At 38.4% G+C, this 72,089-nt stretch overlaps 2 protein-coding genes across 4 annotated transcripts; both read right to left on the reverse strand.

Annotated features, from left to right (window-relative positions):
• Nucleotides 1-26,504: 26,504 nt before the first annotated feature.
• On the reverse strand, nucleotides 26,505-31,413 carry LOC114315229 (uncharacterized). The gene is made up of 2 exons (XM_082922330.1): nucleotides 30,629-31,413; nucleotides 26,505-27,460 (listed from the first exon to the last, which is right to left on the reverse strand). The coding sequence occupies exons 1-2, from the start codon at nucleotides 31,133-31,135 to the stop codon at nucleotides 26,687-26,689; spliced, it is 1,281 nt and encodes a 426-aa protein (XP_082778456.1). The 5' UTR covers nucleotides 31,136-31,413; the 3' UTR covers nucleotides 26,505-26,686.
• A 7,260-nt stretch (nucleotides 31,414-38,673) lies between these two features.
• LOC114315197 (14-3-3-like protein GF14 iota) lies at nucleotides 38,674-46,925 on the reverse strand. Of its 3 annotated transcripts, none has more exons than XM_082917774.1 (8): nucleotides 46,334-46,924; nucleotides 42,339-42,426; nucleotides 42,096-42,205; nucleotides 41,907-41,990; nucleotides 41,658-41,739; nucleotides 41,220-41,306; nucleotides 39,394-39,445; nucleotides 38,674-38,908 (listed from the first exon to the last, which is right to left on the reverse strand). In XM_082917774.1, the coding sequence occupies exons 1-5, from the start codon at nucleotides 46,570-46,572 to the stop codon at nucleotides 41,697-41,699; spliced, it is 564 nt and encodes a 187-aa protein (XP_082773900.1). In that variant the 5' UTR covers nucleotides 46,573-46,924; the 3' UTR covers nucleotides 38,674-38,908; nucleotides 39,394-39,445; nucleotides 41,220-41,306; nucleotides 41,658-41,696. The 3 variants fall into 3 exon arrangements, with proteins under 3 accessions (XP_082773900.1, XP_082773902.1, XP_082773901.1); XM_082917776.1 differs by having other exon boundaries at nucleotides 39,394-39,469; nucleotides 42,369-42,426; nucleotides 46,334-46,392; XM_082917775.1 differs by lacking the exon at nucleotides 41,220-41,306 and having other exon boundaries at nucleotides 46,334-46,925.
• Nucleotides 46,926-72,089: the final 25,164 nt, after the last annotated feature.

Raw genomic sequence — 72,089 nt, forward strand, 5'->3', positions numbered from 1 at the left:
GTTGGGGAAGGACCTAGCAAGGGAGGAGCTAGAGGTGCAGAGGAAGGCAGAGGAGGAGGAGGAGAGGAGATTGTTCGACCGAGCGAACAAGTATAAGGAGACACAACTGGGGCCTGCTCCAGAGCCGATCGTGAGGGAGCGAATCCGACCGTGCCCGAAGCCACTAGGAAGAAAGATCTGGGCGGCTTTGAGCCACGACCGCCCCCAGTGGATTCTCTAAAGGAAAGAAATAAGAAGGAGATGGGGGCGTTGTTGAAGAAGAAGAAGAAGAGAGTGAGGGAGAGTGAGGAGGAGCCCGCCTTGAAGAGGAAGAAGAAGGTGACGGTGGAGAAGGCCCCAGAAGTTGGGTTGGAGGAGGCATCAAAAGAGATGATGAGTGGGGCGATTGGCCTTGAAAAACAAGTTGAAGATAGGGCGACTGGGTCTGAAGAGAGGGCAGAGCAACAGCCAGAGGGAGGGGCTGCCCCCCAAGAAGAGGAAGAGAGGGTCAAATTGAAAATTGCTATCTACCACGCTCCAGCAGTTTCTGGGCGACTGGAGAGAGAAGGAGACCCAGCCAGGACTGCTACCAACCGGCTCTTGGGCATGGTGGAGGAGGCGGCAGTGTGTTCGATGGCCAGTGTCACTGAGGCCAAACTGCTAAAGGGGTCGTGCTCTACTCAGATGGAGGCAACTACCCTAGCGGAAGCCCTACTGAGAAAGGCTGCGGCTGCCAAAGACGAAATGGGGCCACTGAAGGTAAATTTGGAAGAGCGAAGGCCCAACTGGAAAGTTTGAGGAGGGAAACTGCGGGGTGGAGGAGAACCGCACAGAGCGTGTGTGCTAGGGGGTTGGAAGAGGCCCAAAAAGCCAAAAAAATGGAAGTGTTGGCGATGGTGCATATAACGACTCGAATTTTTAAATTCACATTGGATTGATGTATAGTGGTGCCTGTACGGGGAGCAAATATTCCGGCGAGCCTGTACTCTTTTCTTCCAAGCTCCCTGTCTGTCTGATCGACTTGAGAACACAACGGCGATGAGCTACCCAGCGGTGTGTGGCCGGAAAACCCCTCCGACGGTCAAGTTAGCACACACTCAGGGATCAAGAGAGAGAGGAGAGAGTTGAGTGTTCAAGTGTTTCTTACCAAAAATGATCCATGCCCAGCATGGGGGGCACAGTCAAGCATATATACTCTCTGCACTCCAAATCTACTCCCATTAGTCTCTTGATACGTGGTGCTTTTTTTCCATCCGTCAGCACAAATTCAATAATCACCACCTAACCAAGTTGTCAGGCTATATTAGCGAAGCTCGGCAGACCGGCGGAACCACCTCGGCCTTTCACGACCACGCTGCTGTAGACACCCCATTTTTGACCGCCCTTAAGACTTGGGCGGCACTGATGTTTTACTTGGTGGAGAAAGGTGTGCAGGGCAAATGTTCAGTTTCTTCGGAAAGGAGAGTGGCAAATCCTTCAAAACACTTTGTTTAGGGGTTTGGAGTTGAAGAAGAGAGGAAATGAGAGGAGAAAATTAGTTTGGGAGAAGTTCAACATGAATCCGGGTAGAAGCGAGTCGAGCAACCCTCGCTAAATCGGGCTTATCTGTCTGTACACTTGGAGTTTAGCTATGGGGCCACCACCGTCGGAAAGCTTACTTCCGAGGCTTCATTTTTCACTCAAGAATCTTTTAAAGCCAAGTCCGGGTGGGGGAGATATGAGCAGCTGAAGTTGGGCATCATCCCGGTTGGATCGAATCTGCGCGGCTTCACCAAAATGGGTATAACTTTTTCCACAGGAGGAATTTTAATGCAAGGTTTGCGCCATTGGAAAGCTAACTTCCGAGGCTTCAATCTGGACACCCACCGGCCATTTTTTGACCTTGGCAACACCTATCGGCAATCTATTTATCCGGCCGGCAATTTATTGTGCCGACTGGCAATTTATTGTACTGACCGGCCATTTTTGCTGGCCGACGACCTTCCGGAGTATTCTACAGATTGAGTGGATGCTAGTTGTGCCAGCTGGAGGGCACAGACTGGATCCTCCATACACGTATATGGAGGATCTTTGCTCTTAGTTTGAAGCTTCTAAGAGAAGTCTTACTCCCTTGGCTCTATAAAGGAAGCTCTCCTCTTCCTTATACTAGGTTAGAAAAACCAGCTGGAGCATTACATACAATCCTCCATACATCTCCCTCTTCCAAGCTCTAAAGTCCATGATCCTTGGCCATTTGCACACCAACCCATAGCACAAGGCCTCCATCCTCCATTCCAACCATTTGAGGCTAATTTTCAGAGGTTAGGAACTCCTTTTCTTGGATCAAAGGCTACTGCATTGCTGCTCTTCAAGGGTAAGTCTTCATTCCCTCTTTTCTAGCCTTGCCTTGCTTCATATCTAAGCCCCTTTTTCTTGCTGTTTTGAGCTCCGACCAAAAACTGAAAGTACCCTTTATTTGAGCTCTATTTCATGTTTCATTAAGGGAATTTTATCATTTGAGGTCCCCATCTTGCACTTCCTTCTTTATCTCTCCTTTAGGCCCCAATCTTGCATGTTATTTTTGGCCTATGTGTAATCTGTTTTGGGGCATGTCATAAACTGTAAGTGAGCTTGTTTCGAGCCCTTCTTCAACATTGAAGAAGGGCTCATCACTGTTTAGACACATCATGTGCTACTTGCTTTGAAATCCATGTTTTTGCCTCATTTTCGCATGATTTATTAGCCTCGGATGCTTCTGTTTTTGGGCTCTTTTCAGAACTGAAAACAGTCATATTTTGACCCCTTGTCATGTTTCATTAAGGGTCTTTGGCTGTTTGATGAATGTTTTGTATACTTTGTGTTTTGACCTCTTTTGGGCCCTATCTTGCATGGCATTTTGAGCATACCTGTATATTGTTTTGGGGGTTTCCATAAACTGTAAGTAGTAATATTTTTGGTCCCTCTTCAGGGTTGTAGAAGAGTCTTTTTCTGTTTGGGCTTTGTATCTACCACTTGCTTCATTGCCTCCCTTGCGGAGCCATTTTTGTATGATAATTTAGCCCCACTTGTGCTTACTGTTTGGCTATGCTTTGAACTGTAAAAATGCTTATCTTGGGGCTGCCTAGAATCTGCCTTCACATGTCATAATCGAATAGTGCATGTTTTGTATAGCTGTAAGCCATTTCATGTACCTAGTTTTGCATTTCGGGAGAAATTCCAAGCATCGGGTGTCATTTCGCCTTGTTTCGGGGCTGTTTTGCCCCCCCTCATTTTGCTACTGATTTTTTCATGTTTGCATATCATATTCCATGTCTTTTCCATGTCTCATTAGAGTGGCATTTCGATGCCTGAGGGTCGGTCCTCGGTTTGCGTGCACGCGTGCACGTATTTCGAGTTGTCTTGTTTTCATCTGATGGCCACTGATGTGGGTGTGGCTGAGGTCCACTCACATTGGTGTAAGTCCATCTTGCACTGTGTATGCCATGTTTCAATGCGTTGTGCATGTTATGCTGTTAGCATTGTGTGTGCCATGTAGTTGTATTGCATGTTTATATGTCTGCTTGCATGCTTAGGTCGCATGTGCATTGTTGTGCATTGCCTTGCCTCTTGACCAACCATGATTGAGGTTGGGTCCCTTGTATGTTTTGTGTGCATTGCATTTGACATTGAAATGCACACTTGACTCTTTGGCCATCATGTATCGAAATGCGTGATTGGTGGCCCGAGGGTCGAGGGCCATGCTCCCTTGAGTCCATTACATGATAGGGAGTGTGTCCATGCATACATGTGCTTGAAATCCCATGCCATATGCTGTCTGTCCTCTGTTGCTGTCAAAACTGTCTCCTGCAAGAAATTTCTGCCGGCCGGCATAATACATTGCTGACCGGCCGTTGGTGAATGGCCGGTGACTAAATCAGCAGCCGATGGGAATTATACACTGCCGGTGGGAATTTCCCCCAGTCGGTGGTATTCTGCAGTGTGCAAGGAATCTGTCCCAGAATTTTGGCATTTTTCAGAAAAACAAGGCAGTAAAACAGAGGCAGCAATGGTATGGTGCGGGCTTTCCGGGCGAGACGGATTCGAGCATGCATCATTCGCGCATCCCAAGGCGACGGCTGCGGCCGCCTTCCCTTTGCCTTTAATTTGTTAATTAAATAGGAATTCTGTAATAATTAATTAAGTAGTTAGTTATTTATTCGGACTGTAATATTTATTCGGCCCCTCCGAGTGAAGGCGTATTTGTAATAAGTGTGGGTGCGTGTGTGCATGTCTTCCAATCCCCACTTCTTTCTCTGTTTTACTTACCTGCTTTGATGGTTAGTATTAGGACATGTTTAATTTAGCATACCTTACGCTATGCATGCGTGCATCCATACATTTGTCTTACATGCACCGGGCTCGGTACATCATTCTAACTGCATTTGTATTTCAATCCCAAATTGAATACATGCATTAATTGGTTGCATTTCACATGCCATGTTTAGGTTAGCCGAGCCTACTCTAATTGCATCTTGCATGTGCTGCATTAGTCAACTTGACATGAACTAGGATCACGCATGTTTGCTAACTAGTTTATTATTTTGGCACGGAGTACGATGTAAGTATTTATGCTTTAGCATCTCGCATGCGTGTGAATGTTAACCTGATAGCATGCTTACCATGTGGCTAGATGCTTATGTGTTATAAATTGTTTGAATGCCTGTGGGTGAAGGTTGGATTGTTTGAGTTGGAAAAACTCGTTGAAATCCGTATTTTAGCCTACTTGCGAGTAACAAATTCCAAAGTACTTTTTTTTAAGACAAACGGATATGCAATGCTTATTTCCAAATTAGGCAATCTAGTCTATACTTGTTTGCTGCGCGCATAACATAGTAACGCTAGGCTAATAACTGGTTTAAGAACACATAACGTTTTCAAAAACGGATATCATGGTTAGTAGAGGCCGATCTTCGGATCGGGCGAGAGGGGGTGCTCATAGCTGACCTTCCCCAATCGTACCCTAGCTCCCGAGCCGAGGCAACTCTGGTGATGACGGACATGTGGCCTTCGGCACCGAGTCAGGGTTTCCTAAATTCCCCATAAAAAATATTTAGGTGGCGACTCTGTATCTGGCAAAGCAGTCCATGTTTGGCATTTCTTTTCAAAAAAATCTGTTTTCTCACAAACGATTTGCCAGATTTGGACTCTTTGGTTCAGATTAAGAACCGTGACACAAATCGAGTCCGAACTGTAGCGGGGTCCCTCGCTGACGTGCTACAGCTGCGCAGCATACCCGAGTGCTCCACTCCCCGAGTGCTCCACTCACCGAGCTCCAGAACGACCGAGCTCGGCTGCATTCCAGCAAAGTCGAGTTCAAGATAGGTCGAGCCAACAAACCGAAGGCCTTCCTGCCGCGCTAAACACGTGAACCGTGGAATCCAGAATGGCAGGCAATCATCTCGGCCGAGCAACTCAAGTAGTTCGATTTTCTACATAGAAAGCCCAAGTAGCTCGGTCCCAACATGGTCCTGGGCCTCAACCGAGCAAAACCTTATCTGGACGAGCCCAAGCTATCACGGCCCAAACATGTTCGGACCCTCATTTTGCCCGGCCTTTACCATGGCCCATTTCTAGCTCATAAATCTCCCTCTCAATTGCCCCTTAATTTCATCCGCATTTGCGTGACCGGAATTACATTACAAGGCCAAGCTAGACTTTTTGCTCAGTCGGCGAGCAAGGTCAGCTCAGCAACTTTCTTCTTGGCGAGCTAGATCAGCTCGGCAAGGAACTCCAAGGTCGGCGAGCAAGGTCCACTTCGCGACTTGTTTCTTGGCGAGCAAGATTAGCTCGGTCAAGGAACTCAAAGGTCAGAGAGCAAGGTCAGCTCGGCGACTTACCTCTTGGCGAACAAGATCAGCTTGGCAAGGACCTCCAAGGTCGGCGAGCAAGGTCCGCTCGGTGACTTACCTCTTGGCGAGCAAGATCAGCTCGGCAAGGAACTCAAAGGTCGGCAAGCAAGGTCCGCTCGGCGACTTTCTTCTGGGCAAGCAAGATCAGCTCGGTAAGGAACTCCAAGGTCGGCGAGCAAGGTCCGCTCGGCGACTTACCTCTTAGCGAGCAAGATCAGCTGGGCAAGGAACTCCAAGGTCGGCGAGCAAGGTTTGCTCGGCGACTTACCTCTTGGCGAGCAAGATCAGCTCGGCGACTTTCTTCTTGGCGAGCAAGATCAGCTCGTGAAGGAACTCCAAGGTCGGTGAGCAAGGTCCGCTCGGCGACTTACCTCTTGGCGAGCAAGATCAGCTCGGCGAGGAACTCAAAGGTAGGCGAGCAAGATCAGCTTAGCGACTTTCTTCTTTGCGAGCAAGATCAGCTCGACAAGGAGCTCCATGGTCGGGGAGCAAGGTCCGCTCGGCACTGTGCTTCTTGGTGAGCAAGTTCAGCTCGGCAAGGAACTCCAAGGTTGGCGAGCAAGGTCCGCTCGGCGACTTACCTCTTGGCGACGAAGATCAGCTCGGCAAGGAACTCAAAGGTCGGCGAGCAAGGTCTGCTCGGCGACTTCCCTCTTGGCGAGGAAGATCAGCTCGGTAAGGAACTCAAAGGTCGGCGAGCAAGGTCCGCTCAGCGACTTACCTCTTGGCGAGCAAGATCAGCTCGGCAAGGAACTCAAAGGTTGGCGAACAAGGTCTGCTCGGCGACTTCCCTCTTGGCGAGGAAGATCAGCTCGGCAAGGAACTCAAAGGTCGGCGAGCAAGGTCCGCTCAGCGACTTACCTCTTGGCGAGCAAGATCAGCTCGGCAAGCAATTCAAAGGTCGGCGAGCAAGGTCCGCTCCGCGACTTGCTTCTTGGCGAGCAAGATCAGCTCAGCAAGGAACTCAAAGGTCGGCGAGCAAGGTCTGCTCGGCGACTTGCTTCTAGGCAAGTAAGATCAGCTCGGCAAGGAACTCCAAGGTCGGCAAGCAAGGTCCGCTCGATGAGTTACTTCTTGGCGAGCAAGATCAGCTCGGCAAGGAACTCCAAGGTCGACGAGCAAGGTCCGCTTGGCGACTTGCCTCTTGGCGAGCAAGATCAGCTCGACAAGGAACTCAAAGGTCGGCAAGGAAAGTCCGCACCGCGACTTGCTTCTTGGCGAGCAAGATCAGCTCGGCAAGGAACTCAAAGGTCGGTGAGCAAGGTCCGCTCCGCGACTTGCTTCTTGGCGAGCAAGATCAGCTCGGCAAGGAACTCAAAGGTCGGCGAGCAAGGTCCGCTCGGCGACTTACCTCTTGGCGAGCAAGATCAGCTCGGCAAGGAACTCAAAGGTTAGCAAGCAAGGTCCGCTCGGCGACTTGCTTCTTGGTGAGCAAGATCAGCTCGGCAAGGAACTTCAAGGTCGGCGAGCAAGGTCCGCTCAGCGACTTGCTTTTTGGCAAGCAAGATCAGCTCGGTAAGGAACTCAAAGGTTGGCGAGCAAGGTCCGCTTGGCGACTTACTTCTTGGCGAGCAGATCAGATCGGCAAGGAATTCTAAAGTTGACTAAAACCATCAACATACCTCTTGCCGAGTAAAATCCATCCAGCAAGGAATTCCAAAGTTGATAAAATCATCAACAGACCTCTTGCCGAGTAAAACTCGTCCGGCAAGGAATTCCAAAGCTGATAAAAACCATCAACAAACCTCTTGCTGAGCAAAATTTGCCCGGCAAGGAATTTAGATTTTTCTATCCAAATGATTGTTAGTTTCCCCTTGGATCGCACTAAATCCGCTTGGCGAGGCAAAAATACAACAACTTTCAAGAAAATGGTCTACTTGTTTCATTGTGCCATTGGCAAAAAGGGTTACAAAAACAGAACTAAGAACAAAACTTTAGATTGGCAGAGTTCGATGTTCTGAAAATGGATCGGCCATTCACATTCTGCTAGTTTTATGCTCCTTTTCCTCGGCCTTCTTATAGACGTCTTCCAAAAACTGAAATCCCTATATCTCTTTCATGGCGGTTTGCATGGCCATCATCTTGTCCGACTGCGTGAACCTGTCGCACTACTCTCTTATTCTCTACTACCGGACTTGTCATCACGGTAGCTGTGGCTGCATCGTTTTTGACTCGGATGTGCTCGTTGATGCGCTGCATTAGTCGGCCCGTGGATGTCGGCTGGTTCATGGTAAGCGATTCCCGCAGCCTATGTCTGACCGGGAGACCGCGCTTATTGGGTGATTGCCAGGTTGATCGAGCAATCTAAAGTCTCATTGAAGGTTTCCCAGTATCTGGAGTTGTATACCTTGAATGTGTCGCTCGGCTCTATTTTGACACTGAGAATGTGGTCTAACTCCCTTGGCGTTTTTGTGTTGGTCTTGAAACGAGTCACAAAGGCTTCCACCAACTGCTGCTACTTTTCGATGCTTCTCTCTGGCAGTCTCTCAAACCATTTCAAGCCCAGCTCGCCCAAACTCGATGGGAAGATTAGGCACATAAGAGCGTCATTCCGCCTATATCCGACCATGACCTGTCGGAAGTGGCTTACATGCATGCATGGATCGATTTTCCCGTCGTAGAGCGTAAACTTGGGCTGGTGAAAGCCCGCGGGGAGCAGTATTGTTTCTATCTTCGGGGAGAAGGGAGTGGCGCTCAGCCTCACCAAATCTGTGTCTAGAAGGAGGGGCACAGCTGGGCGGGGTGGTGGCATTATGACCTCTTCACTGGCATGACCCCCGTAAGATAGCCGTTGAAGCGTTGGCACCCTCTGAGTCTCTCGCCGGCGAGCCCGCTCCTTCAAGACAGCCCGCAAGTCCTCAGAGCGCGCGGAGTAGGAATACCCCGACGTTGTCGCCGGACGCGAGGGTTGATAGGTACTGTCTTGCGCGCTCGACTTCTCTACAGGCACGTCAGACTCTCCAATCCTAAAACTTCTGGTAATAGAAAGGGAGGGAGTGTGCCGCTGGCTCTGACTTTTTGAACGCGTGGTTGGGTGCGCTCGTTGTGGTCTCCTACTCCAGCAACACCCTTCCCTTTGACATGCCGCTTGAGATCTTCCATCTCTGCCGCCATTCTTCGAATGACGACATCTTGGTCCCTCAACTTGTGCTCCAGACGTCTGGCATGTGATTCTCTTCGCCGCAGGTGCCCGTCTGGGCTTCGAGAGTGACCAAAACTCCTTCCGCGCTTATCTCGCGTGTCTCTTGAATGTCCTCCTGGGGAAGTCTCCTGGTCCGCCATGGGTGGAATGGCGGGGAGTCCGTCTCTCCGTCTGGCTAACTCCGGGGTAACTCCGTCGATGGCGGACAATGGTATCTCGTCGTTGTTCGCCATGGAAGGCAATCAGATGAGCTTGGAAGACAAGGTTTTGTCTATCAAGTTCCCACAGATGGCGCCAATTGTACGGGGAGCAAATATTCCGGCGAGCCCGTACTCCTTTCTTCCAAGCTTCCTGTCTATCCGATCGACCTGTGAACACAGCGGCGGTGAGCTACCCGGCGGTGTGTGGCCGGAAAACCCCTCCGACGGTCAAGTTAGCACACACTCAGGGATCAAGAGAGAGAGTTGAGTGTTCAAGTGTTTCTTACCAAAAATGATCCATGCCCAGCATGGGGGGCGCAGTCAAGCTTATATACTCTCTGCACTCCAAATCTGCTCCCATTAGTCTATTGACACGTGGTGCTGCTTTCCCATCCGTCAGCACAAATTCAACAATCACCACCTAACCAAGTTGTCAGGCTATATTAGCGGAGCTTGGCAGACCGACGGAACCACCTCGGCCTTTCACGATCGCACTGCGCAGCGTACTCGAGTGCTCCACTCACCGAGCTCCAGAACGACTGAGCTCGGCTGCATTCCGGCAAAGCCGAGTTCAAGATAGGTCGAGCCAGCAAACCAAAGGCCTTCCTGCCGCGGTAAACGCGTGAACTGTGGAATCCAGAATGGCAGGCAATCATCTCGGCTGAGCAGCCCAAGTAGCTCGGTTTTCTACATAGAAAGCTCAAGTAGCTCGGTCCCAACATGGTCCTCGGCCTCAATCGAGCAAAACCTTATCTGGACGAGCCCAAGCTATCACGGCCCAAACATGTTCGGTCCCTCATTTTGCCCAGCCTTTACCACGGCCCATTCCAGCTCATAAATCTCCCTCTCAGTGCCTGTCACCTTAAAACTTGTACAGTTGTCGGACTCTTGATATTGATGGGTTGGCAAGTGAACTTTAAATATTATAATTGAAGACCCTTGGGTGATGTTTGGAACCTTGATTGAAGTCTTAACAAGGTATTTAGATAAGATTGGATAATAAAAAAAAACCCCAAATTTGAGTTTGAGTTTTTCACCAACCGTCACTCTTTTGCCGTTTTCTCCTTCCATATTTTGAATCTGAATGTGAGGCTGGAACCATCGGAAAGCTTGTTTCCGGGGCTTCAATTTGGACATAAGAACGACTTAAAACAGAATCCCGATGAGAGAGTTATACCCGTTTGAAGTTTTCATATCTGTGTTGGGAGCAGGTCCGCACGTGCGGGAAAAGCGCCGTACGTGTGGGACTGTGCGGGCAGCAGCTCAAAAACGTGATTTTGAGATCATTTCTTACATTTTCTTTTCCTCTCTTCTTCTCCCCTTCTCCATGTCCGAAACCCTAGCCCCCAAAACCTTGATTTCCTCCACTTTTATCAACAAATCCACCATGGATCTTGCATCAAGGATGGAGAACAAGAGAAGATCAACATTTTTTTCAACCGATTGAAGCTCGAAATTGTGGAGGAATCTCATCAAAGCTTGCTCCTTTGTTTGATTCTTGAGGTAGGGGTCCTAGTTCTCCTTTAATGCTTACATTGATAGATAGATTTGTGGTATTTTGGAGTATATAAATGCAAAATCTACATTTTGAGCATATAGTGTAAATTATGAAATTTTGGGGTTAGGGTTTGAAATGTTGGGATTCTATTATTGGGTTTAGATTATGGTTTATGGATTATGGACCTAGGGTGTATGATAAATGGGAAGATTGGAACAAAAAGTAATGGGTTAAGAAATTTAGATTTTTCTTGAAATTTCTAGATTTTTCTTGAAACCCTAGGTTGATTTATGATGATAATCAATGATTTGGTCCAAATTGGAAGTAGAATCATGAAATTGGTAGGTTGAATTATATATGTACAAGTTTAATTAAAATTTGGTTATGTTTGAAAATTATGTTTAAAATTTGCGAATGAACTTTGTTATGAGCGTTGTAAATCATGTTATAATGAGAAAGGAAATTGGGGGAAATGATTTATTAATCATATAGATGACATAAACTCGATTATGGAATGTTGAAATGGGATTTAAGAATTTCTCTTGAATTATGTTGAATTATATTTAATGATGTTGAGTTGAATCATGTTGCTTATGTTGAATTGTGACGATTATGTGGAATTGTATTGATTATGTTGATTTTGGTTTTTGTGATCTAAGATGTAGAGTGTCCAAAAATGGGTTTAATATCAAATCATTTTATTAAATTCCTAGTGGGCTTGTTTAGTCATTCAACTCAAGAGGATGATTCAATGGGGTTTCTTTATGGGGATGGGAAATGTTTGGTTTTTTGTGAAAACACTAGAAATTTAGAGATTTTGGGGAACATGGGAATGTTCATAAACCTCTTTCTTTCTTTGAATAGAAGATGAATGGGTGTAAATTTCATAATGTGTTTTGCAAAGAATGGTGATCTTTTAAATATATTGAGTTAGAGAAATGGTTTTGAAAACTTCATGTGTAGTCCTGGATGAGACTATGTTGCTATGACTTGTGAAATGAGGAAGTTGTTGGTATATGGTTGACTTGAGAAGGAATGTTATGAACCATGGAAATTTTTGCAATTGCATATCATTTCATTTATTATTGTGCATGGTGGTTCTAAATCAAAGAGATTTGCATTCATGACAAAAAATGATTTGTATGAGATATATGGAAATGTGTATGGGGTAAATACGTTGGCAAGTCCAGATAAGGGGTGTAGATGAATTTGATAAATTGGCCTGAGTGTCCAGGGTGAAAGACCCGAAAGCCGCGCAGATAGGTGTCGAGCCTTCCGGTTAGCACCGGTAAAAATGACAGTTTGGTAGTGCTTGTAAAGCCTACTTGCAGACACCAGCTTAGAGATTACCAGTGTCGTATTTACCGCTCCTATTGAATTAATATTGGAAGTTTGAAATTGATGAAATCATATGATAATATTGAGAACATGGCGACTTGAAACAATGTATTGAGCTGAATATTTTTCCTCATTGATTTCCCTTGGCATGGCATTGCATTTACATTTACTTTTGTGTTGAGGAAAAAGCATAACTATATATATACCTTGTGAGAATTCTTTACAGAACATGGAAATTAATTACAAAAATGGTTGGTTTTCGAAATGAATTGGGTGCCCGCTATTCCGCCGTTGTAAGTTGACAAAAGGTGGATTGTGTTGAACTATGTATTGAGAAGTGTGTTGAGTTGATGATGTTATTGTTGCTTGTGATGAATTTGCGAAATAACGGAAACAAAAAAAAAGATATGAGGATTATAGACTGCTGGTAAACTTAATGAAGTAGTTGTGTTAATAAAAGTAAATTGTGAGCGTTGTTCTATAATTAAATAAAGGATTGGATTGAAAGGGGTTATTAACATTGTGTTATCTTGAAATAAAACTTTGCGGGTGTAATTAACGATGTGAATTAAGTATAGGAGAATTGTTGTCGAGTTAAAAAGGAACCTGAACTTGAAGTTATGGGGTTTTAAATTAAAAATGTAGAGTAGAAAAGAAGAATGAAAGGAAAAGTGAAGTATTAAAATGGAAAATTAAACGAGAAATATTTTGGGAATTGGTTAATAACCTTTAAATGATGTTGTGTCTTAAATATGGCTGTTTCACAAGGATCTATGATTTTCTAAAGTTAAGGGATGATTTTAATGGCTGAAGGTTTTTCTTAAAAGTGTTTAAATAGTTTTTTTTTTTTTGAGAAAAAGATACCTTACTTATGATATTTTGAGATTATGAAATGTCACCCTACTATATGGTATCGCCCTGCATGCATGATCATTTCTATCTGTGTGATAGTTATTGATTGAGGACTATGAGATTTCTACTAGGCATTAGTGCTCACCCTGTTGTTGTTTTATCTTTGTATAGGAAGAAAGTTTGGATTATTTGATTGAAGATGTATGGAGTTCTTGAGTTCATTTGTATGACTTCATAGTAGATGTAAAGGAAGTGGATTTTATATTTGTATTTATTTATTTGTAGCACAATAGGAGATTGACATGTATGATTGTCATTGTAATGTTCATTGAGAGAGAAAGAGCATGTATCACGGTATTCCTATTACCCAAGTGTAATAGATATTTGTTTATGTAAAACAAAAAAAAAAATGGACCTAATTTTAAGGCTTTGGTAATGTTTTCGAGTAATAAAAATTGGGGCGTGACAGTGCAGGGCTATTCAGCCGACTAAGCCAATGTTGAGCTGCTCGCAACCAACTTAGAGTTAGAGACGGAACGCCGTAAGGTAGTATCGCTCGAGTTCCAATTGGAGAGCGAGCAGAAGAAGATGGAAGAGGCGCAGAAGGCCTGCACCGTCACCAACGAACGATGGGATGAGGCCATGACTTGCAACGAGGGTCTGTGCGCCCAGTTGATCAAGGAAAAAGAAGAAGCATATTCGAAGATCGCTGGGTTGGAGAAGGAGTTGGTAGACGAGCACGCCAAGGCGGCGGTGGAGAAGGCAGGCTGGAGAGGGCCTTGGAGGAAGACAGGAGCAAGCTAGCATCTGAGAGGGCGGCGTACCTCGACTTGTGCGTTGCAGCGGTAGAACAGTTCAAGGGGTCTACCGACTTTCAGACGGCTATTGATGTCGCAATTGCCCAGAGCTTGGCAAGAGAGGGGTCTGGGGGGGCTGGCCCATCGGGAGCGACCGCTGGGAGCAGGAGTGAAGAAGAAGTGATTCAGAGCTTCCAGCGGTCGGACTTCTACAAACATGAGATGGCTAAGTTCTGAGACAACATCTGGAAAACGTTCAAGCGAAAGGTTGAAGAGCTGTTCCCAGACTTGGACTTCAACAATGTTAGAGTAGAGGAAGACGATGTGGCCCATACCTCCTTAGATGAAGGAGTTGACGAAGAAGATCTTGTTTCGAGTGAAGAGGAATGAAGAATGTAAAATTTTTGTACTTCGTTTGTAAATAAATAAATAAATATTTTGTTGTTTCGTTGTTTGTGGTTGTTTTTCTTTCTCTCTCTTTTTTTTTTTGTTGGGTGTGTAACTTCTGTAGTAAACTTATGTATAAGTCTGTGAAGAAATAAAATTCTGGGTTGTGTTTGTCACACTATGGCCATTATTTTTGTAAATTTGAAAAGAATGAGAATGGTTGTGCAAATAAGGCTGGTGTATAAATTGTAGTGAAAATTGAGAAGTAGGGAGCCAAGTTAGCTTGTGAGAAAATTATGATGCAAAGGGTGTTATCAATAAGAACGTTGCAATGTAAAGGTCTTAAAATGTGAAATTTTAATGCGTGTTGTAAGAGTGTTGAGAAATGAAAGACTAGGTTGGGAAATAAAAGTTAAAAAATGTAAAGAATGTTCAAATGTGTAAAATCATGGACCTGGAATTTGACCAAGTATGGCAACTATGCTACCAACATGAAGTCGTAAGGACGTTTGAGCCGTAATTAACTCAGTTTGGCTGAGCGCTTCGTGCTCAGACTGGTTGAAGCTTTGAGTAACTCAGTCTAGCTGAGCTCTTCGTGCTCAATCTGGCTAAGGCTTTAAGTAACTCAGTCTGGCTAAGCCCTTGGTGCTCAGTCTAGCTGAGGCTTTGAGTAACTCAGTCTGGCTGAGCCCTTGGTACTCAGTCTGGCTGAGGCTTTATGTAACTCAGTCTGGCTGAGCCTTTCGCGCTCAGTATGGCTGAGGCTTTATGTAACTTAGTCTGGCTGAGCCCTTCGCGCTCATTCTGGCTGAGACTTTAAGTAACTCAGTTTTGCTGAGCCCTTTGTGCTCAGTGTGGCTGAGGCTTTGAGTAACTCACTCTGGCTGAGCCCTTGGTGCTCAGTTTGGCTGAGGCTTTAAGTAACTCAGTCTGGCTAAGCTCTTCGTGCTCAGTCTGGCTGAGACTGCAATCAGGGTGTTATTGGAAAACCACACAGATAGCTGAGATATAAGATTGTTGTCATGTAAAGTGTAGCCCATTTGATCATAAATTTACAACATTTGAGAAGAGAATAAGAACATTCAAGTGCATAGATTGTCAAAAGAAAAAATACAGCAACTGATTAATACAAAATAGGGCTTCATTGAAAATAACGCTTCAAGTGCTCGGCGTTCCACGGATAGGGGAGATCTCGACCTCCATGTCCTGAAGTCGGTAAGTGCTCGGACGAGGTCTGGCCTTAACAACGTAAGGTCCCTCTTACTTGGCTACCAACTTGCCCTCAGCCGGATTTTTGGTGGCAAGAGTTGCTTCGCGCAAAACAAGGTCTCCCACAGTGAGCTTCCTTGGTCAAACTTTGCGGTTGTGGCGAGTTCTCATTTTCTGTTGATATGAGGCATGTTTGACAGCAGTGGTCTCTCAGAGCTCTTCAATCAGGTCTAGGTCGGCTCGACACAGTTCTTTAGTGAGTTCTGGATTTGGGTGTAGAATCCTCGCGGTAGGCAGACCGATTTCCATTGGGATGACCGCCTTAGCGCCGTATGTTAAGCGAAAGGAGGTCTCCCCAGTAGGGGTTCAGGCTGTAGTGCGGTACACCCATAGTACATTTGGTAATTCCTCCGCCCAAAGTCCTTTAGCAGCTTCCAGCTTAGTTTTGATGATCTTCAGAAGAGAACGGTTGGTAACCTCAACTTGGCCATTAGCTTGGGGATGACCTGGAGAAGAGAAACATGGTTGGATTTGAAGTTTTGCACAGAATTTTTGAAATTTGGCATTGTCAAATTGTTTGCCGTTGTCAGAGACGATGGTTTGAGGGATGCCAAATCGGCACACGATCGACTACTAGATGAATCTGGTTGTGTTCCGCTCGGTAATTGTAGCAAGGGGTTCCGCCTCCACCCATTTAGTGAAGTAATCAATGGCGACAATTGCGAATTTGGTTTGGCCTCGGCCGGTGGGCAATGGGCCAACTAAGTCGATCCCCCATTTGGCGAATAGGTAAGGGCTGCAGAGTGTGATCAACTCTGTAGGAGGAGCATGAGGGATGTTGGCGAAGCATTGGCACTTATCGTATTTAAGCACGAATTCAGCGGCATCTTGGTTGAAAGTGGACCAGAAGTAACCGGTGTGGAGTATTTTGTGGGCTAGTGACCTGGCACCCGAATGATTGCCACATACACCCTCATGGACTTCTCTCATCACGTAGGTCGCTTGAGCAGGATTGAGGCATCTCAGGTATGGCGTGAAAAATCACGTTTGTACAAAAGGCCACTAATACGAATGTAGTTGGACGACCGGGCCCTGACTTTGGCTGCCTGCTGTTTGTCGTCTGGTAGTTCCCCCGTTGTCAGAAATAAAAAGATGTCGACCGCCCATGGAATGGGTTCATTTTGGAGGAAGTGGACTTATTGCTGGTTTGGGGAAATGGCGGGGTAGGCCAGGTACTCAAGGCAGACACCGTGGCTGTGGTCTGACTGGTCGGCAGAAGCTAATTGAGCCATCTCATCTGCCTTGGAGTTTTCTGCCCGCAGGATATGCTTGATGTGGAAAGTGTTGAAGAGACGAGCAAGGAGGAAAGCAATATCCCTATAAGGCCGCATTATGCCTTCCTTAGCAAATTCCCCCGTGATTTGTCTGATAATGAGCTGGGAATCGCTGAACACTTGGATATGGCTAACACCAATTTTCAAGAGTGGGGGTCGTCGGCCTAAGTCTGGGGGTGCGGAGGTTGTGGGGCCGTGGTTAGAGTGGGATTAGTGAATTCCAGGATAAAATCGGCAACAGCCTGCCCTTTGATCGCCTTTCGAGGTCTATAGGAGATGTCAAACTGACTGAACTTGACTGACCACTGCATAAGTCGGCCGGACAACTCTGGTTGTTGCATTATTTTCTTCAACGGTTGGTCAGTGAGGACGACAATGGGGTGGGCTTGGAAGTAAGGTCGGAGTCGCCTCGAGGCTATAACCAAGGCTAAGGCCATTTTTTTAAGCAAGGGGTAGTTCTGTTCTGCTCTCCTGAGAGCCCGACTGATATAGTAGATTGGTCGTTGGACAGAGCTGTCTTCCTTGATGAGTGCCGCACTGACTGCGGTGTTTGATACGGCTAAGTAAAGTTAAAGGGGTTCACCCGTGATTGCCTGAGAAAGTAGGAGGGGTTGGCCATGCACTACTTCAACTGCTGAAAAGCGTCTTCGGATTCTGCCGTCCACACAAAAGTTTGCCGAAGAACTTTGAAGAAGGGGAGGCACTTGTGCGTTACGCGGGAAATGAAGCGGTTGAGGACGGCGACTCTGCCAATAAGCCTCTGAACCTCCTTAACCGTTTTGGGCGACTTCATTTCTATCAAGGCCTTGATCTTTTCGGGGTTAGCTTCGATGCCTTGTTGACTGACCATAAAACCTAAGAATTTCCCAGATCCTACGCCGAAGGCGTATTTCTCCGGATTGAGTTTCATTTGATACTTTCGTAGGGTGCCGAAGGTCTCTCGCAGATTGGCCAGATGATCAGCGGAGAGCTTGCTTTTGACTAGTATGTCGTTAACGTATACTTCCATGTTCCGGCCTATCTGGTGATGAAATACAGCATTAACCAACCGTTGGTAAGTGGCCCCAGCATTTTTTAACCCAAATGGCATGACACAATAATGGTAGGTCCCCCGGTCGGTGATGATGGAGCTGTGCTCCCGATCAGACGGGTGCATCAGGATTTGGTTGTATCTAGAAAAGGCATCCATGAAGCTGAGCATTTGATGGTCGGTCGTGGCGTCAACGAGCAGATCTATGCGATGAAGGGGATAACTGCCTTTCGGGCACGCTCGATTAAGGTCTAAGTAGTCGACACAGAGTCGCCATTTACCGTTGTTTTTACGAACCAAGACCACATTGGACAACCATCTGGGGTAGTCCACATTTTTGATAAACTGTGCCTCAAGGAGCTTATCTACTTTGGAGGCGATAAGAGTGTTGCGCTCCGGGTGAAAGATGCGCTGCTTTTGGCAGAAGGGTCGGAAGTGGGGCTCAATGCTAAGACGGTGGGTTATGAAGAAGGGGTCAATACCCGGCATGTCTGAGTGGGTCCAGGCAAATACGTTGTTGTGCTCAATCAGGAGGGCAGTAAGGTCGGCCTTTGCTTGGGAGGATAGTTGGCTACCGATTTTGACAGTTTTTGTCGGGTTGGTGGGGTTGATGTGGACCTCAACAAGCTCTTCCACTGGTTCCCCTCTGACCAGCTCGTCCTCGTCTTTGACGTCGAGCCCTTCAATGATCATAGCCTCCTCTAGCTTAACCTCTTTAAGTGAGGCGACGTAACATTCCTTGACCACGATCTCTTCTCCTCTTACTGTGTCGACTCCTAGGTCGGTGGAGAATTTAATGACAAGATGAAAAGTGGATGTGATAGCTTGGAAAGCATTTAGGGCGGTGCGGCCGAGGATGATGTTGTAGGCAGAGGGACAGTCGACGACGATGAAGGTGAGTAACTTTGTGGTTTACCGTGGGTATTCCCCGATTGTGATGGGAAGATCGATGGAACCGATGGAGGTCACTCGATCTCTAGTGAAACCGACTAATGGGGTTTGGAGAGGGGACAGACTTTCTTCCCTAATCTTGAGCTGGCGGAAGTAATTTAGGAAAATGATGTTTGAAGAACTGCCGTTGTCGACGAGAACCCGTCTGACCTTGTAATTCGAGAGGAGGGCAGAAATGACGAGAGGGTCGTTATGGGGGTAACGGATGCCTATGTAATCGACGTCCGTAAAGGTGATAGGCTCCGTCCACTGCTTGGGCTGTTTGGAGGGTCAATCCAATGTGGTAACTTCTTTATCCGAGCCTTGCCTTATTTTTCTGAGTTCTGCTCGCTGAGCCAAGTGGGACGGTCCTCCACAAGCAAGTCTGCCCGAAATAACTCTGATTTCTCCAACAGGGAGGGCGGGGTTACCTTGTGCCCGAGGTTTCTGTAGTGGGCGATCATGGCCATGGTTAGGTTGTGCTAGTTGCCGGGGAGGGGTGCACCGACGGTTGTTCCTGATGGGTTCAGTTCTTTGCCTCTGCTGAGGGCGAGTTTTCGTGAATCGACTGAGACGTCCCTGACATATCAAGCCCTCGACCTGATCTTTGAGGTTAACACGCTCCTCGGTATTATGGCCGTGGTCCTGGTAAAAACGGCAGTATTTGGACTGGTCTCGTTGATTGGAAGGAGACAGTGACAGTTGGGGCCACTTTATGGGGTAATCTTGTTGGATCTGGTTGAGGACTTGTCCTATGGGGGAATTGAGGGGGGTGTACCGTTCGAACCGGCCGGGCTGTCGAGTTGGTGCCGACCGGTCGGCTTAGGGGGGTCGGTCGGTATAATGAGGTGTTTGGTTATTGTACTGGGTGTTTCTAGTTTCTGAGTCCTTTCTCTTCTCTCTAGGGGTCGGGTTTTTGGCTGTAGGGTCTTGGCGAGCAGCTAGGGAATCTTCGGCGTTCATGTATTTTTGGGCTTTGGAAAGTAGGGTTACCATGGAGGTCGAGGGATTTTTGGAGAGGGAGAAAAGGAAGTCAGATGACTGTAAACCAGCCATGAAAGCCGTAAGGATGACCTTGTCATTGTTTTTCGCTACCTGCAAGGCTTCGGTGTTGAAGCGGGTAACAAAACTGCACAGCGACTCCCCATCGGTCTAACGGATATTGAGGAGTTGGGTTGCCGAACGTCGCTGGCGCTGGGCTCCAACGAAATGGCTGAGGAATGAGTCACTGAGGTGCTGGAAAGTGGAGACAGAATCTGCTGGCAGTTGACAAAACCAAAGTCGAGCCGACCCCTTGAGTGTTACGGGGAAAGCCCGACACATGGTTTCATCGGGGAATGCATGGAGGATCATACTGTCGAAAGAGTCGATTGCGGGCATTTTAAACTTGGAGGGTAGAGGTTTGTCCCTGATGGAGGCAACGAATAAGGAGTTGGCTGTGGTAGATGGTTTATGCTGTATGTTTTGCATGACTCCTTGGAGCTGCAGCTTCATGGCTTAGAGTTCTGCATCCCAGAGAGGAATGTTGTCACCAACAGAGGGCAGCAGGGGCTGGATGCTACTGGCCTCTCCTTCGGGGGTTGGTGCCGGGACCGATGGATGCGGGCCCCGGGGTGGTAGGTTTAGACCTGGGGAAGGGGGTTGCAAGCCTTCCACGTTGGGTGGATCAGGCTGCTGGATAGTATGGCTCGGGGCTCGTTCTTGGTTGGGTGGAATATCTGGAGGTGGTAGAGGAGGCATGGGAAGGTTTCTTTGGAGTAGAGCATTAATCAGAGCTTGGTTTTGCTCGGCCAGGCGGTTAATGCTGTTGGTGAGCTCGGTAAAATATTGTGGTGGGTTATTTGGATTGGGAGGGTCAGCTTGATGATCGGCAACATTGGGGTCAGAAGCCATGGATCTAGTTGTGACCATCCACCTTCGCAGGTGGTAGGGAGGGGTTATTGGGAAAGGGTCTGTAACGCCCTCAAAAAAATACATAAAATCCATCACTTAAGGCATGCACTTATATAAAAGAAACCAACAATTTCTATTCACCAGAGTAATTCTTACAACTGTATTACATGTTAACAACAAAAACAAGTGCCCTATGGGCTTACAGCTTTCCAAGTCAACACCTGGTTACACAAAAGAAGAGTGCTAACTCTATACAAAATAAGCCCTTGGCTTGATATACATGTAATACAAACAAAATAAACAAAAAGAGTCTTCAACTCTCATCATCATCCAAGCTATGTCCTTGGAGGTGGCATACTACCTGTACCTAAAAATAATGTCCCATAAAGGGTGAGTCAACGCCCAATAGAGATATGCTAAACACAGTATGAGCAATAACTAAGACATTGACAATTGATAAATGTTCAACTTCCATAAATCAATTCATAACCCATTTCCATTTCATGACCACTATGTTCATGTTTCATTTCGGTTTTCATTTCTTATCAATTTCACAATTTAAATCAACGGCTCAGAACCTAGCCAACCACTTATATGAGACAGTGACTCATATTAAACGTTTCCCATTTTACAATAGATAAACATACTAGTTGTTTCAACATCTCAACAGATAAGCATACAAGCTGTATCCACATTTCAAGAGATATGCATATTAGCTATATCAACACTTCCAAAGATAAGCATATGAGCTGTATCAACACTTCCATAGATAAGCATATAAGCTATATCAACACGTTAACTGACAAGCATATGAGCTGTATCAGTGGAGTCCATCCCCTATCTCCTCCCAAACAACATCCGGTCTAGAGGTCCATCCCCTATCTTCCCCTAAACCGTGGAGTACATCCCCTATCTCCTCCCACACACACAACGTATATACACATAGGTCACATACACAATCAATCAATAATAACGTTAATGTATTCTATCAACCGTCATCCTCTATGACATATCCAATTGATTAGTTTTAGTTTACCTAATCATCATGCATTGTCTACAACAATCAAAACTACCCTCCACCGGTAGCCCAAACAATTATTTCTAAACAGATAATAAAAGCTCCAACAGATAAAATATCAATGTTTTCAAAAGTGAGCGATTAATAAATCCAACTCCACTATTCTACTATATAATGAGCCAATTTCATTATTTCCAACTCAATTCCATGTAACGACAATTTTCCCAAATTAATCATACCAATTAATTTATACAACCAATTAGGGTTTTCTACCCCATTTCCCAATATTGACCCAATGGTCTATATATCAATAACCAACAACAATTTCGTTATTTTGAAACCCAAGATACACATTTTAGAATCAAAATAGCAAAACTCCCTTTTAACATTTTGAAACCCTAAGTCCCAAAATTACCCAACTTCAACACTTTATCAAAACAACCAAAAATCTATGTCAAAGACCATAAGAGTGAGTAGGAATCCCTACCTCAAATTCGGAGCTCAAGAGAAGAGGATGAAGAAAACCAAAATGCTCCAAACTCCAAGATTCACGGATCAAAACAAAGCCCCGACGATCAACACAACTTGTACAAAGGACAAAGGGGAGGGAAGTACTTTAACTAAATCAAACCCTAGAGAGAAGGGAGTTTCTAGAGAGAGAGGCTCTCAAAAACATTTTGGAAATGTAAGAGAAAGAGAGGAAGTGTAGAAAAATGATTCAAAAATGCCCAGCTGCCCTCTGTTATACGACATTCCCGCTCGAGCAGAAAACACAACCCTCGAGCGTCAAGAACAAAAAAACTAGGTCTGCTCGAGCACAAGAAGGCCCGCTCGAGCTCCAAGACACAAGAATAAAGTACATCCGCTCGAGCGCGAAAACCAGTCTGCTCAAGCGTAGATTTTCATCTCCCAGAACTTTCACCAACGAGGTACTACCCACTCGAGCGCAACAAACCCGCTCGAGCGTAGAAAACACACCTGCAGAAGTTTTGCAAGGACTCGAAATGCTGGAAGGGTGTAAACCCCGCTCGAGCGTAAAATGACCCGCTCGAGCAGACCACTTAAAAACTGGGCAACAGCAGTGGGAGCCAAAGCTCTACCAACCTGTAACAACCAAGCCCAACACATCCTAAAACTCAAACAAATGGAATTAAAGGACGACAACAAGATAGACACAACTATCAACTCCACGGAACCGAGTCCGGAATGCAATAGAACAGTAAAGGGAAATACCAGAATCGCTATAGTGTCTCCGGCGACAATGAGCACAATGGGCGCGCGGAACAAAAACAGTTCCTACAGACGGCGCCAACTGATGATATAGTGTGTTCCAGGTGGAGCGGGTCAGACTAATCCACGTTCCTCAAAGCAGTGTCCGAATGACCAAGCCCACCAGAGGACCTGCACAAGAGTTCAACGGGAATGGGGAGTCCCCCAGCGAACCCTTCGACGAGTAAGTTAGAAAGAGAAGTGGAGCGTAGAGATAGATTAGAGATAGAAAGCTTAACCTTCTTCTTGTCTTCGACGTCTGCTTATATCTTTTGGTAATCATTTCGTTGTCCCTTCCGACCTGCCATCGTGGTCGAAAGTCTATGCTCTAGCTTGCCTTGTTCATGGTGAGGCCGTTCTGTCTCGACGGGGAGGGTTTATCGCAATAAATGCTATAATGGGCTTCATTAATGGCTGATGTGCAGTGTAATAGCTTTGTAGGATCTTTGTCTGTTTATGTGACTTGTCCTTCACCTGCCACGTGTCTGAGTGTCATTGGTTCTTAATGCCATGTTGGGACTCATTAGTTGAATTATGTATTGGGGCCTAAGTGATGGGCCTGGGTTGTTTATAGTGGGTTGTAGCCTTTATGGGCTTACCTATGTCAAAGATAAATGCTTAATAGATTTTTGGTTTAAAATTATAATATTTTACAATTTTAAAACTTACTTTTCAGTTTGATCAATACAGGAGATTATTGCTTAAACCTTACAAAAATTGAAAAATAACATGTATATATTTTTCCTCATTATTACTGTTTGTTGTTGTTGTTACGTTTTTTTTTTTTTTTTCCTTTTCAATTTATCAACATTTAACATATTTTGCTATGTTTTTAATTCTAATTTCTCCATTTTTTTTTCTTTTGATGATATTTTAGACATTCTGGCGAGTCTCCGACATTGTTCTTTATATCCAACAAACATTCTGGACATTCTAGCGACTTCTAGTGATGTTCATATCACTCCGGTGATACTCCGGCGAACTTCCGGTTTCGGTGACTTTCCTATGATGTTTTCCAATGACTTTCCCATGATATTGAAATTCTAGCAAGTTTCCGATAACCGTTTGACAGAAATCCAATGGTGGTGAAATGTAATAGCATCTGTAAATTTTATTTTATTTTTAAAAAATTAGGAGTTTTTGGTAACAATTAGAAATATGTAAGACTAATTGATGCAAGTGTTTTATTCTGAAACTAAATAAGTTTTAAACTTTGTGTATGAGACTTACTGGTAAGTTCCTTTTTTTTTTTCCACTAAAAAATGTACAATTAATTAAATGTTACCAAAATATTTTGCGTAATGTTGGATCCATGACAGGGTGATTGTGAATAGGGATGGCAATTTGAACTCGACCAGATGGAGACACGGCCCTCGATCCCTATCAGAATGGGTTTTTCCCGAAAGATGCCCCCGACAACCCTGAGATGGTATTCGAAAATGAATCTCCGACAAATTTCAAGCGGGGGACAGTGATACGTTTCCTAGCCCCGACCCCATCCCCATTTCCCCAATGTGAAATTATGATTATACCTTTCTATATATATAAACCAAACTCTAAAACACAATTACACAACACTCACACACAAGCAGACTGACCCTCTCATCTCTCTCTTTCTCTAAACCCTGCCATCACAACTGATCTCCCTCCCTCCCTCCCTCCTCCTATCACCGCCGATCTTCCTTCTCTCACTCCTCCCATCACTGCCAATCTCCCTCCTTCTCCGTTGTCCTCCTCTCTCTCCTTCTCCACTGTCCTCATCTTCCTCCTCCCGTCATTGCCGAATCCCTCTTCCTCCTCTGCTGTTCTCCTTTCCCTCTTCCCATCACCGCCAATCTTCCTCCTTCTCCGATCTCGACGAAAGTGAACTCAAATCAGCAATGATCGATGCCAGAACAAGGCATCACCACTGGTGAACAAGGTGTCTCCATCGCTATGCTTCTCTCTCTCTCTCTGGTCTCACTCTTCTTTATCCCTTTTTGTAGGTACCATTTGATTTTTACGGTATATATGTTGCGATTTGCTTGATTTTGTTTTGGGGTTATGTATTTTGGTTGTTTATGAGATCTATAGTTGTTTTTGAGATATAATCAATTTATATATGTGTTAGTTGTGATAATGACTTTTTTTTGTCTTTCCTCTGCCTAAAAAAAGAAAAAAAAAAGATCGGGGATATTTTGAGGTTGGGAAAATCCGATTCCTGTTAGGGGGTGGGCGCGAGAGTGGGGGGGTGATGGTTCTCTGCTGGGGATCGGGGGCAAGGAAGAAAAGTTTTTTATATTCGGGGATTGGAGATGGAAGTATAATCTCTGACCCGGCCCATTGTCATTCTTAATTGCGAAATAGCAAAAAAATCGAATGCTAGGCCCATTCCGTTTGTGTAAAGTCCATTTTCTGTCTCTTTCATTAGAGCCCATGGAGGAGGTCGAAAGCTAGGCCCTTTCCTTTGTAAATGACATGTGTATTATCAAATTAGATGTATGGGCCAAAAATAGAGTAGACTAGGCTTTTGATAGGTTGGGCTAGGCATTAAACCCAACTAACAATCAAACCTTTTAAAACATGCATTATTTACATCCGGTACGTAACACTATAACAGAGCAAGTTTGTTATATTTCAAGTTACTTCTTTTACTTGCACAGAAAGTTTTGTAATGTTTAGTTGCATAAACTAAACAATTTTCTCGTATGGCAGTGTCAGACCTACAGAAAGGTGAAAGTAATGAGTGGATGTGTTCATAATTTATGTGTTGTTTAGTTGCATAAACTAAAGACAATTTTTTCGTGTGGGTGCGGGAGACCTATAAAAAGGTGAAATTAATAAGCGAATGTTTCTATAATATTTTTTATTTCAAAATATTGTGAAATTGTTAGAGTAAAATATTTGTGTTTCTCCTCTTTTATTTCCTTCCAATCAAACCAAATAATAAATTTTGGATCGGAATCACTTTCTCTACCACAAGTCATCCCTATGATCACGTAATAGAGAGGAATTTAGAATAGGGAGAAAGAGAATGCGACAGAAAAATTTTCAATCCTTCCAACAGTAACTTCAGTAATACAAAGTATTCAAAAATTTATCCAAAAATACGATTTTAATCTAAATTAATTTTAAGCATAAATCTCATAATACAAAAATTAAATCCAATCCAAACTATTTTACTGGATGAAATTCTGAATAATTATGCTCGACTACCTCCTACACATTTGCCTCTAATCAAAAGTAACATAATGTTAAAAAAAAATATAATGACTGAGACCCCCAGTGGGGGTGACCCCACCACCCCGACTGTTTTTTGATTGGTTGAAAATTTTTATTTTTTTTATTTACAATCACAGCCCTCCACGTGGAGGTGGGGTGCTGGGGTCACCCTCCCTAAGAGTCCCAGCAGTGTTGTAAAAAAAACGTAGTATCACATTAAAGAAACAACAATATTCAAAATAAAATATATTAAAAGAGATAGATAGGCTATAACTACAAGCAACAAAATACTATAAAAATTATCAAAAGAAACAATTTTAATCTAAATTTATTTTAAGCATAAATCTCATAATAGAAAAATTAAATCCAATCAAAACTATTTTACTAGATAAAATTTTAAATAATTATTCTCGACTACCTCCAACACTTTTTTTGCCTCTAACAAAAAGTAACATAAATGTTCAAAAAAAAGTAGTGGCACGTTAAAGAAACAACAATATTCCAAATAAAATATATTAAAAGAGATAGGTATGCTGTAACAACAAACGACAAAGGGAAAATAAAAAATTATATGGTATTTGCTGCTTTATTTTTTCATTATTCAAAAAGGTAAAACCCAAAACTAAATTCCCTCGAAAAACACCTACACCAAAGAATTCCTCTAAATAAAAAACTACAGAGTATATTCCGACTAATAAAAAAAAGCTACTACTATAACGATCTTTACAGCCAAGCTTTCTCCCTACGACGAGCCCAACCCGACTCTACAAATCTCCGCCACTGCTGGAGTGTCCCAGATCGCCGTCCGCCTCTTCATCTCCTCGAAATCATCCACACACTGCTTCATCTTCATCTCCCAAACCCGCTTTCTCGCCGCCGCGAGCTTCTTCCCAGCAGCTCGATCGAACACCCTCTCCCACCCCTTTTCCCACTCCCCATGAGCATTGCACAGCTGAAGCGTTCCGTTAGCCCAGTCAGTCCAGCTCCACCCTTTGTCCAGCCTAGACATGACGTTCTCCACGCACGATCCAGAGCACGCCGCCGTGCACGGCCTGCACTTGGCCCCGCTCAGCGGCCCCGGACTCGACATTGCCGCCACCGGAACACCATAATGCGCCGGCGGGAATTCATATCTCCGGTCCGTAACGATGCAAAAAGGGACGCGTTTGGTGATGTAGGGGACACGTTGGGTGGTGAGTTGGGCTCGGAAGGCGGTCTCCGAGTTGAGTTGACGGAACCCGGCTGAGTTGAGTTGGGGGATGAGGGAGAGTCGGGAGAGGGCAACGGTGGAGGTGTTGAAGTCACCGATGCCGAGGCGGTCGTTGAGACCGCCGTAAGAAGAGCCCGGTGGGACCAAGTACTGACCCGGGACGAAGTTATCAGGTGTAAGTGGACCAGACCAGTAGCTGTCGACTCTGGTTCGGACTATCCAGTCGTATGTGATGTTATTTTGGTCCTGATAAGCTTTGATCATCTTCAAGCATCCCTCTACGAGGTTGAAATATTGCAAGAGTCCCTGTATACACAATTACATTATACAGGGAAAAATAAATTCGCACCTATAACCTATGATAAGTTTAGGCAGAAATTAGATAAATTATACAGAGAAAAATAAATTCACACCTATAACCCTATAGGCAGAAATCAGAAAAAAAAAAAATTTAAAAAGTGAAACCTATCAATAAATTCTATAGAATTAATTTAGTTTAAATGTTGTTTACTCTTTTTGAGAAAAAATTGCCAAAATCTCTCCATTGAAGTCTTGTGTAGTGAAAAGAAAAGTTCAATTGATTTTGTTTCATAAACTCCACTAAGGAGGAGGTGCATAATAGAACAAAAACAAAGTAAAAAAATATTTTTTTGTTGAATAATATTATTAGAGTAACATGTTATTTTGTTTAACAGTAATATGTTATTTTATCTCACAGTAACCGGTAATATCATGTTACTCTTGTTAACAATAACTATTTACATCAAATTCAACGATAGTAAACTTTTTTTTATTTATTATTTTTTTAAAGAAAATCATAATCAAACATGGATCTTATTTGAGAGATCTTGATGAAAGAATTCTAAAAAGAGAGGTGCTAGGCTTCAGGAAAAAATTTCAAGAAAACCTTCAAGAAAATAGAGGAGGAGGAGGAGGAGAAGAAGGAAGGGGAGGAGGAACTGGAGGGGGCCATCAAAATGGAAAGAGGCGGAGGCGGAGGCAGAGGCGGGGCTGGGCAGAGGCGGAGGCGGAGGCGGGCCTGGGTAGAGGCTGCGACGGTGGGCTAGGCAGTCGATCGGGGCTGGGCAAACGACCGACCGACGGCGGACGACAGCGGCTGGGCAGACGACCGAGGCCCTCCAGTTCCTCTTCTTCCTCCTCCTCCTCCTCCTCCTCCTCCATTTTCCTCCATTTTCCTGAAGGTTTTCCTGAAAATTTTTCCTGAAGCCTAGCATTTTTCTTCTAAAAATACTAATTTTATTAAAACCGACATCTAGAGCAAAAGTCATATTGTTTTAAAGTTTAATATTTTGATAATAGTGATATGTGTTAGATTTTTTAAAAAAAACTTTTTGTACTTGTTCTTTAATACATTAAAGTTTTATTATGAGGAGATTTTGATCAAATTTCCTTTTTTTTAACGTCTTGATGAGGGGGAAATTATATTTTTTAGAAAATTGGTTAAGTTAGTTTATTTTCTTTAATTTTGAGAAAAAAAATATATATTCTAAAAATATATAATTATATTAATAATATTATTAAGACACCCATCAACAAAACTCAAAACAACAATGCTAAAATGTGAAGAAAAAAAAAAATCAAATTTATTCTGGGTCACCCATAATAATCTAAAGTCCAACCTAGTCCAAATGATTGACAAATCTGTGGGTTAACACCTTGGTTGGAATGTACATTATTTTATAGTAACGCAATCCTCACTCTCCATGTCATAATTATTTTATTAATAAAAAATACTCCTATTATCTTTCATTATACAATATATTGTGTCAATTTAGAAAATTTATCCATATATATATTTTCAAAAAGCTTTAAAAAACCTAAATCTAGTAGACCCCTTGATCCATTAGACAAGCCCTGGGCTTACATTATGGCCCAAACACGGCTCACAAAAACCCTGGTAGGCTAATCCGGCGAGCAGGTATTGGCGTGATTGTCATGTCTGACCTTTAAATAGTTCGAATTTAAATATGATCAGAATCAAAATAAATAAATAAAATGATTGGCAGTAGTTGGTACAAGGAAAATGTCTCGTAACTCAAATTTTATGGCTCAAAAATGGCTCAAATGGCCAAAACGACGTCGTTTTGGCCATTTTTATGTTGTTCTGTACTCAAAATGACGTCATTTTGACCATTTGAGCCACAAAATTTAAGCTACGTAGCATTATCGTTGGTACAATTGCATTGCAACAATGAAAATTTGTCCCAACCAACAAATCCTAATCTATGATATGATGGAACCCATAGAATTGGCATTAGGCCTAAAATAATTATTTTAAGGACCATTTGGCATCAATAGTTTAATGTTCTAAGTTGACACCTGGCACTAAAAAATAACATAATTTTTTGAGTACTAAAAACCTAGCTGTTTTCTGTCACTAGGGAAAAAAAATTCCACATTAATTAGTATATTTTTAAAACTATTTAGGAGTTATTTGACATAATTGATATAAATGCACTTATTTAAGTTAAGTCACTTTTTTTATTTTTATATATATATATTTATTTAATTCATCCTAAACAATTTCTTAATTACAAATAAAAATATTAATAAAGTAACTATGATCCTGCGAATAATTTTTGTCATTGGGCGTTTACCATAACTTGTTGGGATACATGAAGTCCAAAACGCAAAACAATAAGGTAAAAATATTATTATAAGGAATGTCACGTACTCACCTGTGACATTCACATATTAAATAAGATACAATACAATGAATTTGTTATTCATTGCGTGTTTCACTGATCTCATAAGAATATTGGTTTGGTCATGCTATCATAAAAAAATAATGAAGAATATGTGAGACGCTAAAACAAAAATAAAACAATTATAACTTAATAAAATACAAGTAGTATTATAGGGTCTGCTTAAACCAAACTTTTATTGCTTTTTTTTTTATTATTAATTATTCCATATCTATCTACTATTTGACAAATGGAGGTTGGTTTATTTATGCCAATTTCTACCAATTAAATTAAAAAGAAAAGCAAAAAATATATAGACAGGTGCACCAGTTGAGTTGTTCGAAAATTGGCCACGGTTACAACTGAGAACAAATTAGATAACCAAAAATAAATTAATTAAACAGAAAATAATTGGCTAAATAGAAGTAGAATGATATGGCTCTGTTTGGCTCTGTTTGCTTTTAAAGTTTAATTTTGCCCCCCTTTGTTTGGTTATATTTTTAAAAAATTTTACACTCGATTTTCAAAATACTTATTTTTTAATATTATATATTACATCACTTAATTCAAATTTTTTTAAAAGTCATAATCATATAAATTTTTCACACTCAAATCATAATTTTAAAATTTACAAACTCAAAATAAAATTATATTCTCAAATCATAATTCTAAAATTCTACCAAAAGCCATCATAGTTTTTATTTTTAATTATTATTATTTTATTTTTTTTGGGGAAAAATGAGAATGAGAATGAGAAGAATTTACTTACCTGTATGCCGTTGGGTGAGTTGCTAGCGGTGAGAACTCGGAGCTCCGACTCAGTTTCAGGAATTGGTTTGGGCTGGAAAATTTTAACGGACGCGATTTTGGGGGCAATCTTGAGGAGAGAGAACTTGAATGCATTCGAGTCCATAGGGCTGTGCAAGAAGAGATCTGAGTTTGGATAAACCTTTAGAATTTTCGCCACAATTGACGGTCCAGTTAGCTCGAACCTCCTCGCCCCTCCCACCAGACAAACCGCCATTCTTGACCTCTCCAACCGGCTCGTCTCCGATTCATTCGTGTTCGGAGGCGGCGGAATCGGCGGAGGTGATCGGCTAAGGTTCGGGGAGGGGGTGGTGCGGTTGTAAAGAATGGATTTCAGAGGGGGGAAAGAGGGGAGAGAAGTGAAGGGGGAGGAGGAGGAAGAGAGAGAGAGGAAGAGGAGGAGAGAGAGAGGGAGGATGAGGAGGAGCACACGCCAGTCGAGATCCGAAACCCATTTCGAAAACTGCATCACTAATTCCTGAGAGGGCTCTTTGGCATCATCTCTCTGTCGTCTCCGGAAACATTCGGATCTCGGATCTCGTACCTTCTATTCTCTATATAAAAAAGAAACAGAGAAAGTGAGGAGAGAGATAGAGAGAAAAAGAGACGATGTGTAGATAGATATTGAGGAGGAAGAAATATATGACTTTTCAAAATAACTTTACCTTTGATCTTTCTTTTCTCTTTTGTTGAATGAGGAATTGGTTTAGGAAAAATATTATAGATAAATGATTAGATATTAGAATTAGTGTAGGGTCTATAAAATTATGAATTTCATATAAATATTTAATTATTTATTAGTAATATGTTTGAAAAAAAATTAAAAAGTCAAAAAATTATTATCCTATTTAAGTCACATTATCTCATTTAAGTAATATCACCTCTCTAACACATCACTTCAAACTCAACTCAAATTCAATCCATATTTCATAAAAAGTGAAAAAGTGCACTTATTTAGATTATTCCAAAGAACTATTTGGAATGTCTTAAATAAGTGTACTTTTAAACTTTTTGAACTAAAAAGTTGAGGAAAAAAATATAGTTGTTTGGGTTAATTTTTTGACTTTTTATGAAAAAATGTGTATTAAAAAATTGTATAAATTAGTTTATAAGAGAAGATTAGGAGTGTGAGTTGTACCTGTTCTACCTGCGCAGGTTGAATAGATGCTAAGAAGTAATTGTCTACTTTTTGGGTATTGCACTGGACGGTACTGTTCGGCTTATGGGGGCCATCATGGGTCTCGTTTTGATAATCTGAACCATTCAATTTGTAGAACTCGTCGAGTACTATATTCCTATAAAAATCACGTTGATCGAATATCGATAGCTATCTGATCAGATTTATTTTTTTTCAACTATTAACTATAACACCATCCTTTTTTTTTATACTAAACTGATTTGATCATATAGTTATCGATATCCGATCAATGTGATTTTTTACGGACATATAGTACTCGACGAGTTCTACATATTGAACCGTTCAGATTATCAAAACGGGATACGTGATGGGCCCCCACGGGCCGAACAATAGTGTATTAAAATTGCACCACAACTGTGCAATTTTTCTTAAAAAGCGCAACACAGATATGAAAGGGTCAGATTGATGAGTTGTAATTTTATGTGTAAAATTAAATTTTTAATATTTTTTTTGATAAATAATAATAACTTTTTAACTTTTTTTTAAACTTGCCAAATCAGCCTTAGTATGTGTAACATTACTCTTCATTTAGGTTGGGGACGTTGATGCATGGCATGATTAGTATTGTTAGGAAGTGTGGCCGGAGATAATCATAAGAAATCCATATTTTATTTATTTATTTATTTTGTTTTTGTATTTTATATTTAACAAAAATAAATGCTAACAAGTGTCTGGAAAGGAATTGGGGTCACTGTGACTATTGTGCTTCATTTTGTGGTGCATTATGAATTTATTTTTATCATCTGAACTGTTAATGTTGTAAGGTTTGTTGAGTACTTCATGCCTACCAAAAATCATATTAATTGGATACTAATAACTATATGATTGATAACCAAAAAAACAAACAAGAAGTTTTTCTTTTAAAAAATAGTATAAAATATGCAACTCGATCATATAGTTATTAATATCCGATTAATATGATTTTTGATAGGTTTGAAGTACTCAACAAATCCTACAAAATGAACGGTTCGGATCATAAAAATAAACCCATAATGCATTTCAAAATGAGGCACAACAAAGGCATAGCAGTGACCCCAAGTCCGTCTTGAAATATGTAAAATTATAAAAAATATATATATATTAATTTTAGTAAAAATGTATTAAATTTAATAAAAAGTGTATTATGCTCCTTGAATTTACACTGATTAAATGAGACTTGATGTAAAGTATTTTATAAATATATAAAAATATTAATAAAAAAAAAAGTTATACAAGACTAATATAAAAGGAGGTGACCATTTTTAATTTTATCATTTTAAAATAAAAGATTTATCAAAGTAAATTAAAATTTTAAAAATATCATCGTTTTTGTATAAAAAAATCTATAAGGATACACTTTTTTATGTATGAAAAGATTCAAATATTAAAAAAAATGGAAGTACAAAAATACTTTTAAAATGATAGAGGTATAAGTGATTTATATATTAAATTGTACAAATAAATCTTATACTTTCATCACTTTTTTTTTTAAAAAAATCATTTAAATTTTTTTGGAAAATTTCCCTTAAAAAAATTATGAAATCAATAAAAAGTTAAGAGGAAGAAATTTCTTTATTAAGAAGTACTATAATAAAAATGCTTTATCGCGAAGATAACTCCACCAACCTGACAGATGAGATAGATAGGTTTTTGTTGCACTTGATAATAACTTCTTGTATTAATATAAGTAGGAAATTCTACAATACACAGCCACCGGTTGTTTTTGGGTGTAATAGATGGGAGGAAATTATGATCCAAGTGGAGTTGTTTAGTATTGTGTTTGTTTGTAGAGTTAGGAAAGGGACTAGGATGGAGGAGGGGGATTGAGATGGAAGTTGGAAGGGAGATTGAGATGGAGAAAGTAGAGGTAGTATTAGAAAAATAATGAGGGGATTAGAAATTTTTTTATTTTTTACATATTGAAATTTTTTTTTTAAACATTAATGTTTAATTTTTTATATTTTTTTATTATTTTATATAAAAATAATTTAACAATACTTACACTAACAACTACCATCAAAACAAACACAATTTTACTTAATCCCTTGACTGTTAATCCCCTCACTATAAGGGTGTGTTTGATTGGACGGACTGGAAAAGGGGGATTAGAATCCATCGGACTTGAGTCCTGGGACTGTGAATCCCCCGGACTATTTGGTCGGATTGGATATGTATCCTGTGTTTGTTTTTTCATGGGATTAGATGTCTGGATATGACTATTTTCAGTGAATCCAACGTTTGGTTGGACGGACTGGATAGGATAAATGAACAAAAGACTATTTTACCCTTTTTCAATTGTTTACTAAGTAATAGCAATATTAAACATATCTTTAATATTTTAATTATTTTTAGTAAACATTAAACATACTAATGGTTAAATTTTGTTTAAAGATATTTAAACATACTAATATTGATAAAAAATTTTGACTGGTACAAATTATTTTTATTTAAACAAATAAAAATTTATTGTTGAAATTAAACATACTAATGGTTAAATGTTTAAATTTTTATTTAAACAATTAACATTGAAATTATTTTGATGTACAGATTATGTTTAAACAATTAACAATTAACAATTAAATAAATGTTGATGTACAGATTATGTTTAAACAATTAACAAATGTTGATGTAATTAACAATTAACAAATGTAGATGTAATCAAATGTTGACGTATTAAAACATAATTTAATAGATGTTAAATAAATATACATGTTGATATACAGATGTTGAAATAATTTAATAAACATGTTGATGTACAAATGTTTAAATAAAACATAATTTAAATAAATGAAATTATTTATTGTTGAAATTAAACATTTAATTGTTTAAATAAAACATCTATTAAAACATCTATTAAATTTAAATAATGAAATTAAATAAAACATAAACAAAATTTTAAAATAAAACATCAATAAAATATCTATAAAAAATTATTTTAAAAAATTAAATAAATAAAACATTAATAAAAAGTTAAATAAAATTATTTTATTTTTAAATTGAGACATTTAAATTTTATTAAATTATATTAAATATAATACATAATTAAATAGTAGAGGGTCAAAATTATCATTTTCGCATCTAATCCAAACAGTGATTAGTCTCCCCAAAACAATCCCACCCCCCCAGGATAGGATAGTCCCCAATATAGGGGACATGGAGTCCGCCGGACTAAAAAAAAATCAAACGACGGATAAGGAGGGAGGCCGGACATGGAGTCCAAACAGTGGATAGTCCCCCCCTTATCCCCCAATCAAACACACCCTAAATTCTCTTCATTCTACCTTTAAAAACAAATGGGGCCACAGCTGTTTAGGGTAGAGAGTGTGCATCATATACACTTTCAGTTATGATTTTTGTATTCTTAGTTATGATCTAGAGTAATATTAAAGACATAAAAATTTTATCAAATATTTTACTAAATGTCTCACATGGGTGTAAAACTCATTTGGGTGTGAGGCATTTAGTATAATATTTGATAAAAATATTTGGGACTTATAACATTACTTGATCTATTATATTGTTAATTATGATATCTTATAATATCAGTTATGATTTAAAATTTATTTAATTGTACTTCATATAATATTTTAGAATAATGTTTGGTGGCTCGAAAAATTCTGCCCCGAATGGCTGAAACGATGTCGTTTCGGCCATTCAATTTTTTTTTTTTCTTCTTCCTCAGTTTGATACGCAGTGAGGGAGGAGAGAAAGAGAAAGAGAAAAATTGGGAGAGGGAGAGGCCGTCGCCGTCGCCGTCGCCGATAGCCGATCGCCGCGCCTCATAATATTAATTGATTACTATTATTATTTATTTATTAGGGTGGTGAAATCGAAAAGAATGTATGGCTTAAAGTATTGAATCACGTGATATGTTAGTGTAATAGTGTGGGACTAAAAATGTTTTCTGCTCATTCACCAAAAAAAATATTCTCTCCTTCATTTTTTAATACTCCTATTTTCCCAAGTTATATATTAATTTAATAATAACTAATGACTTGAGTCAGCGCCCGTGTTCTAGACGGCATCTCGGTATGTCGGCACCTTTATATAGAAACTTTATACAAGTCATTATATTAACGTTGTATTTTTATCATCTTTTTAAATTTCTTGTTATAAAAAAAAAAATATATATGGCATGTATTTGTTAATATGATTAATTATTTTTTAAAAAATAAAATATATATTTACATAATTTATTTATAATAAAAATGATGTAATAATAATATTGTTAAAAGTATAAATTATTGAGTCTTTTATTTAAAAAATCAAAAATTATCACATCATTTTATATACATATATATATTTTTAATGTGGTGAATTTTAGATATATATATATATATATACATATATAGAACAGCCACCTCCATCTCTCTGATTTTACTTGTTAAAAAGCCAGCTTTTTGGCTTTTTGGCTTTTTTAGCCAAAAAAGTCAGCTTTTTTACCCAAAACAACCCAGCTTTTTGCCAAAAAAGTCACCAAAAAAGTCAAAAAGTCAAAAAGTCAGCTTTTTACCAACTTCCCAAAACACCCCTCTATTGACCTGCCAAAAGTAGTTCTAGAAAGCATTGCTAAAATTACAGCTTAAAATAGTCTATGCATGATATTCTCGCTCATATCATATATATACAATACAATCTCTATTTTTCTATTTTTGAGCGGGTGATCAAACATTTATATAAAAAAGTATGTATATAAACTTACCTATATTTTAGGCCTCATTTGAAAAGCCAGTTAAAAGTTAAAAATTAATTTTTAACTTATTTTAAATCATATCATTTCTCATATTTTTTTTTACATATTTTTCAAAAAAATTAAAAAATTAATTTTTAACCATATTTTTAAAATAGACCTTAATTATCTAGTTTTATCCTCGGGACCTACCACTACTAGATGGGGATGGCGACAAATCTATCCAAACCCAAATTATTGTGGGTTGGTTTTAAATTTTTTTTTTTTTTTTTTTTTACTATTTTAACTTGAAATTAAAAAGTTTCGTTTGGTGGAGTTTTAACTTGAAATTAAAAAATTAAACAAAGCCTCAGGCTCCGTTTGGTGGAGTTTTCAAAATCTAATTCCACACTCACTTTTGAGTATGATGTTTGTTTAGGGTTTTCAAATCATAATTCTACACTCATTTTTCAAAACTCAATTCAAAACATAATCATTACTTTTCAAAACTCATAACCAAACACATAATTCAAAACTCTTTTCAAAACTCCATTAAAATCAATATTTTAAAAATATTTTAATTTTGTTAAGATTTTAAATATTTTAATATTTAAATATGTTACGATTTTTTTAATTTTTTAATTTTTTAAATTTTTTGAATATTTTTAATTTTTTTTAATTTTTTGAATATTTTTAAATATTTTAATTTTTAAATATTACGATTTTAATTTTTTAAATTTTAAAATATTTTATAAAAATAAATTCAAACTCTATTTTATAAAAATATTTTTAAATATTTTAATTCTTTTTGTTATGTATTTGGTTACGATTTGAGTGTAGAGTTGTAAAAGTAGCATGGAGTTTCGAGTTATGTGTTTGGTTATGAGTTTTAAAAATAATTTTTTAATTGAGTTTTGTTTTATGTGTTTGGTTATGATTTGAATGTAGAGTTTTTTAAATTTAAAATATTAAAATTTTAAATTATTTTAATTTTTTGAATATTTAAATTATTTAAATTTTTACGATTTAAAATTTTTGAATATTTATTTTAATTTTTTACTTATTAAATTTTTTAGATTATTTAAATTATTTAAATATTTATTATTTAAATTTTTTGAATATTTATTTTGAAAAAAAATTATTTCCTTTGTAGTATTTTCAATTAAAAAATTGATTAATGTTATTTTTTGTTAATAATAAATTTTTTTAATTGAATTTTAAAAAGAGTTTGGTTATGAGTATTGAACAAAATCTTCAATAATGTGAAAGTAATATGTTTTGTTATGAGTTATAGCAATTTGAATTAAGTTTTGAAAACTCTTTTCAAAACTCATAACCAAACAAATTTTCTTACTTCACATGTCAAATCAAACTTTCAAAACTCAATTCCACACTCAATTCCACACTCAATTCAACACTTTATTCAAAAACCATAATCAAACAAATTTTCTACACTCAAATCATAATTCTAAAACACACAAACTCAAAATACAACTCATATTCTCAAATCATAATTACAAAGCTCTACCAAACGGAGCCTCAATCTTTCAAGAATACCACGTTTGGGAAGAGCTATTTGGGACTTTTTTGGCTATTTTAGCCACAAAAAATAAAATATCACATCCAACCCATAAATATTACACTCTTCTCTCACAAAAAAAGTCAAAAAAGTCAAAAAAACTAAAAAATCCTTCACAAACCAAACTTTTTAACCCAGACTAAAATAGTTAAAAAAGTCAAAAAATTAAAAAACCAACCCACTTCCCAAACGACACCGCAATTACATGTCTAATCAATAATGTTTTACCTTTTTCATATATATAAATACTAGGGATGACCCGTGCCTGAAGGCACTACCAACAATTTTTTTGGTGTCACGTGCTACGAAACTCAATGATAATAAATCAATTCAAAATGGTAATGTTACTCGACTTAAAACTTCACATATAAGAAATTGAAATTGTTTCTGCACATTGAATTAGCGAAAGCATTTATAAATTTCAAATAACAAATTTCAAAATTAAAGTCCAAAAAATGAATTATGTATTTGAATGTAGCATATGCAAAGAATCTAGAAATATTTGCTAAACTTAAGAGTCAAAATAGCAAATTTTAGATTTTTATCCACGTCAAAATGACACATCTATACACTATAGCAAGTTAGAATGTGATAACCTTCAATAAAAGAATGTTATTGAATTAGTATTACAACTGGTAACCCTATCGCTTTATCAGGTTTAAATTCCTTCAAATAAAGGTCGATGAACATTATGATACAAAAGAATCATCCTAGCTAACCCAAAAATAAATAAATAAATAATTTAACATGAGAGAGCCAACCAATGACACACTGGTAGAAGCAACGTAACACAATGTTTCCAATATGGATCAATGACCTGCAACAAAATCACTTGCTTAAATTCGCTTCAAAAAACCAATAGCTATGAAAAATTACATCAAAATGAAATCCGAAGAAATTGCAATGAAGAATAATTGCATCAAAAGAAACTGTAACATGAAAAATCGCATCAAAATACATATGAGAAATAGGAAAATCAATAGTTATGAATTAAGAAGAATTGAACATAACTATTATGGTCAATTGAATTATGTATGCATTACTAAAGTAAACAAATGAGAATAGACAATTGTATGCATTACTAAAGTAAACAAATGAATAGAAAAGCAAATAATAGTATAGAAGGATCAATTGAGAATGCCGACAAATCATACAAACCTCCAAATAGAATTAAACTCAAATTTTTTAAGGGGAGCGAATAATTTTTTTTATTAAGACTAAGAGAGTCTTGTTATAAGGAAGAAAAATTTTTGAAGGTTGTAAAACCAAACAAAATTAAAATTTTAAAAAATTAAAGCTTACCTTGTGCGAAGTATCCATTTTTGGATGATCATGCTCCGTTGAGTTTCCATCCCTGTAATAATGCATAACTCATTTTCTAGTTGAAGCATTATGTATAACAATTAGTAGGCAACAAAAAAAGAATCAAACTTGAAATTAATGTTAATGGGCAAATCTAACTAAAATTAAACCCAAGGTTAATTAAATAAAATTAACTGTATTATTTTTTTAAACAAAGATTACAACCAAATACTTGTGCTAGTTCATTTATCATTTTAATATTTTTGGAATCAAAACCATTCAGAAACACATTTAAATCTAACCCATTTTAAAAAAAAAAAATCATTACATGAAGATAGGTTTCTAAAATTTGAACCATTTCAAAAAATTATTACATGAAATTCACAGCTTTTTCTCATCTCATACCCAACACCACATTTGCCTCAAACCAATCAATTGACCTGCCTACTAAAAAAAAAAGGAAAAATAAAAAGGGATTACATACTTTTCACTTTCTAGGTGATTGATAATATGTTGTATACTCCAAATCAATCACCAAGAATTTGCCCACAACATTTAAGAGAGCACTTCACCAACATTAAGGGTTGAAAGTGAAACCACCTTCTTCTTCACTTATGCGTTACCATTATGCATAATCATCCAATTAAAAGTATAAAGTATGTTTAAACTACTTCAAGCATAAAGTAAGTTTATGCCATCACTCATTACTCTAGGATGACTAACTAATAACATAGATGGTCTACTAAATTAATTTAGTTCCAAAACCAAATATTTGAAGAAAAAAAGAAGCAACCAATTGGCTTAAAACTGGCTTTTATTAATCTAGACCTCTTTACTGTTTTTCTTTTACAAATTCTTTATAGACCACATTGAACCAATCTCAACATTGTTTATAGAGTCTTACAAAATAACTGGCAAAGATGAAAGTATAATTTTTTTGGATAAATTACAAATACACCCCTGAGGTTTGCTTAAAATACGAATTGTTCCATGTGATTTGGAAAATTACAACCTGTCAGAATTTTTTATTTAACAAAAATAATTAAAAAAAATGAAATTTCTAGCTGTTCACCTATACAATAATCAAATTATCTGAATTATTAATTGAAATAAAATTTTAACATTATTAAAAATTGTTAATTAACTTGATGATTTATTAATAAAAAGACATATTTATTATGAAATTAGAAACCTTAGAGGACATAATGTAATTTCTAAAACCACATAGGGTAATTTGTAATTTAAGTAAATCTCAAGGGGTGTGTTTGTAATTTACCTTCTTTTTTTTTTTATTTATCACAACTTAAAATCCTCACTCTGAAAATAAAATAAAAAATGAGGAGGAGAAGAAGAAGAAGAAGAAGAAGAAAGAAAAAAAAAAGAAAGAAAAGAAAGGAAAGAACAGGCGCAACTCTTGTACAAAATAACAGATGATTTTCACCTAATAAAACTAAAATATATTGAGTTAAGAGTCACAGGGGTAAAGGGAAGAAGAAAAAAAAATTAACTCTAACCCATCCAATCAAAATTTTAATTTATTATAATCATATTTGTTTGTTACATCTATTTTAAAATGAATATACAATTGTGCCTACGGTGTTTAAATTTTAAAATGAAAATTTTAATTGATTATAAGCACTGGTAAAGTTATAGGGTGTGGAATAAGTAGTAGGCAAAGTTATTCTATTAAATCAACCTGATCTAAATTTCTTTTCCACCCCCAAAATCACCTATATCAAGAAGAAAAATTACAATAAAAAGAAACTCCATAAATACACTTCTAGTTCCCCAAACAAAGATATAAAATTGTGAAAAAAAAGGCTCACTTGTTTAATGGGCCGTTGTGCCATTGCTCTCCATTTCTTGAAAAATTCACTAATAGACCCACACAACACTTCCATTCATTATATAACCTGAATTTTTTGAGTCTAATCAAAACAAAGCAAAATCAAACATAAAGGCATTCTAAACCATGCTAATTTTCAAAATTATAGTAAAAATTATCACAATGATTATCATCAAAATTGTATGAAATTCAAAAATTAAAATAGAAGGCCCAAGTTATCACCATAAAAAAATCAAGTACTCGCTCTTCGTAGTTCTAAACCTAGCTAATAATCCAGAAGATAGCAACATGTAAATGAAGCCTATCTAAAAAAAAGTTAAGATTCTTAATTTTCACAACATGTAAAATGAAGTCAAGTTGAGCAATAGATAAGCAACAAATTATTGACAAATCCATCAATGGAAAGCAGACCAATTACCTAATCAACCATTGCGGCAAACAAAGTCACAACAACTTTTTATGAGCTAATCAAACACTCCTTCAAGCCAAGACATATGTACCTAAAACAAAAGGAAGAATAGAAAATATAAGCAAGCAAGCTCCATTATCCAAAATCAACTCCTTAAAAATTGCCCATTGTTTGTTATGACACCAGATACGTAGGAATTAAGAATAACCTCTCAAGAGAATTCATAATCTCATAATAGAAGACAGAGAAGTTGGATACCAGCAAGATAATCTCATAAGAATAATCTCTTTTCTTTCCTGGTCAGTCTTAAACTCAGCAAGATACCAGTAGTAGTCACCTTTCCTGAATTAATGAGAAACAGGGAATATAAACTTACTTCCAAAGAAATGACACAGATAAACTTCTTTCCAAAGAAATGGCACCAGATAAGTAGGAATTAAGAATAACCTCTCAAGGGAATTCATAATCTCATAATAGAAGACAGAGAAGTTGAGAGCAAGGCCAAGACGAATTGGGTGTGTTGAAGGGAGATCTGTATTTGCAATAGTAGAAACAGCCTTAAAAAAGAAAAAAAAAAAACAGCATCAAGAAGACACATCAAGTGAAGGTTAAAAACAAAACTATGTCAATATGCAGCAATTCACTATGCATATCTCTAGTATAGGATGTCAAGACAATTGATCAACATGCCTCATAACCCTTCAGTGATTGTTCAACAACCTCTTTTCTTTCCTGGTCAGTCTTAAACTCAGCAAGATACCGGTAGTAGTCACCTTTCCTGAATTGATCAGAACACAGAGAAGATAAACTTACTTCCAATTTGGAAAGGAAAGAAAAATTTGAGAAAAATAAAAAGTCACATTCAAGGTAGGCCCCAAACCAAATTGTATTAGTATTAGAAGTATCAACTGATAAAACCAAACGACACTAACTAATGTACTTCAAAAAAACAAAAATAAAAGAAGCACACTAACTAATAAGAAAAAAAAAAATCTAAATCAACAACCAACATAAACAATTATTACAAAACCAACTATAATTTGACAACAAATTGAATTCATCTTGGTAATGAAAAAAAGAAAAGAAGCAGAGAATAAGATTCTAAGCTGGTTTCCATATTAAAAAGTAACAAAGACTAACAATTAATGGTGTTCTACACAAAATTGGAAACCAATATGATGAATGTAGACAAACCAATATGATTAGTGGTGTTCATATACTATCACCACAACCATATATGTATTAAGCATACTACACTGCAAGTAGACAAACCAATTTTCTAATCATTAAACCCATACCTACTATTTTCAATGTGTTTGATGGAGGTTAGTTTAGTATAGGATGTCAAGACAATATATATCAACAACCAATGTAAACAATTATTACAAAACCAACTTTATATGCAATAGTAGCTTTCCCTGAACTATCTGTTTCAATTTTTAATATATATCATTAGTTTTTCAACTTAATTGGTCTCTAAGTGAGTTACTCAAAGCTTAAACTTGAGTGAAAAAGATGCAGTTATGATGGCATGACTCTAAGAACATGTGAACATTGTATTTGCCTATGCAAGCCAAATAATGTTTTATGTAATAATTGTAGGCTCTAATAATTAGTAAATGTTTTCATAGTAGCAGAAGCAAAACCAAGGAAAATCTACAGAGTTAATTTTCATAGTTTGATGCTCAATACGGATCAAACAAATTTGATGCTAAGCAATTGCGAGTACCTACAAAAATCATAGATCGGATAATGAAAGTACCCTCACAAAAATCAGACACCTAAACTACAAAACCAAAAATTACTATCAAACAACAAAACAACAAATCCAAATAACTCCTTCAAGATTCAGAATTTAAACAACAAATCAAAATTATAGGCAAGAGCAAAGAAAGTGAAAAGGCAAACAACGAAGAGTGAATAAATTTTATCGGCAAGAGCAGAGAAAGGGAAAAACACAACATAATCAACAACGATCGGGAAAAAATATTGTACAGCGAGTTCGAAGTCTTACCTAAATGAGAAACAAATCACATAATATAAATGAGAAACACAATCAAACTCAAATGAGAAACAAATCACATAAAAATTTAGACACCCAACGAAAACCCAAATAAAAATTTTAAGGCATTTTGGAGACCCATTTTAAAAATCACATAGTGATTGCATATTAAGAGACACATAAAACAAACAAAAAAAGTCGAAAAAGAAAAATCAACCAAAAAAAAAAAAAAATGAACTGAGAAACCCTAGATATGCCTAGAAAATGGAGGAAAAATTTGAAGACGATGCCGATCTCTTTCTCGTTGGTTGCGTCAATCGATCTACCTTGCATTTGATCAAACAGTGCACTTAAATCAAAACCAAGGAGGGGAGTGGGTAGAAGAAAGGGAGAGAGAGACTGAAACAGAACCAGAGAGAGATTTACAAAATGGCCTCTTTACTGTTCATCCAAAAGTATAAAGCAGGTTTAAACTGCTTCAAGCATAAACTTTATGCCATCACTTATTACTCCAAGATGACTAACTAATAACATAGAGAGTCTACTGAATTAATGTAGTTCCAAAACCAAATATTTATAGAAAAATCAAAACGGCCAATTGGCTTAAAACTGACTTTTGTTACTTTAGACCTCTTTACTGTTTTTTTTTAAACAAATTCTTTCTAGACCTCATTGAGCCAATCTCAGCATTGTTTAACTGGCAAAGCTGAAAGCATAATTTGTTTTATTTTTTTTAATCAAAACTTACAATTCTCACTCTGAAAGTAAATAAAAATGAGAGGAAAAAAAAAAGAAGAAAGAAAGGAAAGAATAGGCTCAGCTCCTGTAAAAAATAACAGACAGTTTTCACCCAATGAAACAAAAATATATTGAGTTAAGAGTCACAGGAGTAAAGGCAATAAGAAGAAAAAAATTGACTCTAACCCATCCAATCAAAAATTTAATTTATTATAACCACATTTTTTTGTCACATCTATTTTAAAATGAATATTCAATTGTGCCTACAGTGTCTAAGTTTTAAAATTAAAATTTTAATTGATTATAAGCACTGATAGAGTTATAGGGTGTGTAAAAAGTAAGAGGCAAAGTTATTCTGTTGAATCAATATAATCTAAATTTCTCTTCCACCCCCAAAATCACCTATCAAGAAGAAAAATTCCAATAAAAAGAAACTCAATAAATAAACTTCTAAAATTGTGGGGAAAAAAAAAAGGCTCACTTGTTAAATGGGTCGTTGTGCCATTGCTTTCCATTTCTTGAAACATTCACTAATAGACCCACACAACACTTTCATTCATTGTCTAACTTGAATTTTTCAAGTCTAATCAAAACAAACTAAAACATCTTGTTTTTGAAAAACAATAAAATCAAACATAAAGGCATTCTAAACAATGCTAATTTTTAAAATTACAGTAAAATTATCACAATGATTATTATCAAAATAGTATGAAATTCAAAAATTAAAATAGAAGATCCAAATTATTAGCATAAAAAAATCAAGTACTCGCTCTTCTTGGTTCTTGCTTCTCTACTGTCTCTGAACAAAAAACATAAACTGCATGTAGCTAATAATCCAAAAGATAGCCAACATATAAAATGAAGCCTAGCTAGTAAAAATTTAAGATACTTAATTTTCACATGTAAAATAAAGCCAAGTTAAACAATAGATAAACAACAAATTATTGACAAATCCATCAATGGAAGGCAGACCAATTACCTAATCAACCATTGTAGCAAACAAAGCCATAACAACTTTTTATGAGCTAATCAAACACACCTTTAAGCCAAGGTTAAAAAATTGTTTACCATTAATCATGGTTAAGGTGGCAAACCCATAGGACTTCTAAATGAGTTAATGGTCATAATAGAACATACAATAGATCCTATGTTTGAATCTTATAGTCTGTTAGATAATTCCAATACTCATACTTAAGGACAAAATTAAGGGAAGCATATATATATCCTTTTTATAGTTGGTTAAGTCTGTTTGCTACTGCCTTACTTTTAGAAGCATTTTTTTGAAAGGAATTACCTTTCATAATCATGTAAGTAAACCATATACATTAATAACCATATGAAAACACAAATTTGTATCACATGCATGGAATTAGGTAGATGATTGAATCAAATTATCAACTAAGCAATGAAATGCACTGTTATCAACTAAGCAATGAATTAGTAGTGGAATTCACCAAATTATAGAAAGGAAATACGAATCGTAATCAGAAAATTTTAACTAATTCAGAAAAGACAAAAATTGAGGAAATCTCGATATCATAACAATAGAGAGTTGAGTGAGTATACACATATTGACATGAATATTATTTCAAATAAAAGCTTAAATTTAAACCATGAACAGTGACCAACCTCAAGAAAAATTAGTGCAAAGTTTGAAGTTTTCGGATTGAAACAAAAAAAAAAAAAACAAAAAAAAAAAAAACAAAAACAAAAACAAAAATAGAAAGAGCAAAATAATGGGTTGTGCTCCAACCAGTAACAAAACTTTAAGATGACTCAAACATTAACCTCTTACAAAAAGCATCCTTGGAACTCTGAAACTCTGAAGACAATGTTAGAGACCCAATCAAAATTATTAGTAAAAGACAATAATTCGGGACTCGATGAGAATATCAGAAATACAATCAATCAATATCGCAATGTAAACATCCCAATTCATACTTACAAATTTATTGAACTTTTCAACTCAACACCAAGCATTGATAAAGCAACCACAAATCTGTAAAATAGATCCTTCCAAAGAACCCTGAGATGAGTGAAAAAATTGTAAAGCTTCCTATCAATTAAATAATCAACCAACAAAAACAAAAACATAGATCTATATATACATACATACATGAACCCTGAGATTAGTGAAAAATACCTATCAATTAAACAAAACCGTAGATCTATACATACATACATACATACATATATGAACCCTGGGCAATCGAAGAAATCTGAGGTTTTAGAAGAAACCAGAGAAACCAAAGTTTTTTTTGCTACTGAGAAGCCAATTGAGAACTCAATTTCTTCCTCAATAGTCGATGAACATAGTCGACTGTGATGACTCTGCTCCAATTAGTCCAAAAAACTACCATTTTAGATTCTCCAATTTGGTTGCTCATCGCGTCTCCGTTGAAAATATAGATTGAGCATAGTTGTTGGGTATTTTTGAAAATCCTGGGAGATGAGAGGAAAAAGGGAAAAGAAAGGTAAAGTAAAAGAGAGATAGGAGAGGAATGGCTGGGAATCAAATTCTTGGCAAATGATCTCAGCCATTCCATTAATACTTAAAGTGATCTTAGCCCTTAAACAAAAATATAAAAGAGAGACATTTTGAAATTTATATGACACGCAGGACATTTTTTAAAAACAGTTTTGCCATATTATATAGATATTGATAATGTAATTACATTATTCTTTGTTATAATAAAATGTACAAGAATCTTTAGTGCTTGTTTGGGATGTGTTATATAAGTATATTTTTTAATTTTTTAATTAAAAAAATAGAGAAAAAATATGTATATTTGGAATAATTTTTTAATTTTTTACAAAAAAATGTGTAATAAAATTAAAATGACCATTCTACCCTTGTTGACTTTTTAACTTTTGAGTAGTTGAATTCAAATGACAAAATAATAATTTTACCCTCTAGGCTTCTTTCACAAGCTTCTTCCAAATAGTGTGAACTTTTTGACTTTTTTAATATTTTTTTTAACTTTTTAACTTTTATAAATTATCCCAAACAAGCTCTTAATGGAGTGTGTATGTAAAGTGTGGAATAAAATCAATAAAGGACCTTCATCCTATGATCCTTTTCCCGAACTTTTATATCTTTCTTTCTCCTTCCATTTTGGATTTTTTTTTTAATTTGTTTTTTCTGTCAGGATTTGTGTTTAATTTTTTTTTTCCGAATGAATAATTCTATGTATCCCATCTTATCTATTCCGAATAAAATTATTTAATTATGATTAAATTTGTATAGTATATAGTTCATATATAAAATATATCTAAATCATAAAATAATAATTTAAAATAATTTTTGAATAATTAATTCTAATTTGTAATATTACTATTTTCAGATTTGGTTGTAGTTTGAAATTAGTAATTACAGATACCACCGAGTAGGTTGGCAACTGAATGGGCCCTGAACAGTACATGAGCTACGCCTAAAGCCATAAATAGGGTAATTTAAAATTGCCGAACAGTTACACATTTCCAAAATGAAATTAAATTTGAATTAATTACCAAATAAATTTTTAACAGAAAAATTTATGAACTAAATTTGAATTTATTAAATTTAAAAAACTTAACTTAACTTCACAAGTAAAATTGATGCATTATGAGATTAATCTATATTTATCTCAATGATCTAAATCATTCATCTCATATAATAAACTAAAAAATTAATCAAACTATGTTAGCCGTATAATTTGTAAAAGCCAATCATAGAGTGACATGTGGCACCTAAAGGGTAATTTCAAAAATTAATGCAAGCTTCCAATCAAAGACAGACACGTAACAGTTCATATTGGTAGTATCGGATCTGCGTGACATCTGAATAATGAAGAGGCGCGAGATGACATAACCTAACGGTTACATACAATTCAAATTCAGAAAGAAAGCCTAACTACAAGAGAGGCATAGTGGGAGCTAGTTGAGCGAAGTCATGACCAGAGATCGCGGAGATGCATTTCGACGGTTAGAAGGCCACTTCAACGGTTATTACTAAAGAATATAAATAGCAGAGAAGGCTAAAGAGAAAAAGACCCAGACTCAGATTCAGAAACTAGTCATTTACTTCATATTTTCTTTCCAGTTCTTTACGTTTCCAGCACTTCAATTCCTGTACTGCACTTCATTTTCTAGGAGTAGTTTCAAATAGTTTGTTGCTGTGAACCTCTACGAGATTGGGTTAGATCATTGTAAGTTTTCATTTACTTAATAAAATTCAGATTCTGAAATTGTTCTTCACTTATTATTGTTTACTAATTTTTCCTAAACAAGCTACCAGTAAAAGTCTATTAATTGAGATTGAAAGAACTATAACACAATCGTCTGATAATTGGTTGGCAATTAATATTCTGTAAGGACTAATTGATCATTGCTGACGCGCTTAAATTTACATTATTAACCTTCGAAAACCAAGAAAGCCAACATATATTTTTTACACGCCCAGTGTAACCCTAAAATGGCTAAATGTAGGAGACAAAGAGAAAATGAACGCCTGAAAGAAGATGTGGAGGGAGAGATAGAAGTACCTGATCCAGAGGATAATATGATAACACATCTTATGGAAACACCTATCTCATTAAAACCTTTGGTCGAACAGACCAACACCTCAGAACTGCATCACATGTTCAAAATATTGGACGAGGCCATGGAATTGGACCATCCACTATTCCATATATCTAGCTAATGAATCTGTGGGGAGGCTTGGTAGATACCATGGGATAGCAGTTAATGTATGCAATGGAAAGATGAACAACATCCTTCATGGTATCACAAGGCATATGAAGGAAAATTCAAATGTTCTCCAGCAAAGATTGGCTAGAGATAAACAGTCTATGTAAATTAATGGACATACTAATGGTCAGACTAATAATCAAAATAATGAAAGACCATCACTTGTACCTCAGTCATGGTATGAGCCTCCTTCGAGGCCTTTGGTAAATCAAAATATTTTATTACATAACAGCGAAGCCATACAAATTGGTGGATCTGGGCCAACACAAGAAAATGACATAAGAATGTTTCGAAATCCCATGTTCAAAACCATGCCTGGCACAAGGGAGTTCACTAACCCTCTGTTCGGATTCACACCAGGGGGGTTGGAAGGGTTTCCTGCGACTGGGAGAGAAACAACACATGATCCTCCTCTTGCAGCACCTTTCGCAGGACAGATCTAGAGAGGTCAACCATGCCCTCAACAGCAACCAGTACTACAGGAATAACCAGTCCTAAACATAGCTCTTTATGGACCAAGAGGACCTCAAGCACATCGGATTCCACCAAGCCCTGTGTTTGTTCCTCTAGTAGTAGTCCAACAAGCACAGAATATGGTTCTTGATATTGTCAGAGAAATGTGTGGACCTATGGCTCGGAGGGTCCAAACTATTGTCTATAGAAAGCCATACCCAGAATGGGTGGATAGGGTCCATGAATACCCAAGGGGGTTTAGAATACCAGGCTTTGCTCTCTTTTATGGAAATGGAAACCAATCAACAGTAGAACACATTGCTAGGTTCGCAGGCCAATGTAGTGAATTTACCAATAATGATTATATGAAGTTGAGACTCTTTCCAAATTCTTTAACCAGGGCAACCTTTGTATGGAATATTAACCTTACGCCTGGCTCTATCGAAACTTGGCAACAAATAGAAAAGGCATTTCATGCCCAATTCTTCCAAACAAAGCCTGAAGTTTCTATGGCAAATTTGGTAAGGTTGAGCCAAAAGCTTGATGAGAAGGCTGCTCAATTTATTGCCAGATTCAAAACAGCACGAAACAAGTGTAGGGTCATTCTACCAGAGCCTGCATTTGTGAGATTGGCTCAAAATGGTTTAGAGTTTAGGTTTCGAAAGAAGTTCGATTCAACTGAGTTTTGAGACTTAGTGGAATCAACCTATAAGTTGTCTAGATATGAATATTTACTTGAGGAAGAACATGATCGAAGTAATGCATCATATAAGACCTATTATAGGGACCCTAATTATGAAATTGGCGTAACAGAAATCGTAGGAAAAGAGTCTATGACCTGTGAGGCGTTAATTCAGAAGGACAGTACAATAGACCAACAGTTTAAAAAGAAAGACCATCATAGGAAGTATTCTTTTGATTTAACAAAAGCAAATGACATTTTTGATCATTTGCTTGCAGCAAATTTTCTAAAATTACCAACAGGAGTTAAGATCCATACCTCGGAAGAATTTAAAGGGAAAATGTACTGTAAATGGCACAATTCTTGGTCTCATTTAACTAAAAATTGTATTATTTTCGAGATAGGATCCAAGAACATATTCGAAAAGAGAGGTTAAAGTTTCCAGCCAAAGCAGAGAATGTTATGGAGATTGATACTAACACGTTTCCAGAGATTGAGGAGGCTACAATCAATGTTGGCGTGTCAGATTTTCAAAACCTATCCTTGAAGAAATTGGAGGAGGTTAATGTGCAGATGCATGTTGTCAGCCATACTACTTTCAAGAAGGATACCAGAAGTTCACCAGCAAATGGGCAGAGCTTTACAGACCAAAAAGATGACTTTAGTGAGGAAGCATTGGATAATGACTCTCTTGAGGCAGCTGTCATGCAAATGATGTGTCCCAGATGCAGGTTAAGTTACAAATGGCTGAAATGGCTCCCAATTGATGGGAAACAATGTTACAAAGATGTACAGAGACGCTCTAAGCTAACCAATACCTACAATAAGAGGCCATACCCAATTGGTCCCATATAACAACCATTTTTAGCTGGACCACCAGCCACTAGAATGCAACCCAAGCGTAAGAGATCTCTGCATGAGTTCAGACCACCCAATTACTACAGGATTGAAGGCAATTATCTTGAGAGAATGCCTGAATTGGGCTCAAGTCAAGGAATCAGAGCTAGTAATTGACCTCCAAATTTAACTTCGAACAAGATGCAAAGCAATTACCCTAAAAGAAGGCCTGAATTAGGCTCGAGACAGGGTGCCAGAGCCAGTGATTAGCCTTAACAGTTAGTTACAAACGTGGCTTCAAAGACTGAGAAAGCAAGTTCAGCAATTGAACTAGTGAGTTCATGGGTACTTGGGGTGCCAGACTGGTTTGTCATGCAGAACAAGCCTAAGGAAATACCTGCACAAAGAAATGTCTTTGGAGATAAATGCAGAATGATTAAACCTCCCTCGGTGGCTTCAAATAATTGAGTATTACTCAAGCACCCAAAAACAAAGGAACTAGATATCGTTCCAGTAATCTCTAGGTCTCAAAGGAGAAAGATCCAGCGAAGGTACACCCAGTACCAAAAGGATCTGAAAGAAAGTCCAACATTGGTTCCTTAGAACAAAAGAAGTGGCAGTAGAGAACAGTTGGCTAAGGCTCACACTGAACTGAAAACCAAGGAAAGATCCAGCTTAGCAGGTCTTGAAAAGGCCTTGATGGAAAGCGACAGTAAGATAGAAGGAAAAGTTAAACTAGGCCAAAGGAAAGAAATGACTAAAGATGAGATGTTTGAAGCCTTCATGGCTAAACAGACCTTTTTGGTCGAAAAGCTAATAGAAGCAAACCACAAAAGAGTTGATTTGAAGGAAGTCACCATTACTAAAGTACCAGAGTGCAGCATGGAAGATACTTCCGAAATAACTGAACAAGTTAGTTTGGAAGAGAAACAAGTACAGCTAGTAGTTCAGTTTGGTTTATTTCCTCCAATGTCAGTAAACATGATATATATATATATTGCCACAGGAGTTCCAGGATGAAGATGGAAACCAAGAAGGTCAGGAAGATAACCATATTCCAATTTTTAGTGAAGATTCACAGGTTAGCATGATTCAAGATGAGTCTGAAGTGGCCACACCAATGGAAACTGAAGATGAAAATAAGGATGTAACGACTCCACCACGTATAATGATTAACACTTAATTAATTAAGAAGATTTGAAATTTAATTGCCAATTATTCTAATTTAATCTAAGATTTACGAAAATTATGGAGAATGATTCATATATAATTTTATTGAGGATTTATTTTGAAATTAGAAATTGAAAACCTAAATGGCTAAAGAGAGTATAATTGGTAAATTGAATTATTTTAATTTCGAGTACTGGACCGTATGGGAATTTAATTAAATATTCATATCAGATTTGTAAAATTAAGATTTGATTAATTGGGTCCGAATTGGAGTTAATTAAGTTATGAGAATTGGAAATTAAGGTTACTATGAATTAAATTTATTTATGAGGTATTCAATTGAGTATTTAATTTATTGACGAAAATTTTGAGCTTGATTTGAAATTAAGGGCCTTAATAATGTGAGAAACCAAAATTGAGGATAGTGATAAGTTCAATTTGATATTTCAAGCCTTTTGGGAGTTTAATTAAAAGTCTTATTCGGATTGATAAATTTAAATATAATTAATTGGGCTCCAATAGAAGTCAATTAGACTAATTAAATTATGTGAGATTTGAGATTAGTTATAATTAATTAATTTGTGTTAATCAAGATTTATTAAGATTAAGTGATGCTTACTTAAATTAATCATAGACATAAATTAAATTATGGAACAAACTAGAATTGTGGGTGTGGGTGTGGGTATGTTGAGAATTCTATGGGTGTACTGTGCAATTCTGTGAGTGTGTTAACAAGTGTGTATGTGTGCACGTGTGATGTTGAGGACAAATGGGTGAATTGTATGTGTGTATGTGTGTGTGCTGGTGAGTTCAAGAAGTATAACTTCATTTGGCTCAAAACAACACTTGGAGAAGTAAAGAAAAAAGAGAGAGAAAGAACAACCGAGAGAGAGAGGGTGTGTGTTGACTGTTTGAAAATGAAAAGAGGAAAAGAAAATTGAACTCAATGAAGAAAAGCCAAGGGAAAAAGCTAGGAAAGTGAAAGGAAGAGAAGAAAAGCTCGAGGAAATTGAAAAAGATGAAGAAGATCTAAAAAAAATCAACCATAAATTCTGAAATTAAAGTTTAAGGTCACGCGCTATTGTCTGCCTAATTTATCTAAACTGTCCAGTCTGTCTGATTTGCTTCTGCAGCTATCTGTGAGTAATAACGTAGTAAAGCTATATTCAACTTTATGTATTTTCTGTATATGGAATAAGATCTATTTTGTGTAATGTTATGTTTTGTATAATGAATGATTGTTCAATTCTGACAAATATTTGTGACATTAATTCTGTGGTTCAAGTATGCTATCTACACCCGGCTGGAGGTTCCTTTATGGAACTAACAAGTTATTCGTTCCTAGTCCGAAGGTTCTTTTATGGAACTAACAAGTTATCTGCACCCGGCTGGAAGTTCCTTTATGGAATTGATAAGTTATCCGTTCCTAGTCCGAAAGTTCCTTTATGGAACTGACAAGTTATCTGCACCCGGCTGGAGGTTCCTTTATGGAACTGACAAGTTATCTATTCCCAGTCTGGAGGTTCCTTTATGGAACTGACAAGTTATCCGTACCCGGCCAGAGATTCCTCTATGGAACTGACAAGTATGATCTTTGATACTCTGTATGTGATCTGTTAGCACTAATGGATGTACTATGTAAGATTAAGCATAAACTCTGATTTATGTATATGATTTGAATAAGAATATGAATATGAATCTGTTTCTGATTGAAATATGAATATGCATATCTCTATTTCTGATAAGAATCTGTTTTTGATATAAACTCTGATTTCTGACTCTGTGATGGATATCACTCATTGAAACCCTTTACTTTGTTATTATTCACTAGGCTCCAGCTCATTATATTATTTATGTATGTAGGTGATCAGACGCGTGACCAGGCTTAGAGGGGTTTGCCTGGAATCTATTTTTGTCAACCAACCTATGTGCCTCCCGTGGAGGTTCCGAATATGTCAAATGGTTATAGCTATGTGATTAAAGTTTAAGTTTTGTTTTCTTGATTGGTTAAACAAGTTTTTGTTTATTTTGTAAATAGGACTAAGTCCCTTTTTTTCTAGCCTATATATATATATATATATATGATGTGTAAATGTATGAATGTAAAGTTTAAAATTTTTCTGTCTCATATAAATTTGCACAGCTCAATGGACATTGTATGTTTGCTATCTGCTTCCACTAGCCCCTAATATTATGTTAATTTGTCTCAGAGGCCTTCAATAAGTAATCCTAGGATTAATGGCTGGTTACGATGCTAAACCTATAGGGGCGGATTTAGGTCGTGACAGAAGAGGTGAGTATTAATCTCTTGTATCCCTTCGAATACCCTACAACATCTATGATGCAGCACGTTAAGCCCTTGTATATCAAGGTTTATTTCGATGGGATACAAATGAACAAGGTGTTTGTGGATAATAGGGTAGCAGTGAACCTCCTTCCGAAGTCCTCTTTGAAGAAATTGGGAAAAAGAAACCCCAGATTAATCCCAACCAGCACAACCGTTGCTGGCTTCACTGGGGATAAGCAGATGGCTCAGGCATCCTGTCCATCAACTTGAGTGTGGGAACCAAAGATTACATGACATCATTCTTTGTTATAGATAGTAATACCAAGTATAATGCTTTACTTGGCAGGGATTGAATCCACACTAACAAATGTGTACCTTGCTCTCTACATCAGAAAATAATGATGACCTTATGCAATGGAGAGATAGAGGAGATCAATGCAGACCCTCAACCCTTTATCGCATGTGCTGACTTTGCAGAGGCCAAGTTATATACTGAATGAGTGACACCACTCAGTATATTGAGGTAACCTGATGGAACAACCGAAGTGACGGCTGATGAGGAAGTTGTACACCTGAAGCACTTAGTACAGGAGAGTACTGATGAAGAGTTCGTCACCAAGGATGGCAATGATGCCTGGTTGTAGGCAAGAAGATGAAACCCAAGAAGCCAGACCTTTGGCCTTAATCAAGTTTTCAGCATTGGACATAAAGTCAATAGTCCAGAAGGTTTAGAAATAAGAGAGGGGAGCCATGGTGGTTGGCCATAATCAAAAGCAACAAAAGGCCAGGCCTTTGGCCCTTGATAAGTACTGTACATTGGACATCGAAACAAAAGTCCAGGAAATATAGGAAGAAGAAGCCTTATGGACAAATTTTGTCTATGAGGAAGAAGACAAAGATGTTAAACTAAAGAAGGTGGGAACAGAACAAAACAAAGAAGTTGCTTCGAAGGCAGAAGAAGTCAAAAAAAGAAGCATTAATAAGTGCTCAAGTGCAAGATCCCTTTGGAAGAAGTCAATTTAGGGGAAAGTTCTTTACAGCAACCCACTTATATCAGCGCTTGGTTAAGTTTTCTTAACATGAACCAGTTGTTGGTAGTCCTAAAGAAATATAAGGATTGTTTTGCGTGGTCTTATAATAAACTGTCAGGATTGGATAGGTCATTAGTGGAACATAGGCTCCCTATGAAGCCTAACCTCAAACCACACACACAGAAACCAAGACGAATGAGCCTTGAAGTGGTTCAGAAACTAAAGGAGGAAATTCCCAGACTCTTTAAAGCAGACTTCATTAGAACAGTCAGGTATGTTGAATGGTTGTCTAACATTATGTCTGTGGTTAAAAAGAATGGCAAGATGAGGGTATGCATCAATTTTAGAAATCTAAATTTGGCAACTCCAAAAGATGAATACCCCATGCCTATAGTGGATCTATTGGTGGATAGTTCAGCAAGGCACAAGATTTTGTCTATGAAGGATGGGCATTCTAGTTACAACCAGATCTGCATTGTAGAGGAGGATGTCCAAAGACAACATTTAGGTGTCCTGGGAATATTGGCACATTCAAATAGGTAAAAATGTCATTTGGTCTAAAGAATGTTGGGGCAACATATCAGAGGGCAATGAATACCATCTTTCATGATCTTATTGAAGGGTACCTAGAGTGTTACATTGATGATATTGTTGTAAAGTCCCAATCTATGGAGGAACACTTGGTTCACTTGGTAGTAGTTTTCGAAAGAATAAGAAAGTTCAAGTTAAAACTTAATCCTCTTAAATGTGCTTTTGGTGTATCAGCTGAAAACTTCTTGGGGTATGTAGTGCACAAAAAGGGAATACAAATTAATCAGAATAAATCCAAAGCCATCATTGAGGCCAAACTTCCATCAAGTAAGAAAGAAGTACAAAAGTTCCTTGGTCAGGTTAATTTTCTTCGAAGATTTATTTCTAACACTGCAGGGAAAACGAAAGTATTTTCTTCTTTATTAAAGTTGAAAGATGAGGAGGAGTTTGTGTAGACAGGAGAGTATCAAGCTACTTTTGAAGGAATCAAAGCCTACTTGGCCAAGCCTCCAGTGTTGATGCCATCAAGGAGCGACAAACCCTTGAAGTTATACATTGCCGCAGCAGAAAATTCATTGGGAGTTTTCCTAGCTCAGGACAATGAAGGAGGTAAAGGGCAAGCAGTTTATTACCTTAGTAGGTTTTTAAATTCTTGTGAATGTAAATACTCAGCTGTAAAAAAAGTTGTGCCTTGCATTGTACTTTGCAGCAATGAAATTAAGATATTATCTTTTGCTTACTATTGTCTAAGTAATTGCAACCACAGACTTGGTTAAGTACATGTTATCTAGACCTATGTTGAGGGAAAGAATTGGTAAATGCATATTAGCTAGAATTGGTAAATGCATATTAGTTTTATCAGAATTTCATCTAGAATGTCCCCTAAAAAACAGTAAAAGGACAAGTTTTGGCTAACTTCTTGGCAAATCATCCATGTCAAACCAAAAGCTAGGAGATAGTGGATCTTGGTATGGTTAATGTTGAGCCATGGCAGATGTGGTTTGACGGAGCAAAGACCAATGGTCTGGTTAGAATTGATGTTGTAATTAAGTCACCACAGGGGATAAAAACCACACATGGTTTCAGGGTTGATGAAACCACTTGTTCCAATAATCAAGTTGAATATGAAGCTTTAATAATGGGACTGGAAATGCTTATTGGATTACAAGCTCATACAGTTGATATATTTAGAGATTCTCAATTGGTGGTCAATCAAGTGAAAGGAATTTTCAAATGTCAAAGTGAAAGCATGTTACCATATTATGATGTTGCATTACATTTGCTTTCTCAGTTTCATATAGCAAATGTGACATGCATCCCAAGATTCATGAATAACAAAGCCAATGATGTAGCTCAGAAGATTTCGAATTTCAGAATGAGGAATGACACTTAATTGAACATAAGTCAAGCAACATATCAAAAATTAATATCACCTTTAGCTAAAAGGGATGTGGTGTTGGAAGTCAATCATAATGACTTACAAGATCAAGATTGGAGGCATCCAATCATGCAGTATTTTACTGGCCTATCTTCGAAGGCCAGCAGGAAGATTAAATTACAACCTATGCAATACATAGTGTATGGTAATGCTCTTTACAAAAAGGGAGCAAATGAGTTATTATTGCAATGTCTAGGGCCGAAGGAGGTATTGACAGCCACAGCTGAAGTACATGAATGCATTTGTGGTGCCTATCAGCCTGGTGTGAAGATGAGATAGTTGCTTTGAAGACATTCCTATTATTGGCCAACCATCCTTAAAGGTTGTATAAAGTATGCTAAAAGTTGTCAGGCATACCAAAAGTATGGCATGATAAGAAATGTAACAATAAGTGATTTGCATGCAGTTATGAAGCCTTGGCCATTTAGAGGTTGGGTTATGGATATGATAGGGAAAATGCATCCACCCTCTTCAAAGCACCATTGTTTCATCCTAGTGGTCACAGATTACTGCACTAAGTGGGTCGAAACTAAACCATATAAGGCTATGAATCAAACTGAAGTTATTGGATTTATTAAAGATCTGATACATAGGTTTGGCATCCAACAGACCATAACTATAGACAATGGGACTGTATTTGATGAAAAGATGGTAAAATCTTTCACAGCAGAATTTGGAATTAGTTTTATTAATTCCACCATTTATTATGCACAAGAAAATAGTCAGGCAGAATCATCCAACAAGTCCTTGAAAAAAAGAATACAGAGAGTTGTGGAAGACAATCCTAGGGATTGACATAACTTGTTGTTGGATGTATTATGGGCTTATAGGACGTCTCCAAGATCAAGTACATAAGTCACTCCTTATGCCTTAGTATATGAGCATCATGCAGTGTTGTATGTGGAGATTAACATTAGGTCCTTAGGGGTGAAATACCAGGACCAATTAACTTCTGAACAATACCATCAGAGCATGTTCTTGGAATTAGAGAATATAGATAAAGCTAGAATTCTGGCATTAAATAATATTCTATTCCAAAAGACAAATGTAGCCAAAAACTATAATAAGAAGGTTAAGCATATTAGCTTTGATGAAGGTGATTTAGTGTAAAAAATAATACTCCCAATAAGAATTAAAAGTCATAAATTTGGTAAGTGGTCACCTAATTAGAAAGGACCAAAGTCCATAGAGTTTTACCTGGAGGAGCATACCATCTGAGAAATCTAAATGGTTACGTACATCCCAAGAAAATCAATGGCAAGTATTTGAAGCCTTATTATCCAACTGTGTGGGAAACACAAGAAGTGTGAGAAATGCTAAACAAAAGAAACATAAAAACACTCAAACAATAAATAAGGATTTCATTTTATAAAGAGTTAAGTACATGCAGCTATAGATTGACCCAAAAATCAATACAATGTTTCAGTTGTTCCCTTATAATTGATTCTCAACTCTTAAGAGATGGAAACAACTGAATGGCTATAGCCATGTCTTGCCTACGGTCAACTAGCCCTTAATTGATAATTTGCAGCTTTGTGGCAGTTTGATCCAAGGCTAGGTTAACTGCTGCTAACTCCTCTTCTAATTGGGCCTTTTTCTCCAAGAGCTAGATTCAAAATTAAAAAGCAGAGGAATGTTGTCCCTTCAATTCAGATACCTCAGTATGCATATGGGAAACAAATTCCTTGTCTTTCAATAGCTTTTCTTTTGTAGCTTTAGCAATGTGGCAAATATTGACATAGAAATCTATGGTAGTAGCTGCCTGGGACAAGTGGCTTGAAATAGCCATATTGGATTGCTCAATGACTTTGTAACATTGGAGGAAACCATTCTTAAGTATAGGTCTTTGTAAGGTTTTGAATGGGATCTTTGAAAATAATGTTAGCAATTCCAAACAGGTGCCTAAATCCAATGGAGGCAAAGAAACTCTGCTAATGATTGAAGAGCTCTCGAAAATTTTCAAGAAGGAGTTAGCAAGGGCCAATGGCTCAGCTTTACTGTTGGCTGCTGAAGTGGTTAAAGGTGTGTCAAAAAGGCTAGCCAGCCAGGTTTCAAAAATGTCCGTCTCTTTCATTAACATTGAAGGTACAGAAAGGTCTAGAAGAGATGGCTGCATCGAGATTGGAAAAGGGGTTGAAGTGTCCCTAGCAGTGTTTATAGTCTTGGCCACTAGCAGATCAAGGGAAGAGAGATTGGAGCTGGATGGTGGTAGAGGACAAGAAATTGGTAAACTACCAGTATCTTCTCTGGGAACACCAGCTATCACTGATGAGGTGACAACTGGGGCCTTCTCAAGTGATGAAGGAGTAGCCAGGACAGTAACGGGAGTAAATTGGGCTGAGGTAAAGGTTAGATGAGGTAGATAGGGAGTTAAGCCCGGGCATAAAAAAATAAGGATGCCTTGCCTCAAAAAAGGTATGGAAAGTGTAGAGTTGGTAAGTGGAAGTACCGTCTGGATGTGTTCTACACTTAAGGGCACTTCAGTGTTAATTTTCTTCCTCCTTTTCAAGGCTGCCTCTAATGGCCTTTCAATTTCAGACAAGGCAGAAGAAGCCATTGTCAAAGGAGGAGGTGGAGTAACTATTGCTGCATGACAAAAAATAAGAAGCAATAGTAAGTTTTATTGTTGAAAACTTGAAAAAGGAAATTACTAGAGAAACTAAAGGAAATTACCAGCCTCGGAAGTGGTGGTGGTAATGGTTGGAGAATTGTGAAGAGCATAATGTTTGGCAGTTTGTTGCCTCATTGCAGCTTCCCTTTGAAGTGTATCAGCAACAGCAGCGTCATTCCTTACTATTTGTTGCGGCCTCCTTTTCTGAAATCTCTGGAAAACCACCGATTCCTTGGATTTCTCCCTCTCTACTGCCTTGGTAGTTGCCTGATGAGTAGGGTCGTCAATGAAATCAGAGGGGGAGACTGTTATTTTCTTCCTCCTCTTAAGTAATGTTTCTTATTCCTTTTCTATAGAAACTTTAGGCACCTCCTCCTCTTCAAGATCAAGCACAAGTTTTCTTTTCTTCTGTTGTTGTTACTGTTTGTCTTTAAGAATGCTTAGGGCTTAAGCCCTTTAAGGAGAGTCTACTTGTGAAGCTCCTGCATAAAAAAGAAGCTATAAGTAGATGAGCAAGGCATTATAAAGAGAAGAGAAAAGAAAGATGGAAGTGCATATCTCTCTTCGAAGCAGCCCTGGTGACTCTAGGAGGAGGAAGGGAGGCAACAGGAGCTGGGATAGCAGGAGTAGTAGAACGAGTGATAAGCCTAATCTCCTTAGGCTTGGCCTGAGAAGGCAAATCTAGTTCTACTAATAGATCCTGAAGGGGAATGGCCAAGTGCACCTTCATATTTGCTGTCCACCAGTTCTGGTACCTCTTTAGTGCAGTGCCTTGTTAGATGAAAGGAGTGAATTGAAATTCGATCAAGTCTTGAATAAATTTGGAGGTTGCCTCCTCCAGCCTGGTTCTTTGCACTCTCAACTCTCTAGTAGCGAGGTTGGGGTTAGTTTGGCTACAGAGAGGGATAGGGATCTCCTGAGTAAGCCCAAATTACCTAGCAAATTGAGCAGAGCAGTAGGCTTCTGCTATGCATTTGTAAGCTTGAGGGTGTAAAGTGCTAATAAAGAACTCCCTTAGAGCCCACATGTCCTTATGCTGAGGTTGGGAACAATTTATGTCAACTAAGAAAGTCTTCAACCAGGCTGGGCCAACATTAGCTTTGAAGAGACAAAAGAAAGTTTGAAAAGAATGGGAAGCTGAGAGTTGGTGGAAGAAAGTAAAGTAATAAGCAAAAGTGAAATGGTGAAGTGAAACTCTGGCATATTTTACTCCATAAAAAGTAGAGTCTGATATCAAAAATCTCAGGCACCTAAAGTGTAAAGGAGTGAAATAAGCAAAGAGTCAAAGTTACAATATCCAAAGTGGCCCCCTTTGGTTGGCATCTAAAGATTTTTCACAAAATTGGCAGCAAGCTCTATACACATGGCCTAAAACGTATAGAGCTAAGGCTATTTTCTTCCCAAAATCAAGGGCCTTAGCAAGGGGAGCAAACTCAGGCATAATCCTGTGAGAAGACGTACAGAACAAAAATTTGCAAAGCCAATATAGAAGAAAAGGGAAAAACTTTCTGTCTAACACAGGGCCCTCTCTTGAGTTTTCAGAATGTGCAAAATCACTAAAAGAGAAATTCAAAGGAGGGATGGAAAATGGCACATTAAGGTCAGGGTAATCGGGATCAAAAGGGGTGCCAATGGGGAATAACCCTAAGAGATGGCATATATCAAGAATGGTAAGGGCCATCATGCCACATCGAAATTGGAAAAAATTGAAAGATGGATTCCAAAAACAAAGTGCAGCAGGTATAAGAAAAAGGTCTTCAGGGATAGAAAACCTAGCTAGTAAAAGGGCATCAAGGAAGCAGAGCTCCTGAAGGTTCAACGTTCTAGTGGGGACAACTCGATTATACCATTCTTCTCATTCAGGTCTCATTGTGGGCCAGCAGTGGTGGGGTCGGCTCAACCTCTAGCTCCACTAGTCAAGGCCACCCTCGTAGAGTAGGCAGTGGTTCTCCAAACGAGGATATAAGACAGAGAGCTGAGTAGGAACCTCCCTGAAAATAAGTCCAAGCACATACTCTCCTTGAGCATGGTGACGAGGAATGAGGATGCGTCCATCAACAACACACCGTTCACCAACTTTATATTTCTCACATTCTTCATTGATAAGTCTCCTCAAAGTCACAGAGGGACTTACACATCCAACAACTGGCACTTTTAGAGATGAAGAAGCTATTATCGAAGAGTTAAAAGAGGAAAGTAGATGAGGAGTGGAAAGTTGCAGGCAAGAGCAGTAGGGGTGAGAAGGAAAATTTTAGGCAATAGGCAAAGCGCGAAGGAAAAAGGTTTTTAACCTTTCTGTCCAAAAGATTACCAATTCAACTCAACGGGTCAGTTAGACCCGAAATAAACCATTTGATGGTTTTAACTTATATGGAATTAAAACGCTAATTTCATAACATAAGGGGTTTTAAAACCACATCATAGAGTCTCTTTCAGGAGTAAGTTGTGGGAGGGAGGTATATTTTTAAATGTTCAGCTTGGCTTCAAAAACCTGTAGTTGGCTTCGAAGCCAGTTTTCTCCCAAGATTTTTGAAGCTTATGCCTCAAAAAGGATAATAGTTAAGGATTGTTCTTTTCGAAGGTTCTATAAGCATACTCCTAAACCATCTTTATACGGTAATGTCTTTCGAAAGAATCTTTAGAATGCCTATCTTGTTTAAAGTTATGGATTCTAAAAGTAAGCACTACAAAACCAGTACTTGGCCAAGTAGTAAAGGAACCCAAAAGGACTCACTCTTTAAGAGTAAGCAGTGTAATTCCTAAGGGAAATTTTCATACTTCAAAACACGTAGACTGTATTTCGAAGCAAAAATGGTTAATTCGAAGCTATTAGTTATACAGGTTATGTTAACCATGTAATTGGAATGTAAAACTTAGGACAAAGATTATCGTTCTTAAGAGAAAATTTCACACTTTGAAAATATTTAAGTTAAGCTTCAGAGCAAAATTGGTTGATTCGAAGTTTTTGTGAATACAATAAGGAGCAAGGTCACATCAACCATACAATCAAGCATACAATTGGAACATAAAACCAGATCATGCCAAATAGGGGAAGAAAACCCTTAGTTTTATTGATATATACGTAATTACATTAGAAAGGCCTACTTGGCTATGAATTCGATTTCATAATAATAAGGAATAGAAAAAGTAACAAGTTCATTAAATTTAACCCAGCAGTGTTCAATGAACTTATGTTCTTTCTTTATTCTACTGTCTATCCTATCAAAGCTAGGTTGTTGCAGCTGGTATGCTCTTATTTGGTGAAAAAGTTGTTCAGCTTTCACCTCGAACTTTGCCTCTTTCAAGCCTTGCTCCATTTTGTCCATATTTAAATCATTCAAGTACGCTGAATCCTTATTCTTCAATAAGGTTCTCTGCTTCGTACTGAGTCTAAATTTGATTGGCTATGATTTCGTCCAAAGAATCATTGGTAGCCAAAGAAATTTTGTACCAATGAAGAAGGAGTGGAAGTTGATCCGAAAAAGCTTGAAGCTCTGCCTGGGCAATGGGGTTGAGAACATGACCTCGAGTCATAACATCACAGGCCCACTGGAAGTTCTTGAGAGAAATCTCGTCTCCAAGAACATTAAAAGGCAAGTGAGAGAAGGCAGCAAGCAGAAACTGAGCTTTGTATCGCTCAAATGCAGTTAGAAGAGCTGGAGGTTGGTAAGAACGAAAAAACTGATTCTCGAAAAGAGTAAATTTTAATTCCTCCATCCAATGAGGATTCTGAGGAAGAGGAGGTGCAAAGGGATCCATCCCAAAGGAAGAGGGGAATTAGGGGTCATTCACGTATTCGAGCCAGTCAAAAGAGCAAAGTTTTGCCTTCTTAGCCAAGAATGACGGATTATATCATTGTGCTTCGTCTGGATGAGGAGTTGCTCACAGTATCTTCGCTGGCATGGAAGACGTATACCATGCCACAAGCAAGTTGTCCTCTAGACTGCATTGGTGATCAATGGGTACATAAGGGTAAACCACTGAGCTCCGAGTAGAAGGAGGAATAGAAAAGTGATCATCGAATTAAACAAATCGATGATGAATCCGCTTCCTTAATTAGGGTTCATCAAGTTTTGACCAACTTTCCCAGCTAGTAGACTTAAAGGAAGAAGAAGCGGCTTTGTCCCATGCGGAGAGTGGTGGGGTAGAAGAGGAGCTTCTAAGATCCATTTCTACAAATGCTTGGTCCAAAGGTTTGTAGTTGGCAGATTCTTGGTCTAAAGGTTGGTAATTTGCAAAAGCTTCCATAACTTGTATAAATGAAGGCGGATAAGTGTAGTCAATAAATGTGTTAAGGTTCTTTCAAGGCCTGCAATCATCTTCCAAAGACTCCTCGTATGCTAGATCGATGTAAGAGAAGGTGTGACTGGCCATTTGGGATGTACCAGTCTTTTCGTCTACTCAAATAATGGAAATGCAAAGCACAAGGATTTAATGAAGTTCACTGCTTCATTGTCCAAAAGCAGTTATACTTCCGGAATATACAGAGTCCATGCACGTCCCAGAACGTGGGTATATTGCACTAGTCCACTAATATCACTAAGTATTAGATATATTAGTGCGGAGGGTAGTGCTGCCTGTATAATTTGTAAAAACCAATCGCAGAGTGACACGTGGCACCTAAAGGGTAATTTGGAGAATTAATGCAAGCTTCCAATCAAAGACAGACACGTGGCAGTTCATATTGGTAGTATTGGATTTGCATGGTATCTAAATAGTCAAGAGGCGCGAGATGACATAGCCTAATGGTTACCTTCAATTCAAATTCAAATTCAGAAGGAAAGCCTAACTGCAAGAGAGGCGTAGTAAGAGCTAGTTAAGCGAAGCCATGACCAAAGATCGTGGAGTATTTCGACGGTTAGAAGACCACTTCGATGGTTATCATTAAAGAGTATAAATAAAAGAGAAGGCTAAAGAGAAAAAGACTCAGACTCAAATTCAGAAACCAATCATTTACTTAATATTTTCTTTCCAGTTCTTTACATTTCCAGCACTTCAATTCCTGTACTGCACTTAATTTCCTAGGAATAGTTTCAAATAGTTTGTTGCTGTGAACCTTTACGAAGCTGGGTCAGATCATTGTAAGTTTTCATTTACTTAATGAAATTCAGATTCTAAAATTGTTCTTCACTTATTATTGTTTACTAATTTCTCCTAAACAAGCCACCAGTAAAAGTCTTTTTTATTGAGGCTGAAAGAACTATAACACAATCGTCTGATAATTGATTAGCAATCAATATTCTGTAATGATTAATTGATCCTTGTTGGCACCCTTAAATTTATATTATTAACCTTCGAAAGTCAAAAAAATCAATAATAACCAAATCACATACGTCATATAGATAAAAATGATATAATAATATGACAACTAATAGTGGATCAAATTTTTTTTTAATGGCAAATTACAAACAACCCCCTCGAGGTTTGGTAAAAATACAAATTCCCCCATGAGGTTTGAGAAATTACAAATTACCCCCTGAGAGTCAAATTTTCATAACAAATTAGGAGAAATTAAGGAGGAATCTATATGAAAATAAAAACCTCAGGGGATAATTTGTTATGAAAATATAAACCTCAGGGGGCGGGATGTAATTTTTCAAACTTCAGGGGGAAATCTATATTTTCACCAAATCTCAAGGGAGGTGTTTGTAATTTATCCTTTTTTTAATCAATAATTTTCTCAATTAATTATATGAGATGAAAGGTTTTAAATCTCCAAAGTGAATTCGTTTTCACCACATAATGATTCACCTTCACCGTTAAATAAAATTTTCAATTTTAGCAAATCGAGACACATTAAAAATGCTTAAATTCTTCCATTTGAAATAAAAGAGATTGGGCATATGACTACAAGAGTAGTGTCCAATTAACATGACTGATTGGTCAGCTACAGCCACCCCAAAACCTACTCAATATATGCACACACATGAAACCTGATCTGTCAACATGATAAATGAAATGCCACAAAAAAAATTAAAAAAAAAAAAAAAAACTTAAGAATGAATAAAATTGAAACCAATGGTTGGTTTGTCACAGAATGTTATAAGAGGGATCCATTTCAATTTGATTTCAATAATATTATTTTAAACTCCCCATTAACAAAATTCAAGTGTAAATATTGAATTTTTCATTGTGAAGAGGGAGAAAGCATATTTGGCAGGACATCATCTGCTGGTAGTGGTGGTGGTGGTGGTTGCTGTGAAGATGACCCAAAATCAATATCTCGGTAGGTGACCTCTCCCAAGATTCGATGGATAGCAACTGGCTTTAATTGCCCACCACATCTGCCCATCCATAATAAGGTTCATCTCTACGAAGTATGGACATTTCAAAAAATATGCCGTACTGAGTACGATGTATGATATTTTGTATGATATTTCTATATACATACCGAGCACACGAAACACGTATTCAAAATTATTTTTCTTGATTTTTAGCGTACACAAACGTACCTAGTATATACGTATACCCAAATTGTACTGTATTTCAATTGAAACAATATTTTCTTCTACTACAAGGATAAAATTTTTTTTACTAGATTTCTTTTTTATTTTTTGTTTTATGCTTAGTATGATTTTGTAGGAGAGGGTTCAAGGAAAAGAGTTGGAAAATTCGAAGATCTTCGAAGATCCTTGAAGAACAACTTCGAATTCTCTAGAACATGATGAGAGGCTTAGATTCTTCAATAATCCCAACTTAGGAACACAACAACAAAGGAGATGATGGAGATAAGAGATTGGGTGAAGAAGAAGGCAAAATGGCTAGAGAATAGAATAATGGCAAGGCTCTCCCATGGATCTCCCACTTTCACTCTCAAGGTTGATAATGGAGAAGGGAAATTAGTTCTTTCCCAAGAGTTAAAAATTTCCAAAATCCATCCCTTGTAAAGCTATGGGTGGGTGCTATTTATAGACACCTCATGATGTAGGATGGAGCCCATGTGCAAGGCACATGGGGGATATTCTCTCTAACTACCTTGTCCGAGGAGGTGACCTCTCCGAGGAGGTGACTTCTCCGAGGATGAGAAAACCCCGAAGTGGAGATCAATCCCTCGGTGAACCCTTCTTCTTAGCCACACCTAACCAATGATCCCCAATCATCCCAAAGGGTCAGGGGTAGTCCCAGAGGACGTCCTGCCGCAAAAAATATTGCCGAGTCTCATGGACCCCCCGGGGTCGTGCCACCTCGACCCGGGTATAGGCTAGTTTAACCGAAAAGTGAATTTATCTCCAATCACCGTCCTCGGGATCGGGTCCTTTGTTCGAACTCCATTAAGCCCATGGTTCTGGTGCGTAGATCCCGGAAAGCTCCGAGCCCGCAAGTGTTCTGGGACTCATTAACGGAGCGACTTCTGGATTGCGTCTGAATCCGTTCGAAGCCAAGTGTTTCGGACCTCTAGGTTCGTGGATCCGAACCCTTTCGAGTCCGAGTGCCTCGGATCTCTAGGCTTGCTTAATACCCTTTCGAGTCCGGGCCCGAGTAAGTCTCTAGGTTCGTGGATCCGAACCCTTTCGAGTCCGAGTGCCTCGGATCTCTAGGCGTTCTTAATACCCTTTCGAGTCCGGGCTTGAGTAAGTCTCTAGGTTCGTGGATCCGAACCCTTTCGAGGCTTAGAGCGATTCAATCCGTTTGATGGCGATAAATCTGGGCCCACCGATTCTTGGACTTGCAATAAATTCGGGCCCACTAATCTTGGGCTATTGGGCCTAAATAATTTTAGTGGGCTCAAATTAGCCCCTCTTACATTTGCCCCTTGCGTGTATGAGAAATTTTAAATTTCTCAGACGTGCATACTGTCATTTCTTCGATCCTGTTTCGCATCACGTTCCCAAAAAAAAAAAAATTTTGTCACGACAAAGCCTATGGATAAAGTTGATGACGCACTTCAATTTACAGAAAAAATTGACAAGCAAAAATTTTATTTTTTTTGTACTCTTTTTTTTTTTTTTTTTTTTAGCTCACACGTGTCTCTCTTTTTTTTATTTTATTTTTTTTTTGACAAATTATATTCTCAGCATATTCTTTCTGACCAACACAAACTTTATCTTCTCCAACAACCTGAGGGCCCATCAGATTTTTTTTTTTTATATTTTATTTTCTAAGGATAAGGACAAAAAAAACCTACACCTTCTTTTTGGCAAAAAAAAACATTTCGGCAAACAGAGTGATTTCGGCTCTCTCTCTCTACAAAGAGAGACCAACCCAGCTCCCTTCTTCTTCAAGATGGTTCTGCTGCTGCAATACCGTGACTGCTGCTGTTTGTTCACTACCCACTGTTACAATCATCGAAGACCACACAAGCCACCACCGCCGGCCTTCGTGACAGTCACTGTTGGCGCCGACCATGACGCCCTCTCTACACTGCTTGCGTCGCCACCCCAGGCACCGCCTACATGACCCAAGCCGCTGGTAATACGCACCAACGCCGGACCAACTCGTCATTGGCAGACCTGCCGTGGCCGCTGGTTCTCCTTATTCGCCTATTTCGGTGTCGTTTCTTGGTGATTACAACCTGTGTCGATTTCAGCTCGGCATCGTATCACTCTCTTCAACCTCGGACTTTACTTCGGCATTTTTTTTTTTTTTCTTGGACTTGGCAGTGACCAACACCAGATTTAGCTTGCCGTCAGCCTATCCTCTTTGTGTCAATGTTGACTCTAGTATTCCATTGGCCGACCTTCATTTGTGTTGTTATTTCATATTGCTGAAACCTCATCTTTGAATTTTTTTTTGATTTACTTGACCGAGACTAACCCAGCCTTTTTCTTCTTCAACAAAACAGAGACTACCACAATGTGCATGCTGGCCATCGTAGCTTCAAGCAGCGCCACCGACCTGTCCCAGCTCCAACCATCGCGGACGTCACAACCCAGATCCAGACACTCCGGAGCTCGCTGACCAGCACCAACGCCGACTCCTCAGCGACGTCATTGCCGCTTCTGGCCTTCGACTGCCGAGCTCGACCACTGTTGGCCTCTCTGCTGCAACTTCGCCATCGATCCCGACTGCCCAGAGCCGACCACACCGTTGCCCATTCAACGTGACGCGTGTGGTTGCCAACTCCTCTATGACACCACTGCTGCCTCCGGCTTCGGATTGTCTGACATTGACCACACACGTCCGCCCACTCAACGCGACGTGTGTGGTCTTGCCTAGCACTGCACAGCTTTTTGTTGGCCTCGAGTGTGCTTGTTTCATATCTACAGCCCGTGCTTGTGCGTCTCACACTTGCGGCCCTGCCACTGCCTCTAGCCGCGGCTTGCTCCGGCTCCGGTTTGCACCATTTCTCGGTTTCCTTGTTCATTGTTGCTTTGAATCTGCTCCTGCTTTCTCTGATCTGTGGGTAAAATTTTGTTCAAACCCACTTTCCTTTCTTGCTTTGATGGACCTTTGTGCTCACGAATTTAGATCTGCTAGGCCTTAATGCTAATGTCTGTGATTTTAGATTCCACTGATGCTAAAATTTGTAAAGTTTGAGATCACAAGTTTGTGGGTGAATACTTAAACCCACTGTTTTGAACTCTACATCCTATATACTATATATATTGTGAATCTTGATTTGTTGATTGCTGCTCATTGCTAAAGAAAATAAGACTTGAGTGAACCCTTATTAAATGCTTGGTCACTGAGAGAAGTAAAATGCCCTGATACTGAATTTTGCAATTTTGGCCTAAGATGGGTGGTACACTGTTGAACCTGCCCTGATACACTCTGAATTTGTGAACTCTGATGGTAATTTTTGATTTCAGTCTTGAGGCTTGCAAACAGTCTTGAACTTGTGCTTTGTTGAATCTTGATAGATTTGTTGCAATGAATCTTAATCCCGTGCGTATTGAAGACTATAGAGTTGTTGCAATTTGTTATTGTTGATGTTTGAGGAGATGAATTTGTTGAATCTTGAACTTGTGGACACTTGGGGAAATAAAATGTTGATGCCGAAATTTTTGTTCGAACATTGTTGCTTTATGTCGGCTTGAGAGGAACCGGCCCGAAGAGACAAAAACTTGATTGTTGCATTTTCATAAACTTGCTCAGAGTAATAAAATTGTTGTAGCTTAAATAGATCATTATTATTTGTTGATATTGCCCCATTCCGATAATGCCTGAATCAGGATATGAAATTGATATTGCTCATCTCATTTGTCGGTTTTTACTATTTCAGGAAAATAAATTTTTGTTTGAAATCCACGACCTCGGGGGCCCTTAGAACCCGCACTAATGAGAGCAAGGGCTGTTCCTCGGAAGTCCGAACAGAAGCAAGACTGTCCCTCGGGAGTCCGAAAGTAGCACACACCCTACTTTAGCAAGAAAGATTCCTCTGGAAGATAACCGAGTCTACCAAGCTTACACCAACAGAAGTAAAGACTGTCTCTCAGAAGTCCGAGCAGAAGTAAGGCTGTCCCTCAGAAGTTCGAGCGGAAACGAGGCTGTCCCTCGGAAGTCCGAGTGGATGTGCACTTCTACTTCGGCAGCTAATAGAAGTAAAGGCTATCCCTTGGGAGTTCGAGTAAGAGTTCACTCTACTTTGAAAAGAAAAGATCCTCGGAGCTCGTATTGATGAAATCAAGGGCTGTTCTTCGGACCCGCACTAATGAGAGCAAGAGTTGTCCCTCGGAAGGCTCTCCCTCAGAAGTCCTGTTCCAGCTCTGATCACTGTTGACTTCGGATTGTCCAACGCCACTCACACGCGTCGCCCTCTCAACGCGTCGTGTGTGGTTCGGCCTAGCACGGTTTAGCTTCAGTTTCCACTATCATTCATCTCTTTCTTGATCATTGCTGCCTCAATTCTGCTTCCTCAAATCTGTGGGTAAGTATATATATATAAAAATATATTTACAACTTGGTACAAACTCTTTTTTTTTTTCTTTTTATTACTTTCTTGCCCCTTTCGATAAAAATGTTTTATCTAGGACAATGCAATGAAATGATAAAATTTTTGCTGTTTGGCTATTTTTGCATTGTTTTCTCATTCTACTTGATAAAATATTTATTTCGAATGATACAATGGAAAGAACAATCATACGCACATGTTTATAAAAGCTGAAATATTCTCATTAGTTCTTCAACTTTCTTGACAAAAGTATAATAGATTCACTGCAAGTGATGGGATAAAACGTACACCATAGAGAAAACCAGCTTCTTCATAATGTAAGGGAAATACAACTTTTAGACGAAGTAAGAAAATGAATTTCAACATAGATGAGTCCAACTATGGGTAGTAATGCTTGATAAACTTTGCATTGAGTGGGCCAGTTTGGAAGCCATCTTCAACCCTTACAAGCTTGTAGTACCCGCTTGAGCTCGCCTGGACCACCTTGTAGGGCCCTTCCCATTTTGGAGAAAACTTGGGCAAAGGTTGTCCTCGCATGATTGGGTCTACAATCTTCCATACTAGATCACCTTCTTCAAACTTCCTTGGTACCACAGTCTGGTTATAGGCTCGGGCGATGGACTCATGATACCTTTCCATGACTTTTGCAGCTCTGTCATGCTTTTCCTCTAATGCTTCCAATCTGGTGGTTCGAGGCTCCAATACCATACCCGAGGCGAGAGCCATTCGAGCAGATGGCGTTTCCAACTCTATAGGTAACACTGCCTCGGACCCATACACAAGGGAGTAAGGAGTTGCTTGAGTTGGCTTTCTCTTTGAAGTGCGATACGCCCATAGGGCTACTATCAACTGGTCGGGCCAAGTCCCCCCGAACTCATCCATCATCTTGCTCAGAATCCTTATCAGTGTCTTGTTTGTGGCTTCCGCTTGCCCGTTCCCTTTTGGATAGTAGGGTGTGGATTTGTGATGCTTCACTTGGTAAGTCTCTAGGAGGCTCTTCACATATTTGTTTATGAAGGGAGTGCCGTTATCCGAGAGGATGGTGTTTGGTACTCCAAACCGGCAAATGATATTCTCCTTGATGAAGTTCGCGACTGCAGGC

This window comes from Camellia sinensis, chromosome 3, assembly GCF_055761805.1.
Source record: "Camellia sinensis isolate YWXY chromosome 3, ASM5576180v1, whole genome shotgun sequence".
Lineage (NCBI taxonomy): Eukaryota > Viridiplantae > Streptophyta > Magnoliopsida > Ericales > Theaceae > Camellia > Camellia sinensis.

What these genes read in the sequence shown, in the direction of transcription:
- LOC114315229 (XM_082922330.1), bottom strand. Translation starts at nt 31,135, where the DNA reads ATGCAGTTTTCGAAATGGGTTTCGGATCTCGACTGGCGTGTGCTCCTC. An exon ending in ACTCACCCAACGGCATACAG is followed by an intron (nt 27,461 to 30,628) that starts GTAAGTAAATTC and finishes TTGTGTATACAG; the next exon opens with GGACTCTTGCAATATTTCAA.
- LOC114315197 (XM_082917775.1), bottom strand. Translation starts at nt 46,572, where the DNA reads ATGTATGTATGTATAGATCTACGGTTTTGTTTAATTGATAGGTATTTT. An exon ending in TTGAAAAGTTCAATAAATTT is followed by an intron (nt 42,427 to 46,333) that starts GTAAGTATGAAT and finishes TGATCAATTCAG; the next exon opens with GAAAGGTGACTACTACCGGT. An exon ending in CTTATGAGATTATCTTGCTG is followed by an intron (nt 41,740 to 41,906) that starts GTATCCAACTTC and finishes CTTTTGTTTTAG; the next exon opens with GTACATATGTCTTGGCTTGA.